The sequence below is a fragment of the Salmo salar genome, chromosome ssa01, assembly GCF_905237065.1.
Source record: "Salmo salar chromosome ssa01, Ssal_v3.1, whole genome shotgun sequence".
Classification (NCBI taxonomy): Eukaryota; Metazoa; Chordata; class Actinopteri; order Salmoniformes; family Salmonidae; genus Salmo; species Salmo salar.
This window is the reverse complement of record NC_059442.1, coordinates 134,541,169-134,613,257: the sequence shown is the minus strand read 5'-3', so window position 1 is coordinate 134,613,257 and position 72,089 is coordinate 134,541,169. Positions and strand designations below refer to the sequence as shown.

The following is a 72,089-nucleotide window of genomic DNA, read 5'->3' as shown; positions in this document are numbered from 1 at the left end:
TTCACGATTGGAATGGTGTTCTTCGGCATGCAAGCCTCCCCCTTTTTCCTCCAAACATAATGATGGTCATTATGGCCAAACAGTTCTATTTTTGTTTTATCAGACCAGAGGACATTTCTCCAAAAAGTACAATCTTCGTCACCATGTGCAGCTGCAAACCGTAGTCTGGCTTTTTTATCGTGGTTTTGGAGCAGTGGCTTCTTCCTTGCTGAGCGGCCTTTCAGGTTATGTCGATATAGGACTTGCTTTACTGTGGATATAGATACTTTTGTACCTGTTTCCTCCAGCATCTTCACAAGGTCCTTTGCTGTTGTTCTGGGATTGATTTACACTTTTCTCACCAAAGTACATTCATCTCTAGGAGACAGAATGTGTCTCCTTCCTGAGCGGTATGACGGCTGCGTGGTCCCATGGTGCTTATACTTGCGTACTATTGTTTGTACAGATGAACATGGTACCTTCAGGCATTTGGAAATTGCTCCCAAGGATGAACCAGACCTGTGGAGGTCTACAATTTTTTTTCTGAGGTCTTGGCTGATTTCTTTTGATTTTCCCATGATGTCAAGCAAAGAGGCACTGAGTTTAAAGGTAGGCCTTGAAATACATCCACAGGTACACCTCCAATTGACTCAAATGCTGACAATTAGCCTATCAGAAGCTTCTAAAGCCATGACATCATTTTCTGGAATTTTCCAAGCTGTTTAAAGGCACAGTCAACTTAGTGTATGTAAACTTCTGACCCACTGGAATTGTGATACAGTGAATTATAAGTGAAATAATCTGTCTGTAAACAGTTGTTGGAAAAATTACTTGTGTTATGCACAAAGTAGATGTCCTAACCGACTTGCCAAAACTATAGTTTGTTAACAAGAAATTTGTGGAGTGGTTGAAAAACTAGTTTTAATGACTCCAACCTAAGTGTATGTAAACTTCCGACCTCAACTGAATGTATACATACACACACACAAGCACATTTTCTGTCCATTAAAATAACATCAAATTGATCAGAAATAGAATATAAATAGTAAACTTCTGACTTCAACTGTATATACATAAGTAAAAATGCTGTTGTGAAAAATACAAGGTCAACAGAGGCAAGGTTATATTTACTGCAGCTATGGCCAACTGTAGCTGTGATAAAATCTAAATCTGTGCAACCACTTAAAGGAAGCCTGAACTCCAACGGATATTTCACTCTTCCTTTCTTATAATTCACATATCTCCGCTGGCAACTCGCCTATCTCTTCCCCCTCTCTCTAGCTATTAAACGAGACGCCTATAGCTATATATTGACAATGAACAGCGACATAGTTTGAAACAATTTGTAAATATGAATAGGCTTAGGCCTGTTCAAGGTGGGAAGCATCGATTGATCCTCTTTCTTGCTGAATTGCTATAAAATAGGCTACAGTGTTGGCAATGAACTGGCGGGGAAGGTATCACACTGATGCATTACAAGAAAACGTATGGCTATGCAAATCATCCATGACATGGGTTCAGGGGCAGCCTTTGAGCCCGACAGGCACTTGCCATCCGTCTCGACGCAATCCTTGTTTTAGGCTACATTCACAAGATAAGAAAGTGTATGTAAACTTCCAACTTCAACTGTACACACACGTCTCATACACTAATCTCCGTTAGAAAGAATAACCTGGTAGCACTTTAATAATTGGCTGAGAGTTGCAAGGGTGAGGAGATTTCGCAAACACATATGGAGCTGAATTTAATCACCTGGTTGCCCAAATTACGCAAGATTTTAGTTCTGTGTTAACCAATATTAGACTAAGGAGTGACTGCAATCCACATAGGTAGAACATTCATTGCCAGGAAATGCTTATGTTAGCACTTTCGGACTAAAAACTTGATTTTACTCAGCATAGTGTCTGAAGTTACGCATCACAGTATTACAACAGTGATTGTTTTGGAATAAATTGTTCAATATGTTTTCTTAAAGGTGCAATATGCAAAAATTGCTCTGACTTTGCCTGGTTGCTAAAATTCGAATAGTTCGCATAATTTCACTTTATGTGACAAAACAAGCAATGAAGACAATCATTAGGATTAGTACCATCTGTACTAATCCGCTGTGAAATATCTTTTCAATAATCAAATTTATTTTATTTTCAGCTGTTTGAAGCTGGTGTACAAAACCAAAAGTAAAAGCAAAAACTACATTTAAGAATGGGATGCATAGAAATAGCATACATAGAACATGTCTTCCACTTCTTAGACTTGCTTACAATGAGAATGACAGATCTATAAATCATCAATGAGAATGACAGATCTATAACTCACATTTCTATGTGAATTTGGTCAGTCACCCAAGAAGTTACACATTGCAATTTTCTTAAACAACCTCGGTATTGTGTGCTTGTTGTGTAGACCTTTGCATTCAGATTTGGGTCCTGATAAGTGTAACATGCTATAAATGACATCAGATCTCAGGCTCTGCGCTTCACAGAGCTGTCTCATTTACACTATACAAGTGGCACTTGCCTAGAAACGCTAGCCTCACCCTCATGTGAGTGCTAACAAGCTAGCAAGCAAGCTAGGTAGTGCTACATATCCCACAGTGTTCAGGTCCCTCGCCCAACACACTACAGCATTTCTGAACTTGAGCACTGCATGTGACAAGAAGTTGCCCCCATCACTCTCGCTAATTGGGCAATTTTTGCAAATGTTTTTGTTGTCTGAGTGAGAGAAATGCTGTAAATTAAAAGGACTCAATGTATTTTGAAAGATGAGACGTTAAGGATTATAATAAATAATGCTTTAATGTCATACAAGCCAAACACCCGTGAGACCAAATGTGCACTTCACATTTCCATATCATAAAACTCATGTCATATACAGTTTATGTTTAAGATCACTATGCTGGAATGTCTACCAATGGCATGTCCATATTTTTGTGAGAAATTACACTGATCATCCAAAACATTTATAAAATGTCTATAAAGTATAAATAGCCCACACTTTAGATGAGGCCACACAAAAATACTTAACTAATGATTAGGAAATGGTTTATAAGGACATATATTAAACATCTTATGAATGATCTTATTGTTTTGTTAAATATTTTAAAAGTTGTTTATAAATGTGCGAATAACTAGGTTACCAACATTTATAAATGTGGAAGTAAGGATTAATAAATGATTAATAAACTATTCGTTTTGCAATGGTCAAAAAATAAGCTGCATGGATGTCAGACAAAATGGCAGACTCTCAAGTTCATTAGGGACTGGGACATGCTTAACACCCCGGCCATCCTACAATCTAAGCTTGATGCCCTCAAACACAAATTATCAATGAACCTACCAGGTACAACCCCAAAGCCGTAAACACGGGCACCCTCATAGATATCATCCTAACCAACCTGCCCTCTAAATAAACCTCTGCTGTCTTCAACCAGGATCTCAGCGATCACTGCCTCGTTGCCTGCGTCCGTAATGGGTCCGCGGTCAAACGACCACCCCTCATTACTGTCAAATGCTCCCTAAAACACTTCAGCGAGCAGGCCTTTCTAATCCACCTGGCCCGGGTATCCTGGAAGGATATTGACTTCATGCCGTCAGTAGAGGATGGCTGGTTATTCTTTAAAAGTGCTTTCCTCACCATCTTAAATAAGCATGCCCATTCAAAAAATGTAGAACTAGGAACGGATATAGCCCTCCAGACCTGACTGCCCTTGACCAGCACAAAAACATCCTGTGGCGTACTGCATTAGCATCGAATAGCCCCCACGATATGCAACTTTTCAGGGAAGTTAGGAACCAATATATACAGGCAGTTAGGAAAGCAAAGGCTAGCTTTTTCAAACAGAAATTTGCGTCCTGTTGCACAAACTCCAAAAAGTTCTGGGACACTGTAAAGTCCATGGAGAATAAGAGCACCTCCTCCCAGCTGCCCACTGCACTGAGGCTAGGAAACACTGTCACCACCAATAAATCCACGATAATTGAGAATTTCAAAAAGCATTTTTCTACGACTGGCCATGCTTTCCACCTGGCTACCCTTACCCCGGTCAACGGCCCTGCACTCCCCACAGCAACTTGCCCAAGCCTTCCCCATTTCTCCTTCACCCAAATCCAGATAGCTGATGTTCTGAAAAAGCTGCAAAATCTGGACCACTACAAATCAGCCGGGCTAGACAATCTGGGCCCTCTCTTTCTAAAATTATCCGCCCGAAATTGTTGCAACCCCTATTACAAGCCTGTTCAACCTCTCTTTCGTATCGTCTGAGATCCCCATAGATTGGAAAGCTGCCGCGGTCATCCCCCTCTTCAAAGGGGGAGACACTCTAGACCCAAACTGCTACAGACCTATATCTATTCTACCCTGCCTTTCTAAGGTCTTCAAAAGCCAAGTTAACAAACAGATCACCGACCATTTCGAATCTCACCGTACCTTCTCCGCTATGCAATCTGGTTTCCGAGCTGTCCATGGGTGCACCTCAGCCACGCTCAATGTCCTAACCGATATCATAACCGCCATCGATAAGAAACAATACTGTGCAGCCATATTCAATGACCTGGCCAAGGCTTTCGACTCTGTCAATCATCTGCATTGTTATCGGCAGACTCAACAGCCTTGGTTTCTCAAATGACTGCCTCGTCTGGTTCACCAACTACTTCTCAGACAGAGTTCAGTGCGTCAAATCAGAGGGCCTGTTGTCCGGACCTCTGGCAGTCTCTATGGGGGTGCCACAGGGTTCAATTCTCGGGCTGACTCTTTTCTCTGTATACTGCAATGATGTCGCTCTTGCTGCTGGTGATTCTCTGATACACCTCTACGCAGACGACACCATTCTATATACTTCTGGCCCTTCTTTGGACACTGTGTTAACTACCATCCAGACGAGCTTCAATGCCATACAACTCTCCTTCCGTGGCCTCCAACTGCTCTTAAATGCAAGTAAAACTAAATGCATGCTCTTCAACCGATCGCTGCCCACAACTGCCTGCCCGTCCATTGTCATTACTCTGGACGGTTCTGAATTAGAATATGTGGACAACTACAAATACCTGGGTGTCTGGTTAGACTGTAAACTCTCCTTCCAGACTCACATTAAGCATCTCCAATCCAAAATTAAATCTAGAATCGGCTTCCTATTTCACAATGAAGCATCCTTCACTCATGCTGCCAAACACACCCTCGAGAAACGGACTATCTTACCGATCCTTGACTTCGGCAATGTCATTTACAAAATAGCCTCCAACACTCTACCCAGCAAATTGGATGCAGTCTATCACAGTCCCATCTGTTCTGTCACCAAAGCCCCATATACTACCTACCACTGCGACCTGTATGCTCTCGTTGGTTGGCCCTTGCTTCATATTCGTCGCCAAACCCACTGGCTCCAGGTCATCTATAAGTCTTTGCTAGGTAAAGCCCAGCCTTATCTCAGCTCACTGGTCATCATAGCAGCACCCACCCGTAGCACGCGCTCCAGCAGGTTTATTTCACTGGTCACCCCCAAAGCCAATTCTTCCTTTGACCGCCTTTCCTTCCAGTTCTCTGCTGGCAATGACTGGAACGAACTGCAAAAATCACTGAAGCTGGAGACTCATATCTCCCTCATTAACTTTAAGCACCAGCTGTCAGAGCAGCTCACAGATCCCTGCACCTGTACATAGCCCATCTGTAAATAGCCCATCCAACTACCTTATCCCCATATTGTTATTTATTTTATTTATTTTTGCTCCTTTGCACCCCAGTATCTCTACTGGCACACTCATCTTCTGCACATCAATCACTCCAGTGTTTAATTGCTATATTGTAATTATTTCACCACTATGGCCTATTTATTGCCTTACCTCCCTTATCCTACCTCATTTGCACACACTGTATATAGACTTATTCTATTCTATTATAGACTGTATGTTTGTTTATTCCATGTGTAACTCTGTGTTGTTGTTTGTGTCGCACTGCTTTGCTTTATCTTGGCCAGGTCGCAGTTGCAAATGAGAACTTGTTCTCAACTAGCTTACCTGGTTAAATAAAGGTGAAATAAAAATAAAACAATTAAGTAAATCCATGCAAATCCATGCACATGAAAGTGTCAGAGGAAGATTTTAACTGGGCGTCTTTGGGGCTTCGATGACACAAACAGAGGCTAGTATTGAATGAAAACACTGAATCAATGTGTGCTCACACTCACGAAAGTCTTATTGTAGAGATGATTCCGCTGCAGAGAGCAACAAATCAGATATTCGAATTCTCACTATCGCTTCTACATCACCAGGGCAAAACGTGGATAAGATTAAGTCTGGGGGGGGTTGTGATTTTAAAAAGAAAATAGAAAATGTTTTACGGTAGTCGTGTCCTATTATAACAGATAATTTATATGAGTAGAAATAGACTGAAACTGTATAACAACTTGAAACTTTAAATGAGAACTCTTAGAGCCAAGAGTGGTCACTTGACAAGCAACAGATAGACTATAATGGACACCATATCATCTGCACAGGCAAAGAAAATTGCTTGCCCATTTCCTTGACAGATTAGTGACATTGGGGCAGAAGAGACGAATGGAGTTATAAACGGAGTTGTGACGTAGGCAGGCAGTTTGAGGCGATCTAGAATAGACAGAGTAAGATGCTTTGTGAATCGTGACTGATGGAGATATAGAGAGAGGAAAATACCGAGATCGACACCCTTGACAACAGCAACAGCCATTGTTGGACAAGCTGTCAGCTCTCTGCCGTTCTTGGCTCCTCGCAGATAATCAAGCAGTCACACAGCTGTCTTTACCTGTCTGCATATTCAGTGTACAGTACCATAAAAAGACTCCAGATTACTTCGAGCCCAGTGTGTGATTATGGTAATAGAACAGTGTGATTAGTGCTGACAAGATAAGATTATATTTAACCCACCAATCAGAAGTGTGGGATTACTTTGCTTCTCTCATCATGGGATTCTTAGCAGTTTTGCATGCTAATGTTATTCCATAGTAATTGCATGCAATATAACTGGGCTCTTTCTCTCTTATATTTGATCATTCTCCACCTAAGAACTCAGAAGACAATTCATACCTCAACAATAGCCAGAGGCAGAAGAGGCAGACAGCAGATAATTAGTTCTGAGACAACAAAATAACGACACTGACTGCATTTAATATCAAAAATGAATGAACAGATATATCCAAAATTGAAAGATTAAAACACCTGAGGGGTTTGTCATCTCATTCTGTTGCTGCTGCTGTGGATAGTTTCCCTCAGTAACGACTTATAGCATTGTGTGACTGTCCTTGTCTATATGTGTACCAGTGTTTTGTTAGTTGTAATGTTTGGGTTTTTTTCTGGACCACAGGAAGCGTAGCTGCTGCTTCTGTAAAAGCTAATGGGGATCCAAGTAAACAAATACAATTTAGAAAATAAATCTAGATTTGATTGCCTGTCAAAACCAATGATGGATATAGACGGGTTACCTGACAACGTCATGAAAATGACGCGCGCCCATAGATATGGCGGAAGCCATGCTTTGTTATGATTCTGAAGGGCCAGATAGCTAGCAACAATAACAATAAGCTGCCGTGTGGGGAATTGTAGGTGGCTCGATTTAGATACCATGTCTTGTGGTGTTTGACTGATTTCATACCATTTTACATTTTAGTCATTTAGCAGACACTCTTATCCAGAACGGCTTACAGTAGTGAATGCATACATTTCATACATTTTTTCTTTCCGTACTGGTCCCCCATGGGAATCGAACCCACAACCCTGGCATTGCAAACACCATGCTCTACCAACTGAGCCACACAGGACCTATCATATCAATGCTAATATGACTAAAATTAGGCTAGATATTTAACCAACAACTATAACAATGTATTTCAGAGACAATAAGTGCTCATTGTGCAAATGTGTTTATGTTATCAATAAACATTTGGAGACTGAATATATGTTGTCAAAAAATGTAAGCCAACCCTGTCTGTTTGCTCAATAGTTGTGGACATGTTGGTTTTGTTGATAAACAACCAACCTGTCTATAAACCCTAGATTGCTGATGCTATTTAATGGCCAGGTTTTGTTGCCAATGATCTGCCATATTGGAACTCCCCAGAAGAAGCAGTCCTCCATCGGAATGAATGGAATTCTACAGTGTTTCAATTAAATGTTTCAAGGACACATTTACATGTATTTCAATATTTTGTTGTTGTAGTGGGGACAGTGACATTATAACTTTCCAAAAATTATACTTTAAGGAAAAATATTATTTTATATTTTTATATTTAAATTTGTTTATGTTTAGCTCACATAATATTATGCAGAAGTATGCATTAAGGTTTCTGTAATAGAATAAACGTGGCAAAAACAAATATAGACATGAATAAATGCATTTCTATAGCTTCTAAATAAATACAAATAACGTTGGGGGAGTGCCAAGATGGAGGCCCGGTGTGTTCAAAACAGCTCCCCTTGTCAGTATTGTAGTTTATATATAAATCATTTGTCAAAACAATGACAGCTCTTATAACTACAATTCTTCCACTGTTCAACACATTCATTTCATGTGTATTATCATTTGTCTTGGAGGATAAATAAACACTACCCAAAATGACTGTGGCCCTGTCATCTAATGCTGTCAGTGGAGGTAATAGTGCTGACATAGGCAGCAGCCTCTACCAATGCAGGTAGCAGAGCTGTCATCTACAGCAGCTTATGCTGGTGAAGGTGGCAGACAAGCCATTTTCAAGATACATTATGGTGTCAAGGCAGAAGTTGGAATGGAATTGTCTCTATTGGAATCATTTCATTGTCCTTGCACTTTTCTATTTTTTAGCTCATTCCTCCTCCTAAGATGTCTCAGTCTCAGTAAATGTCAAAGGTAGTTTGCTTGAACCTGTCATTGGCAAAAACCTTTAAAGAGCAACAGCCCCTAAAAAACAACTTCTCATTTAGAAAACAGCCTACAATATGTGGCATTGATAATTTTGGTCATAAAGTCAGTCTGGTGGTCGTGACAGCATCAGCACATCCATTTTAATGTTCTGCCCACAGCTGGCAAAACAGAAATAATAATCAATTCAGAGTGCAGCTTCATATGACCCCATCATAATGCCTGTGGTAAATGTGGGTTGACTTTGGATATCCCTATAGGGCTGGTTAGGGACCATGGGTAAATTACACAATGTACATGGGACAATATGTTAAAATTCCAATAGCTCCAAATTTCAAACCAACTGTAAATTGTAGAAACCATATACAAATATTGAAAGCTTTTAATGAGAAAACTTAAAGGTGTGCAACACGAAAATATTGTCTCATTTACATTTTGTAATTTATTGACAGTCCCTAGCTAGCTTCGGAGACAGACTATCCAAAGTCATACCAACTTTGCCACAGTTGTACGCCAGCCGGCTGAAGCGAATTGGCTAAAGAATTTGTCTAACTCTTCCCACCTTTGAACACACATACGAGACACCCACATCAAACCACACTCCGAAACCAACTCACGTTTGAATTGGTCGCTAGAATTTCTTAATGAACCAAATCTAGAATTGAATGAATCAAAATCACTGGAGTACTGGAGGTGTACTGCTGGATCTGGTGGTGTGTTGCAAAATGTGTAGAATTGTAGGAATTTAGCTGTGTTCCCCAAAAACAGACCTTGCTTGGGGGCCCTGCAAAACTGCTGTACTCCACTGATAAAAATACAACATTTTCATGAATATGAAAATATTCTTTGCAATTACAACATTCAATTGTAAGTCAACTCTCTGTAACAAAATAAATAACATTTTATTTGTCACATGCACCGAATACAACACTTGTAAACATTACCGTGAAATGTATACTTCGAGCCCTTTCCCAACAATGCAGAGTTAAAAAGTACGAACAATTTGCAAAACAAATGTCAGGAAATAGTAACACAATAAAGAGACTATATACAAGGAGTACCTGTACCGAGTCAATGTGCAGGGGTACAAGGTACTGTAGTTGAAGTAATTTAGGTCATTTATATATTGTTTTATTTAACCTTTATTTAACTGGGCAAGTCAGTTAAGAACAAATTCTTATTTACAATGACGGCCTACTCCACCAAAACCAGACAACACTGGGCCAATTGTGCACCACCCTATGGGACTCCCAATCACAGCCAGATGTGATACAGCCTGGATTCAAACCAGGTACTATAGTGACGCCTCTTGCACTAAGATGCAGTGCCTTAGACCGCTGCGCCACTCAAGAGCATGTAGGGAGGAGTAGAAGTGACTAGGCAATCAGGATAGATAATAAACAGAGTAGCAGCAGCGCATGTGTAAAAGAGTGTGAAAAAAAGAGTGTGAAAATGTGTGAGTGTGTGTGTGAGCATATGTAGTGTGTGTGTGTGTTAGAATGTCAGTGTAGTATTTGTGAGTGTGTGGGTAGAATTCAGTGAGTCCAACCGTTCTGTTACAGTCCCGTCGATGTGAATGGGGGCATGCTCGGCCTTCCGTTTCCTATAGTCCACGATCAGCTCCTTTGTCTTCCTGACATTGAGGGAGAGGTTGTTGTCCTGGAACCACACTGGCAGATATCTTGGCGGGTACCCAGGGGTAATGCCATGCATGAAGCAGTATGCAGCATTTGCCTAATGGAAATGCCAGCCTGGGTGAGAGGAGAAGAGGTGTGGGGAAATTGGGGCATAGTGTGCCAGCAAGCGGACAATGCCTCTCTCTCCCAATCGATAAACACTGGTCACACAGACAGCTAAATGAACAGGCACACTTGAAACCCCAATGTAAAAATAGAGTATGAATCTCAACAAGGAGATGGCTGCTGGAAAACTACCTCTCACACAACATAAAATGCATGCAGGGGCATCCAGCAGGCACAGTCAAGTGAGACCTCTCTTTTTTTTATGATTCAATTTACCTTGTTATATAGTATGAAAACCTATGCAGAGAGGATATTCTGCTACTGGACATGGTAAGAGATGTTTTGGGTGATAAGATGTTGATTGTTGAAGTAATTCATGCATTTACAAATTGAGCACCTGGTTACAGGGGGTGGACAGCATTCATCCCAATGTTCAGGCTGCTCTTGTTATCTCATCCTCTGGTTCATGGTACAAAGAGGAGTCAGGACCCATCACCGTTTTCTCAGAACAGAACAATTGGAGCAGCTTTCTTCCTTTCTTTTTCAGAGCTATGCACACAACTGTATTCTTGGAAACCTTAACAAATGTTTGTTTGTGAGCTGGGTTGCTTTGGTGATGTGACACTCAAGCTCCACTGTGACTTCTTTTTATTACTGACATTTCGCAGAATATTCCACAGCTAACACGTTTTCTACACATTGTTAAATGTCAAATACGTATAAAGAAAAGAGACAGTTATTTTAGTCTTGTTTCATTTTCCCCAAGCCCCCCTCAACTCCACCTGCACCTGCGCCGGTTAGTAAAAGCTTTCTTTAAGTGTCACGGTTGTCGTAAGAACGGGACCAAGACGCAGCGTGTGTAGAGTTCCACATCTTTATTCCAAAGTGAAACATAGCAAAACAAAATATATCAATAAACGAAACGTGACTACGCGGTGCACAAACACAAAACAATATCCCACAAACACAGGTGGAAAAAATAGTTACTTAAATATGATCCCCATTTAGAGGCAACGATTACCAGCTGCCTCTAATTGGGAACCAAACCAAAACACCAACATAGAAATGTTAAACTAGAACACCCCCTCGTCACGCCCTGACCTACTACACCATAGAGAAACAAGGGCTCTCTATGTTCAGGGCGTGACATTAAGCTCGTCATTATTTGACTCTTTCTTACTGATGCATCCACTAGAAATACTGGGAGTGGTATTATTATTACACCATAGAAATAGCATTTTTATTTGATGGATCACACGCCATCAATGAATAACTTTCCCCCATATGGTTCTGAGACATGGGTATTAATGGACAGAATGGGCTGTGAGAAAACCATCAGCACCTCACTGAGTTTATTAACCTCGGCACAATAATCCCTTCAAGGTAGAGAGATTCATGTGCAGGTAGAAACCCTGTGGCGAACTCACCCCTGAGTGATCAATTGATTCAAAGGAGATAGCCTCCTGTGGATTAACTTTTCCCTGTGTGACATTTAGTGACTGTTCATGGCTTGGTAACAACCCAAAAGTTCGGCAGCACACAAATAGGTACCCATGGAAACATGAAATACGGGTTATCAGTTGATAAGGGAGGACCAATGAAATGGAAACGGCATTACCTACACTTTGGGTAATACTGACCGGCTTCATCATTATGCTGAAAGGTATAATATAAGGTAAAACCCACCCAAGCCTAACCCAGCAAATGAAATAGGAATTGTAAGTGTTTTGTTTCCTGTTCTGTTCCATTGTCCTCTGCTGTGTTTGAGAGCGGTATTAATGCTCTCAACCTGCTCTTCAGACATGATGTGTGTTGGAGAGGTCTGAATAGACACAGACATGGATAACTAGACATCTTTGAAAGAAAGAGACAAACAAAACACTGAAATAACAACATCCTTGAGTGCACTGAGTAAACAGGTAGGCTGTTCTCAGTGAAGAGACGATTATTCATAAATATGTCTGCAGCTCACAGAGATCCTCTCCAGCCAAAGGGTCATCAGCTTTGGTCTTCATATCTACAGATGTAGGATCTTCATTTGATCACTCTTTTGTTGCTGGGAATTTTCCTGTAGTGTATTTGAGGTTTTAATTTAGAAATTTTGCCCTGATGAAAAACATATCAAAACATATCAACCCCTACAAAAATGTAGATGAATTACAATCCACATAAAAAAAATTACAATTTCCTGTTGCTGCAGGATTATTTTCCTGCTGTAATACACTGGCTCAAATGAAGATCCTAAATCTGCCCCAAAACAGTCATCCCGTGCAGGCAATTTGTCTTAATTTAACAGATTAGTAGAGCAGACCAGGGCAGACTTAAAGCTAGAATCCTTCGTTTCTACATCCAAATGTATGATATACTGTATACCCGCTGATTCTTGAAGAATATAACTTATAAATGCCTAATGTGCTTAGTTCAACTGTCGTACCCCCACCAGAACACAAAATATAGATTGTTTTACTCCAGTGTTTGTAAACAAAGTAAATGTAAACATCCACTAAAACATGGTTAAAACTAGCTTTTCACCAAAACAGAGGTGGGGTATCCGCTTTGTTGTTGTTTCAATTAAGGACTCTAGCTTTAAAACAGGTGAATGGAGTTCAACCTCTATCCTGTTGTAAAGTCTTACCAATCTATCTAGATTATATTGTACTTCATGGAAAACATGGGAGGCATGTTCCCAATAATTCATGAATATGCCAGTGCAGAACATTTCCTTGGAACCTCTATGAGCCCTAAACCTCATCCCATCCCTGGAGTGACAATACAGTAGGAGAGCCAGGATTATATTGCCATAGAATAGTTGATCAAATACACCTTTATTCATGTAACTTACTGTTGAGGCACATTGTGTGTGCCTATATCCAAATGTGTCCCTTTCACCTGAGCATTGCAGTAACAGCTTGTATTTGCTAGGAGCATTCTCCAACCAACTGAACAATTTGGACAATAACTGTCACCCTACACATGTATGACTGACACAGGAGGACCACGTGGTGTCTGTAAGTAATGGACTTGAAGAGATCAATCTTGACCAATCAATTGGTTTTCTTCAGAACACATCCTGCAAGCACTGTAACCGGGTGAATTACCAGGATGCCCATTTTGTTTCTGGCTATTATTTTATAGCCTATGGGCAGCCAATTACAGGTAGGGCTACTAAAATGATAATAAAATGTATAATAGAGTCTGACATTGGAGAAAATAAAATCTCCACCCGACTGGGAGATAACCGCCTCTCTCACTCTCTCTCTCTCTCTCTCTCTCTCTCTCTCACTCTCTCTCTCTCACTCTCTCTCTCTCTCTCTCTCTCTCTCTCTCACTCTCTCTCTCTCTCTCTCTGTCTCTCTCTCTCTCTCTCTCTCTCTTTCCATATCAGCAGCAGTGGCTCCGCAACGTGCTATGTACTCACCACTATTCAGGAAGGATATGAATGTGTCGAGAGCGCACTTGACGGAGGTTCTCAGTCTTTCAAGGAGTTCACTTCTCCTTTTGCTCATCAGCACTTGAGGTACGATGCCTTTGATCAAATATATTAGTTTCCTTAATTTTTTATAATTACGAATTTCATTTTTACCTCATAAGCAAGGTAGCCTAAGAGTTGTAGGATAAGTTAATTTGTGATTTACTATTATTAATTGCTATCATTCTTATCTTTACTATAAAAAGTGTTTGATCAAGTGTTTTTTTGCCAAAATAATTTGTTGTTGATATTAATGAGATTATTACACTGGTTATCATTATGTTGTGTAGTAAGTTGTTGTTGTAGTTATAATAGAAGTGGTAGTAAAAGAAGTATAGCAAGAGTACACTAGTATTTTATTAGAACAAGATTCCACATTGAATTAATGTCTAAACCTTTATTTCATTCACCCTGCAGTTCTCCTTTTAGCAAATATGAAAAAAGATGCCTGGAAACAATTACTCCTAATTGAATAAAAATTACTAGCAGGCAAGAAGATAATAAAATACAATAGTTCTCATTAACCCATACTTTATTGGAGCCCAAGAGGCCATTGGCATAAAGATATTGGGAACAGATATATTGAATGCAGGTTTTAAAATAATTGCATATTATTGAGTTGCAGCCAGGTAGCCACAATATATATATATATATATATATATATATATATATTTTTTTAAATAGAATGCGTACATCTCACATTGCATCCATCTTTATCTCTATATAGTTGTATCTGTTGGCTTAGACAGTGGGTGTAATGCTTTGATGAATAATTGTCTAGATTCTCTACGTTGTCTCCAATCAGACCCACGAGCCACTGCGGCCCCTCATGATACGTTCAAATTCTTTTGTGGCCACCACCCCATCACAGTTTCCCATCACTGCATCATATCATGTTAAATGTATATATTAATCATTATAACACTCCTTATTAACCAAATTTACATCAAAATAAGGGTCATGTAGGCATGTCAGCAATCTGAACTGTTACATTTCATCAAAGCCAATATATTTTTAAATAGCTTCTTAGCATAGAACAATTTCTCAAGCAAGAATTTTGCTAAGACTGTCTGGGAGTGGTCTGAGTGAGGAGGAGAAAACTGAAAACTAGCTGTTATTGGCAGAGATCTGGAACTCTCTTTCTTATTGGTCTATTAACCAATTTACCGCCTGCTGATGTCAGATGAGGTAGTCATCTGGAATGCATTTCAATTAACAGGTGTGCCTAGTTAAAAGTACATTTATGGAATGTTTTCCTTCTTAATGCATTTGAACCAATCACATGTGTTGTGACAAGGTAGGACTGGTACAGTATACAGAAGGTAGCCCATTTGGTAAAAGACCAAGTCCATATTATGGCAAGAAGAGCTCAAATAAGAAAAGAGAAACAACAATCCATCATTACTTTAAGACATGAAGGTCAGTCAATTCGGTAAATTTCAAGAACTTTGAAAGTTTGTTCAAGTGCAGTCGGAAAAACCATCAATCGCTATGATGAAACTTGCTCTCATGAAGACCGCCAAAGGAAAGGAAGACCCAAAGTTACCTCTGCTGCAGAGGATAAGTTCATTAGAGTTACCAGCCTCAGAAATTGCAGCCCAAATAAGTGCTTCAAGTAACTGATACATCTCAACATCAACGGTTCAGAGGAGACTGTGTGTATCAGGCCTTCGTGGTTGAATTTCTGCAAAGAAACCACTACTAAAGGACACCAATAATAAGAAGAGACTTGCTTGGGCCAAGAAAAACAACCGGTGGAAATCTGTCCTTTGCGCTGATGAGTCCAAATGAGAGATTATTGGTTCAAACCTCAGTGTCTTTGTGAGATGCAGAATAGGTGAACGGATGATCTCCGCATGTGTGGTTCCCACCGTGAAGCATGGAGGAGGAGGTGTGATGGTGCTTTGCTGGTGACACTGTCAGGATTTATTTAGAATTCAAGGCACACTTAACCAGCATGGCTACCACAGCATTCCTCAGCGGTACGCCATCCCAGCTTAGTAGGACTATCATTGTCGTGTTGTTTTTCAACAGGACAATGATCGAACTCACCTCCAGGCTGTGTAAGGGCTATTTGACCAAGAAGGAGAGTGATGGAGTGCTGCATCAGATGACCTGGTCTCTACAATCACCCCACCTCAACCCAATTGACATGGTTTGGGATGAGTTGGACCGCAGAGTGAAGGAAAAGCAGCCAATAAGTGCTCAGCATATGTGGGTACTCCTTCAAGACTGTTGGAAAAGCATCACATGTGAAGCTGGTTGAGAGAATGCCAAGAGTTTGCAAAGCTGTCATCAAGGCAAAGACTACATTCATAGTTTTGATGTCTTCACTATTATTCTACAATGTAGAAAACAGTAAAAATAAAGAAAAACCCTTGAATGAGTAGGTGTGTCCAAACTTTTGACTGGCACTGTGTATAAAACACAGAAAAATCAATTTTTTTACTGCAATGGACCTTTAATTGGCCATTATACTATAAGATATTTTTGTAGAAAATTCTTTACGTTTCACAAGAGTTTCCCCTCCCCAAAACTCGTTTCCCGAAAGCATTTGGAATACTGTGCAGCTGAGTCTATCTGAAGGGTTGGGAACATTTTCTCAATCACTCCAGAGTGAATTCACTTCATGTCATGTCCTGACCAGTAAAAGGGGTTGTTTGTTATTGTAGTTTGGTCAGGGCGTGGCAGGGGGTGTTTGTTTAGTGTGTTTCGGGGGTTTTGGTTGATGTTCTATGTTTTCTATTTCTATGTGTTTATCTAGTTTTTCTATTTCTTTGTTGGGGTTTTGGAACGACCTCCAATTAGAGGAAGCTGGTTGTCGTTGCCTCTAATTGGAGGCCATATTTAGTTGTGTGTGTTTTCACTTGTGTTTGTGGGTGGTTGTTTCCTTGTATAGTCTGAGCACCTTACAGGACTGGTTTTCGTCGTTTGTTTTGTATGAGTATTTTTCCCCTTCTAATAAAAGGAAGATGAGCATTCTAACCGCTGCATATTGGTCCGATGATTTCACCTCTTCAGACGACGAAGTTTGTGACACTTTAATAGACATACTGTAGCAAGCCCCACACTACAGGCATGTTCTGATTGATTAAAGTAATATAGATAGTCATGGATCTTTTGTGAATTATTTGATTGATTAGGATCCCCATAAAGCAAAGGTTTGCTGTTCACTTGCGCTGTATAAGATGAAGGGAGTTCCATGCACTCATGGCTCTGTATAGTACTGTACGTTTCCTTCAGTTTGTTCTGGACCTGGGGACGATCATACTTGTAACCAATCATTGAAAGGAAAAAGTCATATAAAAGTAAAAGTCAGTTTGGTTTTGTTGATGAATATATACTGTACATTAACGTATGATCTACTGTATATCATTCACATGTTTGAATGCCATTCATTTCCAGTTATGATGAATATACTGGTAGTTAAAATACATTTTTGCTTATTGTTTGTCACTAAACCTTTCCCAACCTCTGTGCTCTAACTCTTTCAGGGTAAGGTGCTAAGAGGCTGCTACCCAGGGCTCCCTATTGCTTTGCGGTTAATCAGATACAGTATGGACGGCAGTGGCAGTGGCTGGACTGGAGGTCTGCTGCCCTCTGTAAGCGAGAAGACCACAGAGGGGCACTCAGTCTTTGAGATGGCTGTTCAGAATGACTCGGCCAACCACAGCTCCCTCTTTGCAGACGTGGCTCTGCTGCAGAGCTTCAAGCTGCTCATCATCCCCTGCTACTCCCTGGTGGTGGTGGTGGGTGTGTTGGGGAACTACCTGTTGCTCTACGTCATCTGCCGCACTCGCAAGATGCACAATGTCACCAACTTCTTCATAGGGAACCTGGCCTTCTCAGACATGCTGATGTGTGTGACCTGTGTACCCTTCACCCTGGCCTATGCATTCAACCCTCGTGGCTGGGTGTTTGGGAGGTTCATGTGCTACTTGGTGTTCCTGATCCAGCCGGTTACCGTCTATGTGTCTGTCTTCACCCTCACCGCCATCGCTGTTGACAGGTGAGTGTACCCACTTTGACTCGAGAGAATGAAAAGCCCATGGGTTTTTCAAAGGGCAGTTTCAAATGAACTGTGAAAATAAAAAGAAATAAAATAATGACGTTGTAATTGTTGATCTATATCTATGATAATTTTTTTTCTCAATTCATTAAAATGAATACTGCTGTGCATTTTCGCTGCCAGGTACTACGCCACTGTGCATCCTCTGAAGAAGCGCACCTCTGTGTCCACCTGTGCTTACGTCCTGTCAGGGATCTGGCTGCTGTCCTGTGGCCTGGTGGCTCCGGCCGTGGCCCACACGTACCACGTGGAGTTCAGAGAGGAGGGCCTCACTATCTGTGAGGAGTTCTGGCTGGGACAGGAGAAGGAGAGGCTAGCCTACGCCTACAGCACCCTGCTGGTTACCTACGTCCTGCCACTCTCCGCTGTCTGCACCTCCTATCTCTGCATCTCTTTCAAGCTGAGGAACTGCGTGGCGCCGGGACATCGGTCCCGAGACCAGGCAGAGGCACAGCGAGCCCGAAAGCGGAAGATCTTCCGTCTGGTGGCGTTAGTGGTGGCGGCCTTCGGGGTGTGCTGGCTGCCCATCCATGTGTTCAACGTGCTGCGTGACATCGATATCCGCCTAATCAACAAGCGCCACTTCCTGCTCATTCAGCTGCTGTGCCACCTGTGTGCCATGAGCTCCTCCTGCTGTAACCCCTTCCTGTATGCCTGGCTGCACGACCGCTTTCGTGCTGAGCTGCGCAAGATGTTCACCTGCCACCACCGCATTGGCATCCCCACCAACCACTGTGCTATGGCCAGTGTGGTCCTCTGACTACGCAGGGACAAGGAGATAGAAGAGACACAAGGCCTCTGATACCTGTGTAAGCATGTTGTAGGTCCAATTTCCTGATAATGTTCATGTTTGTTGGTGACCTAATGTAGACATAACAAGAGATCATCATTAACAATACAGGAAATCTTGGACTAACAGGTGATTATAGAGATATGAGGTGGTTTCCTCATTGTTCATAGGTAAACAAATCAATTGAACATAAATTAGGTGATTGACTGGAAATAATCAATAAATTAGCAGATTGAACAACAATAAGAAGGTGACATTCAAGAGACAAAAAGAGCAAGAGACGAGAGAGAGCGAGAGAGAGAGAGAAAGAGAGAGAAATAGAGAGAGAAAGAGAGGGAGGGAAGAAAAGAGGTGGCAGGAACTTTCCGTTTCAAGTTTTGGAATATAAAAGGCAATTATGCATACAGACAATGTTCAACTAATCTCAGTTACCCAGAAGTAAAATTCTAGCGAAAGTTGTTACTTCCCGTCAATCTGTCCACGAGAGATTAATGTTTAACACAAGGAGAACAGTAGCAAACAGGAAAATCTGAATCCACAAAATGTTGTCAATGCTCATAATAGGTCTTGTAAATAATACCATTAGTTAAGTAATCATCACAGTAGTTGCTACAGGAAGACATCTTCCGTTCATCCAGATGGACAGCTGTCTGCTGAGGTTAGAGCGCAGCACTCAGTGGACAGACTATACAATGTCAACTCAACTCAGTGTCCAGTATGCTTCTGTCTGTTGTGTTAATAGTCAACTACAGGTTTGGTCCCCAGACTGGTCAGCCTGGTCTCATAGACTAGATGTAACATAGTAAATGTAAATCTGTAAAGACCCAAATTAGTATGATATGATACATTTGGTATGGTTACAAACAGAAAGTAGGGTGGTTGGTCGGGGTGGATGGGTTCTAAAGCGAACATCTACTAACCCAAGGTTTGATGTTTGAATCTTATCACGGACAACTTTAGCTAATTAGCAACTGTGCAACTACTTACTACTTTGTAACTACTTAGTATTTGACCTTCCCCTAATCATAACCCTAACCTTAACCCTTTAACCTAACTCCTAACCCTCACCCTAACCTTAACCCTTTAACCTAACCCTAACCCAAATCTAACCTTAACACCTAACCCCAGCAAATGTTAGCCACCTAGCTAATGTTAGCTACAACAAATTGGAATTCGTAACATATCATATGTTTTGCAAATTCATAACATACTGTACGAATTGCAATTCATAATATATTGTACAAATGCAATTCGTAATGCATCATACAAATTACAATTCGCAATATATCATACAAAATTGATAATGGACATCCACAAATGAATACATACCATACCCAGAAGTCAAATATCATACTAATTGAAGTAACTTGGATTTACATTTACTATGTTACGGCTACCCGAGTCCAGGTTGGACTGCACATCCCTGGAGCACTGCTGAATGATGTGATTACAGACATCTCTGTCTGCAACCTGTGAATAAACATGCTTAATAAAACAGTAGGTGAGCTTTTTTCCCCTATGGTTAAATTCTTAATTTTTATTGCAGTCTTCTCAGTCTCTTACATATCTTTGTTTGTGGGAAATGTACCACGCCTCTGAAAATAGTCATTCAGAATTAGGTGTTTGTTAGGCATTTGCGAAGGTCATGCTTGCCACTGCATGATTGCATTATTGACTGATTATCATAACTCCAGAAACTTTCACTGAGGTGTTGATTCTCATTGTTTTTTAGACAAACCACAAGACTGCCCACTTTCAATACATTTAAGCAAAATGTCATGGTGGTTTGCTGAAGTTGTCGTGTGTCCCTTTGTAATAAATGGCCTTCTGTGGTTTGTGTCATGCTATATAAAATGCCTGTCCTTATTAAGTGATTGCATGCAATTATGTGTAAAATTCTCAATAAACGAACACTGACAATTGGCCAATTTTTTTTATTGAATTCCCTTTGGAAGTGCTAATAAACTTAAAGGGGCAGTGCAGTCCAAAATTTGATTTTTGTGTAATTGCCTGGAATTTCTGCCTGTTCAGGTGGGATGGAGTTTTTGGGCCAGATCTGATCAGATTATTCTGACCAATGACCAGTCATCTTTTATTTGCATATGTAACCAAGAGGTAGGTGGGGTATTATCAAACAGCTAATTATTAGAATCAGGTGCACTAGATTGGGGTTGGAGCAAAAACCTACAGGACAGTAGCTCTCCAGGAACAGGGTCGGAGACACTTGATCTAGAGGATCCTATCCGCCAATCAGGGTTGTGTATGTAAATATGTCTACATTTGTATCAACACGCCCACACGATCAGACTGAGCATTTCAATGGCAGAGGCTCAGGGAAATAAATGATAAAAAACATATTTTGAGTTATTTTCATGAATAAAAACCCAGTGATTTATTAGACATTATTAGTGATGATTTCAAAAATAAAATTGAAAATACTGCATGGGGGCTTTAATGTATTACAGATGGCAAATGTCTTAATTAATAAAGACTTGAAATCACATAGACTAACATCACAGAACAATATTTACACAGGACTAATTCATATACACTTTAATTAGGCTATTCCATCAATAGAGTGCCTTTTGGGTAGTTTAATTTGGTAATTTATTTATTTCACCTAATTTTAGCATTCTGTCATAAAGAAAACCTGCTTTTAGACTATGATTTAACTATTAGATGTTCAATGTTCCTTGAAAAATAATTTTAAAAGGAATAGATTCACCATATTAAAACGAGAGTTAAATTCACATAAAAGGGTTGACCTTAAAATGAGGTACAAATGTAAATTAATCACTAATCACATGAAATACATTTACATTTTAGTCCTTTAGCAGACACTCTTATCCAGAGTGACTTACAGTTAGTGCATTCATCTTAAGATAGCTAGGTTGGAGAACCACATATCTCAGTCATAGGAAGTACATTTTTCCTGAATAAAGTAGTTATCAGCAAAGTCAGGGATAGTAGGGGGAAAAGTCAAGTACATGTGTTAGTTCAAGAAAGGCAAGTTTTTTGTGGGTGTGAGGGGATGGGGTGAGGAGGGGGTGCGAGGGGGGGGGGTGTTGTGGGATTATTTATGATACTCTTTGAAGAAGCAGGGTTTCAGAGAACAGTTTGACTGGGCTGAGCAGGAGCTGCCCTCCCATAGGGTTGGGATGGTCATGAGACCAAAGGTGGCAGAACAGAGTACTCGGGTTGGGGTGTAGGGTTTGAGCATGGCCTGAAGGTAAGGAGGGCCAGTTCCTCTTGCTGTTCCGTAGGTAAGTACCATGGTCTTGTAGTGGATGCGAGCTTCAACTGGAAGCCAGTGAAGTGTGCGAAGCAGCGGGGTGACATAGGAGAACTTTGGAAGGTTGAACACTAGGCAGGCTGAGTTTGCTGAGCTTGAGGTAGTAGGCCAACATCTAAGCTGAGATATCTGCCAGGCAAGCAGAGATGTGTGTCGCCACCTGAGTGTCAGAAAGGGAGAAGGAGAAAAGTAGCTGAGTGTTATCCGCATTGCAATGACAGGAGAGACAATGTAAGGATATGACGGAGTTGAGTGACTTGGTATATAGAGAGAAGAGGAGAGTGCCTAAAACCGAGCCCTGGGGGACACCAGTAGTGAGTGTACGTGGTGCAGACACATATCCTCTCCACGTAGGTAGGATGCAATCCAAGAGCGTGCAGAGCATGCCCTGAGAGGGTGGAGAGGAGGATCTGATGGTTCATGATGTCGAAGGCAGTGGATAGATCTAAGAGGATGAGAACAGAGGAGAAAGAGTCAGCTTTGGCAGTACGGCAAGCCTCCGTGACACAGACGAGTGCAGTCTTGGTTGAGTGACATGTCTTGAAGCCTGACTGGTTAGGGACAAGAAGAACATTTTGAGAGAGATAGCGAAACAGTTGGTCAGACACAGCACGCCTAAGTGTTTTGGAAAGAAAAGTAAGAAGGGATACCGGTGTGTAGTTTTTGACAGAGGGGTTGAGTGTTTGTTTCTTGAGGAGGGGAGCAACTGTTGCCAAGTCAGAGGGGACGCAACCAGGGATGAGTTGATGAGGGAAGTGAGAAGGTCAGAGATGGAGGAGAAAGAAGGGAATGGGGTCTGGAGGAGGGAGAAGGTAACGGGGTCAAGTGGGCAGGTTGTCGGGCGGGCCGGTCCTCACCAGTCTCTGGAGAGAGAGGGGAGGAAGAGGTCAAGACATAAGGTAGTTCTGTGTTTTTGTGGGACCAGTGGACTCGATAGGCTGTGTGGATGAGGAGCAAATGTCGTAAACCTTCATTTCAAAGTGGTTGACAAAGTTGTCTGCAGAGAGGGAGGAGGGAGGGGGAGGAGTGGAGGATTAAGGAAGGTGGAAAATAGTTTCTTAGGGTTAGAGGCAGAATCTTGAAATTGAAAGATATAGAAAGTGGCTTTAGCAGTGGATACAGAGGAAGATAAGGTAGACAGGAGGGAATGAAAGGATGATAGGTCCTGCGGAAGTTTAGTTTTCCTCCATTTTCTGTAAGCTCGTAATTAATTAGTCAGCCATAGAGAAGAAGGGGAGGGCCAAGTCAGAAATTAGTGCACATTTATTAAAAATAAAAAACTGAAATATCACATTTACGTAAGTATTCAGACCCTTTACTAAGTACTTTGTTGAAGCACCTTTGGCAGCGATTACAACCTTGAGTTTTCTTATGTATGACAAGCTTGGCACACCTGTATTTGGAGAGTTTCTCCCATTCTTCTCTGCAGATCATCTGTCAGGTTGGATGGGGAGCGTCGCTGCACAGCTATTTTCAGGTCTCTCCAGAGATGTTAGATCGGGTTCAAGTCCAGGCTCTGACTGGGCCACTCAAGAACATTCAGAGACTTGTCCTGAAGCCACTCCTGCGTTGTGTTGCCTCTGTGCTTAGGGTCGTTGTCCTGTTGGAAGGTGAACCTTCGCCCCAGTCTGAGGTCCCGAGCACTCTGGAGCATGTTTTCATCAAGGATCTCTCTGTACTTTGCTCCATTCATCTTTACCCTCGATCCTGACTAGTGTCCCAGTCCCTGACGCTAAAAACATCTCCACAGCATGATGCTGCCACCACCATGCTTCACCGTAAGTATGGAGCCAGGTTTCCTCCAGATGTGATACTTGGCCTTCAGGCCAAAGAGTTCAATCTTCGTTTCCTCAGACCAGAGAATCTTGAGTCTTTAAGTGTCTTTTGTCAAACTCCAAGCGGGCTGTCATGTGCTTTTTACTGAGGAGTGGCTTCCGTCTGCCCAATCTACCATAAAGGCCTGATTGGTGGAGTGCTGCAGAGATGGTTGTCCATCTGGAAAGTTTTCCCATCTCCACAGAAGAACTCTGGTGCTCTGTCAGAGTGACCATCGGGTTCTTGGTCACCTCCCTGACCAATGCCCTTCTCCCCCGATTGCTCAGTTTAGCTGGGAGGCCAGCTCGCGGAATAGTCTTGGTGGATCCCAGAAAAATCCATTTAAGAATGATGGAGGCCACTGTGTTCTTGGGGACCTTCAATGTTGCAGAAATGTTTGGTACCCTTCCCCAGATTTGTGCCTCGACACAATCCTGTCGAGGCGCTCAACGGGCAATTCCTTCGACATCATGCCTTGGTTTTTGCTCTGACATGCACTTTCAACTGTGGGACCTTATATAGACAGGTGTGTGCCTTTCCAAATCATGTCCAATCAATTGAATTTACCACAGGTGGACTCCAATCAAGTTGTAGAAACATCTTAAGGATGATCACTGTAAACAGGATGCACCTGAGCTCAATTTCGAGTCTCATAGCAAAGGGTCTGAATTTTTACATTGGGACAGACACAGTGGCGATTTTAGCATGTACAGTCGTGGCCAAAAGTTTTGAGAATGACACAAATATTAATTTCACAAAGTCTGCTGCCTCAGTTTGTATGATGGCAATTTGCATATACTCCAAAATGTTATGAAGAGTGATCAGATGAATTGCAATTAAATGCAAAGTCCCTCTTTGCCATGCAAATTAACTGAATCCCAAAAAAACATTTCCACTGTATTTCGGCCCTGCCACAAAAGGACCAGCTGACATCATGTCAGTGATTCTCTCGTTAACACAGGTGTGTGTTGACGAGGACAAGGCTGGAGATCACTCTGTCATGCTGATTGAGTTCGAATAACAGACTGGAAGCTTCAAAAGGAGGGTGGTGCTTGGAATCATTGTTCTTCCTCTGTCAACCATGGTTACCTGCAAGGAAACACATGCCATCATCATTGCTTTGCACAAAAAGGGCTTCACAGGCAAGGATATTGCTGCCAGTAAGATTGCACCTAAATCAACCATTTATCGGATCATCAAGAACTTCAAGAGTGGTTCAATTGTTGTGAAGAAGGCTTCAGGGCGCACAAGAAAGTCCAGCAAGCACCAGGACCGTCTCCTAAAGTTGATTCAGCTGTGGGATCGGGGCACCACCAGTACGAAGCTTTCTCAGGAATGGCAGCAGGCAGGTGTGAGTGCATCTGCATGCACAGTGAGGCGAAGATTTTGGTGGACTGCCTGGTGTCAAGGAGGGCAGCAAAGAAGCCACTTCTCTCCAGGAAAAACATCAGGGACAGACTGATATTCTGCAAAAGGTACAGGGATTGGACTGCTGAGGACTGGGGTAAAGTCATTTTCTCTGATGAATCCCCTTTCCGATTGTTTGGGGCATCCGGATAAAGGCTTGTTCGGAGAAGACAAGGTGAGTGCTACCATCAGTCCTGTGTAATGCCAACAGTAAAGCATCCTGAGACCATTCATGTGTGGGGTTGCTTCTCAGCCAAGGGAGTGGGCTCACTCACAATTTTGCCTAAGAACACAGCCATGAATAAAGAGTGGTACCAACACATCCTCCGAGAGCAACTTCACCCAACCATCCAGGAACAGTTTGGTGACGAACAATGCCTTTTCCAGCATGATGCCATAAGGCAAAAGTGATAACTAAGTGGCTCGGGGAACAAAACATCGATATTTTGGGTCCATGGCCAGGAAACTCCCCAGACCTTAATCCCATTGGGAACTTGTGGTCAATCCTCAGGGAGGAAGGTGAACAAACAAAAATCCACAATTCTGACAAACTCCAAGCATTGATTATGCAAGAATGGGATGCCATCAGTCAGGATGTGGCCCAGAAGTTAATTGACAGCATGCCAGGGTGGATTGCAGAGGTCTTGAAATAGAAGGGTCAACACTGCAAATATTGACTCTTTGCATCAACTTCATGTAATTGTCAATAAAAGCCTTTGACGCTTATGAAATGCTTGTAATTATACTTCAGCATTCCATAGTAATATCTGACAAAAATATCTAAACACACTGAAGCAGCAAACTTTGTGGAAATTAATATTTGTGTCATTCTCCTAACTTTTGGCCACGACTGTAAATCTTGGTGGGGCAAAACCCCCCAAAAAACAATTGATGCACGCCAGCACAGCCACTACACAACACTAAGCAATACATTAATTGCACTTTAAAGGTGTCAAATGATCCCCACAAGTTGGTAGGGCCTACATTAAGCTGTCCCAACAGCAGAGCTTTCTATTCAGCACCATGGAGTGAATCCTTACCACCACTACACCTGGCTATCATTGAAGCCTTGTCTGGCAGCAAAACAGTTCCTTCAGCCTCATTTACTGCCTTTTTAAAAAAGATAGCTGATAGGCCTGACTTTCTTAAACAAATGTGGTTTCTAATGACAATTGACATGTACAAACTATGGCATAAGGGAACGACGAGCGGATAAGAGTCAATCCGTAATTTCGATTAAGACATTAATGATCGAGCTGGGATGGACGTGGTCAATATAACTATTTGTTCAGTACTTTTGAAATGTACAGCGATAGAATTCACAACATGGGCCATTCTTACAGTATTCTCCCTGTACACCAAGTCAGAACCGTAGGATAAATAGAGGCATAGGGGCATTTACTGTAAGCAGACAATGAAAGGTCTTACAATATTCGATGATTACATCGATAATTTCTCTGAAACAGGCTACAGGCATCATGTGCACCACCAAGTCAGAACAGTAGGCTAAGGGACCAAATGATTGGGGGAAGGCACATGGGCTACTAACAGCTTACTACACAACATACACTTTGTATTACTTTCTTAGCTACAGTATACACATCTCCCTGGCATATTACATCAATTATGCAGCAGTATACAATACATTTTTGGACTCAACTTGGACTCAACTGGTGCTCACTTGAATAGGAAGGTGGCGCTCAGTCGTTCTTGTGGGCACATTTTGTCGTCTAACTTTCTCATGAAAGTCTGGCAGTCTCTGGATTTGTGGTGCTTTCAAGACAACTGGGAACTCTGAAAAAAACAAGGTGTCAGTGATCATGATGTCAGTGATCTTCAGGTTGCCGCTCTAGAAAGAGGCCCAAGTTCCCGACATGGAATTCTGAGTTGGATGACCGTTCAAAACATATTTTCCCAGTAAGAGCTAGTTTTTTTGAGTTCCCAGTTGTCTTGAACTCACTGAAGTCTGAGATTTCCCAGTTCCGAGTTTCCAGTTGTTTTGAATGGGGCATAAGCAGGGGCGAAGCCAGAGGGGTGTCCGGTGGGCACTGAACACCCCTGACATCTGATTGGCCACCCTGGGTGCCACCTCAAAATTAAATTCGCTACTGGCAGTTTGATGCTGATTGACATCTCATTTCATCTGTTGTTGAAAGATGCATTTATTTTGACGTTCGGTGGCACATTTTTCAAATCCAGGACGAGGAAGAGAGAATATTAACGTTGGTTGCGAGATAGAGAAGAATAAGAATAAGAAGAACATACAGAAGAAGAAGAGAGAATATTTCCACAGCTCGACAAGCTCTTTTCACGATTGGCGAAAGCATCATATTTGAAGTAAGTTTTAAGGTTTAGCATCGGGTTTAGGTTTCCTGAACAACTTTTACGAAAGTTGAGTCGCTGTGTAAGTTAACGTTAGACCTTTGGCTCCATTAAAACAGACAGTTAATCATATAAGAGAGAGACTAACATTATGTTTACATCTGTGCTAGTAATACACACATATACAGTGCAGTGTCATAAGTTACAGTATATGAATGTTTAGCTAATGTGGGGTAATTAGTAGGCTACATCTGTCAGTGTTCAGCAAGTTAACATTCAGCAATTTGAAATCCATTAACTCCGTTAGATTTTCGTACTTGAACTCAAAACGAGCAATTGTTATTATCAATCTGTTAACGTTACTCAAAAGATTACCACAATTTGCAGATAGCCTGTTTGCTATCGTAAAGGTGTAAGTATTTATAGTTAGCTAAGTTACTTACTGCAGAGCAGAGCTAGCCATGATCTAACAGTAACTTAGGCTGGTAGTTGATTTTAAGGTACAGTTATGATAACGGGGATTTGTAATTAAGATTGAGATTGGCCTAAAATGTGGGTAATTGGATGCTTAGACTGTCATATTTTTGCATAGGGTCAATTAAACATGAAAAGAAAGGAAGAGATATCAGACTTCTTTTTAAAGAAGCACAAACAGGCAGATCAGGTGCAAACAGACCCCAGCCCTTGCATCACCACCGGACCCCAGAGCAGCTCCCTACCTGAGGCTAGTCAGAGTCAGGCTAGTCAGAGTCAGTGTGGTCAGACTTCACAAGGACCCAGTCTACCACCACCACATCAGAGCAGCTACCTACCTGAGGCTAGTCAGAGTCAGTGTGGTCAGACTTCACAAGGACCCAGTCTACCACCACCACGTCAGAGCATCTACCAGGCAGTCAGTCACATGCCCAGTTCAATTTAAGTTTAGCTTCATCTTGTAATAGATGATTTTGTCAGATTAAGCCTCACTTTAAAATGTTGGTTGTTGATTCATGTGTGTTCTTGTTTTGATGGCTGTGGCATTTTTATTGTGATTATGTACTAATTATTCTTGTGTTATTTTAATGTAATAGATGTATCAAGGGATGACACAGAGACCTCTGGCTCTGAGCAAGACAGTGAGCCAGAGCTGCCAGGAGATGTCATCGAGCCCCTCCTATCACCAGATATGCTGTTCCAAAAGGACCCAATGGTAGGCCAGGCCTATACTTTAAACTACACATTATAGTTAGCAGCTGTTAGTATCTAATCTTGTTGATCCCTTAATTATACATTTCCATAGAGATATGTCACATTATTTAATAACATGTATTTCAGACATTTCAAGATCCAGATAAGAGGGTCCTGTACAGCCGTGTTTGAAAACATTTTCCAGAACTCAGCAGGGTACTAGGAATAGAGCTCCTGGTATAAGGACAATTCATGGCTTGAATATTCTGTAAGTCAAGATTCGACTTAATGTTTCGTCTGTAGGCATTTTTCTCTGTTCAATACACCTGAATCTGCCTTCACATCACAGTCATGTTTTTGTAACTGGAAAAAGGCGCTGTTTAAAGATTCTGGGTTTAAGCTCCATTCAAAGGCAGAGCATCATATCAATGCTATGTATGCTTGGAATCAGCATAAAAGGGCTATTGACAGCAACTCATCAATGTTAGACGTCATAAATGAGGACCGTAAAAAGAAAGGAAAACTGTACTTACATTAAAACAATTTCAGATGTGCTTCTATTAACTGCCACTCAAAATATAGCGGAGAGAGGTCATCGAGAGTCTGATGACTCTCACAACAAGGGTAATTTTTTGACAATCTTAGAGGAAATAGCAAAGCATGACCCTCTCATAGAGAAAAGGATGAATGCATGTGATAATGCTATGTATACAAGCCACCAAATCCAGAAGGAAGTTCTTGAGGGCTGAGCTGAGATGGTACAAAGTCAAATAATAAAATAAGTAAAAGAAAGTGAAGTGTTTAGTGTAATTGCAGATGAAAACAAAGATTTAAAGAAAAATAAGACGTCTTTATTTGTGAGGTACTATTACAACGGGGCCATCCATGAAAGCTTTTAACACTTTCAGTCAGCTGAACGCTTAGAATGCAGCAGGTCTCACAACAATTATAATTAATTGCCTTGAAAAACATGGTCTGGACTACAGAAATAATCTTGTGGGGCAATGCTATGATGGTGCATCCGTCTTGAGCGGAAAGCATTCTGGTGTGTCTGCACGGATTAAAAACAGTGCAAGATTTGCATTTTATGTGCACTGTAATGCACATTGTTTGAATTTGGTTCTTGTTGATGCTGTAAAATCTGGGCCTGAGGCAGTTCACTTTTTTGCTCTCCTGCAGAAGCTTTATAACTTTGTATCTAGCTCGTACGTTCATCTCAAGTGGTTTGCAGTTCAGAAAGAGCTATATCCACAGCAGCAGCCCAGGGAACTACAGAGACTTATGGATGTAAGGTGGGCATGCAGATACATGGCATGCCGTAATCTGAGGGACAGGCTTCCAGCAGTTCTGAGAGTGCTACAGGATATCACACTTGAAAATATTCATGGGGCTTTTGGTTACTGTCACGTCCTGGCCAGTATAAGGGTTAATTGTTATTGTAGTTTGGTCAGGACGTGGCAGAGGGTATTTGGTTTATGTGGTTCGGGGTGGTGGTTTTTCTAAAAAGGGCATTTGATTTATGTATTCCGGGGTTTTTGGGCACTGTTTCTTGTTTTGCCGAGTGAGCCTTTCAAGACTGTTTCGTTGTTCGTAAGTTCGTTTCGTTTTGTTGTTTTGGTGTGTTCATTCTGAGTTAATAAATGTCAAGATGAGCGTACACATACCTGCTGCGTTTTGGTCCTCCATTACCAACGACAACCGTGACAGTTACCTTTTGTTAAGTGCTTGGTGATGCCAAATGTCTTTCTGACATGCTCCAATCAAGCTCTCTTGACCTAGCAAGGGCTGTGGATCAACCTTTTCTGGCCCATGGTGTGTTGCGAGTGAAGGGCTTGCAAACTATTACAGACTACAAAGGGAAGCACAGCCGTGAGCTGCCCAGTGACACGAGCCTACCAGACGAGCTAAATCACTTCTATGCTCGCTTCGAGGCAAGCAACACTGAGGCATGCATGAGAGCATCAGCTGTTCCGGACGATGGTGTGACCACGCTCTCCGTAGCCGACGTGAGTAAGACCTTTAAACAGGCCACCTTACACAAGGCTGCGGGGCCAGATGGATTACCAGGACGTGTGCTCTGGGCATGTGCTGACCAACTGGCAGGTGTCTTCACTGACATTTTCAACATGTCCCTGATTGAGTCTGTAATACCAACATGTTTCAAGCAGACCACCATAGTCCCTGTGCCCAAGAACACAAAGGCAACCTGCCTAAACGACTACAGACCCGTAGCACTCACGTCTGTAGCCATGAAGTTCTTTGAAAAGTTTGTAAGGGCTCACATCAACACCGTCATCCCAGAAACCTTAGACCACACCAATTTGCATACCTCCCAAACAGACCCACAGATGTTGCAATCTCTATTGCTCTCCACACTTCCCTTTCCCACCTGGACAAAAGGAACACTTATGTGAGAATGCTATTGATTGACTACAGCTCAGCGTTCAACACCACAGTACCCTCAAAGCTCATCACTAAGCTAAGAATCCTGGGACTAAACATCTCCCTCTGCAACTGGATCCTGGACTTCCTGACGGGCCGCCCCCAGGTGGTGAGGTTAAGTAGCAACACATCTGCCACGCTGATCCTCAACACTGGAGCTCTGCAGGGGTGCGTGCTCAGTTCGCTCCTGTACTCCCTGTTCACCCATGACTGCATGGCCAAGCACGACTCCAACACCATCATTAAGTTTGCAGACGACACAACAGTGGTAGGCCTGATCACCGACAATGATGAGACAGCCTATAGGGAGGAGGTCAGAGACCTGGCCGGGTGGTGCCAGAATAACAACCTATCCCTCAACATAACCAAGACTAAGGAGATGATTGTGGACTACAGGAAAAGGAGGACCGAGCACGCCCCCATTCTCATCGATGGGGAGCAGGTTGGAGCAGGTTGAGAGCTTCAAGTTCCTTGGTGTCCACATCACCAACAAACTAGAATGGTCCAAACACACCAAGACAGTCGTAAAGAGGGCACGACAAAGCCTATTCCCCCTCAGAAAACTAAAAAGATTTGGCATGAGTCCTCAGATCCTCAAAAGGTTCTACAGCTGCAACATCGAGAGCATCCTGACTGGTTGCATCACTGCCTGGTAAGGCAATTGCTCGGCCTCCAACCGCAAGGCACTACAGAGGGTAGTGTGTACGGCCCAGTACATCACTGGGGCTAAGCTGCCTGCCATCTAGGACCTCTACACCAGGCGGTGTCAGAGGAAGGCCCTAAAAATTGTCAAAGACTCCAGCCACCCCAGTCATAGACTGTTCTCTCTACTACCACACGGCAAGCGGTACCAGAGTGCCAAGTCTAGGACAAAAAGGCTTCTCAACAGTTTTTACCTCCAAGCCATAAGACTCCTGAAGAGGTAATCAAATGGCTACCCGGACTATTTGCATTGTGTGCTCCCCCCAACCCCTCTTTTTACGCTGCTGCTACTCTCTGTTTATCATATATGCATAGTCACTTCAACGGTGTTGATTCATGTACATACTACCTCAATTGGCCAGCCAACCAGTGCTCCCGCACATTGGCTAACCGGGATATCTGCATTGTGTCCCGCCACCCACCAACCCCTCTTTTATGCTACTGTTACTCTCTGTTCATCATATATGCATAGTCACTTTAACCATATCTACATGTACATACTACCTCAATCAGCCTGACTAACCGGTGTCTGTATGTAGCCTTGCAACTTTTATAGCCTCACTACTGTATATAGCCTGTCTTTTTACTGTTGTTTTTTCTTTACTTACCTATTGTTCACCTAATACCTTTTTTGCACTATTGGTTAGAGCATCAGGCATCTAGTGCGTCAGCCCAGCCTCGCCAGTCAGGAGTCGCCAGAGCTGCCCGCCAGTCAGGAGTTGCCAGAGCTGCCCGCCAGTCAGGAGTCGCCAGAGCTGCCCGCCAGTCAGGAGCCGCCAGAGCTGCCCGCCAGTCAGGAGTCGCCAGAGCTGCCCGCCAGTCAGGAGCCGCCAGAGCTGCCCGCCAGTCAGGAGCCGCCAGAGCTGCCCGCCAGTCAGGAGCCGCCAGAGCTGCCCGCCAGTCAGTAGCCGCCAGAGCTGCCCGCCAGTCAGGAGCCGCCAGAGCTGCCCGCCAGTCAGGATCAGCCAGAGCGGCCCGCCTGCCCGGATCAGCCAGAGCGGCCCGCCTGCCCGGATCAGCCAGAGCGGCCCGCCTGCCCGGATCAGCCAGAGCGGCCCGCCTGCCCGGATCAGCCAGAGCGGCCCGCCTGCCCGGATCAGCTAGAGCGGCCCGCCGCGCCGGATCTGCCAGAGCGGCCCCCCGGCCCGGATCAGCCAGAGCGGCCCGCCTGCCCGGATCAGCCAGAGCGGCCCGCCTGCCCGGATCAGCCAGAGCGGCCCGCCTGCCCGGATCAGCCATAGCGGCCCGCCTGCCCGGATCAGCCAGAGCGGCCCGCCTGCCCGGATCAGCTAGAGCGGCCCGCCGCGCCGGATCTGCCAGAGCGGCCCGCCGCGCCGGATCTGCCAGAGCGGCCCGCCAGCCGGGCGCAGCAAGGGTCGTCTGCCAGCCGGGCGCAGTCATCGCCGCCAGCCGGGCGCAGCAAGGGTCGCCCGCCAGCCGGGCGCAGCATGGATCGCTCAGAGACACCCGCCAGCCGGTCGCGGCAAGAGTCGCCTGCCAGTCGGGCGAAGTCAGGGGCGCCCACTAGTCTTCCGGAGCGGCCAGGGGCACCACCTAAGTGGGCGACGCCGAGGGTGGAGCGGGTTCCACGTCCTGCACCTGAGCCGCCTCCAATATAGGTGGGTTGGGGAGGGGGGGGTGTAGCACAGTGCCGTCGTTGACGGCAGCCACCCTCCCTTCCCTCCCTGTAGTTTAGGGGGATTTTTCGGTTTGTTTTGGGGTTTTCTGTGTTTTTCTTTTGAGGTGCATTCAGGGTATGCACCTTTAGGGGGGGTAATGTCACGTCCTGACCAATATTTAGGTATTATTTGTATTATATTTTGGTCAGGACGTGGCAGAGGTATATTTGTTTTGTATTTTGGTTTTTTTTGTGTGGTGCAGTGGGGTGTTAGTTGTTGGTATAGGTTCTAGGTTTGTTTTTCTATGTATAGTTAATTGGGGTTGGACTCCCAATTGAAGGCAGGTGTGTTGAGTTGCCTTTGATTGGGAGTCCTATATAATAGGGTGTGTTTGTCTTTGTGTTTTGTGGGTAGTTGTATTTCGCACTGCTAGTATTCATTTAGCCTGCGAAACTGTCCTTCGTCGTTCTTGTTGTTTTCTTGTTTTTTGTGTATGCGTTATCCTAATTAATTAAAAGATGAGCATCCACATTCCACCTGCGTATTGGTCCTCCCTTCAGCACGACGGCTGTATTTGTGACAGTAGAATAATAGTGAAGACATCAAAACTATGAAATAACACATATGGAATCATGTAGTAACCAAAAAAAGGGTTAAACAAATCAAAATATATTTTTGATTCTTCAAAGTAGACACCCTTTGCCTTGATGACAGCTTTGCAAACTCTTGGCATTCTCTCAACCAGCTTCATGAGGTAGTCACCTGGAATGCATTTCATTTCACAGGTGTGCCTTGTTAAAAGTTAACTTTTGGATTTTCTTTCCTTCTTAATGCATTTGTGCCAATCAGTTGTGTTGTGACAAGGTAGGGGTGATATACAGAAGATAGCCTTATTTGGTAAAAGACAAAGTCCATATTATGGCAAGAACAGCTCAAATAAGCAAAGAGAAACAACAGTTCATAATTACTTTAAGACATGAAGGTCAGTCAATCCGGAAAATTTCAAGAACTTTTAAAGTTTCTTCAATGCAGTGCTATGATGACACTGGCACTCATGAGGACCGCCACAGGAAAGGAAGACCCAGAGTTACCTCTGCTGCAGAGGATTAGTTCATTAGAGTTACCAGCCTCAGAAATTTCAGCTCAAATAAATGCTTCACAAAGTTCAAGTAACAGACACATCTTAACATCAACTGTTCCGAGGAGACTGCGTGAATTAGGACTTCGTGGTCGAATTTCTGCATAGAAACCACTACTAAAGGACACCAATAATAAGAAGAGACTTGCTTGGCCAAGAAACACAAGCAATGGACATTAGACCAGTGGAAATCTGTCCAAATGTGAGATCTTTGGTTCCAACCGCCGTGACTTTGTGAAACGCAGAGTAGATGAATGGAGGATCTCCGCATGTGAAGTTCCCACCATGAAGCATGGAGGAGGAGGTGTTATGGTGTGGGTGTGCTTCGCTGTTGACACTGTCGTCATTTATTTAGAATTCAACGCACACTTAACCAGCATGGCTACCACAGCATTCTGCAGCGATAAGCCATCTCATCTGGTTTGCTCGTAGTGGGACTATCATTAGTTTTTCAACAGGACAATGACGCAACACACCTCAAGGCTGTGTAAGGGCTATTTGACCAAGAAGGAGAGTGATGGAGTGCTGCATCAGATGACCTGGCCTCCACAATCACCCGACCCTAACCCAATTGAGACGGTTTGGGATGAGTTGGACTGCAGAGTGAAAGAAAAGTAGCCAACAAGTGCTCAGCATATGTGGGAACTCCTTCAAGACTGCTGAAAAAGCATTCCAGGTGAAGCTAGCTGAGAGAATGCCAAGAGTGTGCAAAGCTGTCAAAGGCAAAGGGTGACTACTTTGAAGAATCTAAAATACAGGATATATTTTGATTTGTGTAAAACTTTCTGGGTTACTACATTATTCCATATGTGTTATTTCATAGTTTTGATGTCTTCACAATAGTAGGTGTGTCCAAAATTGACATAATTTGAGTCAATTGGAGGTGTACCTGTGGATGTATTTCAAAGCCTACCTTCAAACTCAGTGCCTCTTTGCTTGACATCATTGGAAAATCAAAAGAAATCAGCCAAGACCTCAGAATTGTTTTTTGACCTCAACAAGTCTGATTCATCCTTGGGAGCAATTTCCAAATGCCTGAAGGTACCACGTTCATCTGTACAAACAATAGTACGCAAGTATAAACACCATGGGATCACGCAGCCGTCATACCGCTCAGGAAGGAGACGCGTTCTGTCTCCTAGAGATGAACATACTTTGGTGCGAAAGTGCAAATCAATCCCAGAACAGCAGCAAAGGACCCTGTGAAGATGCTGGAGGAAACAGGTACAAAAGTATCTATATCCACAATTAAACAAGTCCTATATCGACATAACCTGAAAGGCCGCTCAGCAAGGAAGAGGCCACTGCTCCAAAACCGCCATAAAAAAGCCAGACTACGGTTTGCAGCTGCACATGGGGACAAAGATCGTACTTTTTGGAGAAATGTCTTCTGGTCTGATGAAACAAAAATAGAACTGTTTGGCCATAATGACCATCATTATGTTTGGAGGAAAAATGAGAGGCTTGCAAGCCGAAAAACACCATCCCAACCGTGAAGCACGGGAGTGGCAGCATCATGTTGTGGGGGTGCTTTGCTGCAGGAGGGGCTGGTGCACTTCACAAAATAGATGGCATCATAAAATCAAAACTGGAATCTTTCCTCAAAACAAAGGTTGTAAATGTATGCTAGACATTTATAGAATAAATCATACCTAGTTTGATGTTTCTGTGACAAACGGTGAATTAGTTATTGATTTTGACATTTTTAAATGGCTTTTGGCGAATGTCTGTTGAATGTCTGTTGAATTTCTGATGAATGTCTGTTGAACGTCCGAATGTGTGAATATAAAACCAACTTTACCTCGGTCGTCTACGTGGTCATGCTTTTTACTTAACATTACACCTTCGTTACCGTTCAGGGGATGCCATGCTGTAACAGGCAAGCTGTCTTTCCAGAGTGCGCACTGATGCCGTAACTAGTAAGTTGGTTGTCTCTTCTTTCTTCAGTCGCGTGCTGCATTCTGTTGTTATGTGAACGATTGGCTGAGCCTTGGATACAGCCAGTATTGCTCCAAACGCACATCACTCGCTCACAGCCAGTAGTGATCCAAACCACCCTCCCTTCCCAAACTTTTCTCATCAGATCTACACAAATCACGTAGGTCACCTACTTTGGATTCAAAACGGCGAATTTCGCCGAAAAGGTGACTAGTTTGCATCCCTGTGATGTGTGTGAATTGGACCATTTTCCTGTCCTGCTAAGCATTCAAAATGTTATGAGTACTTTTGGGTGTCATGGAAAATGGAGTAAAAAGTACATTATTTTCTTTAGGAATGTAGTGAAGTAAAAGTTCTCAAAAATATAAATAGTAAAGTACAGATACCCCAAAAAATGACTTAAGTAGTGCTTTAAAGTATTTTGACTTATAAGTACTTTACGCCACTGATCATTCATTTCCTGTTTCCATCAGCCCGGTCGTGACTTTTTTTCCCATGCGTCAAGTAATCCATTCGCATGAAATGTTTGGATAAGGTATGGGCAACTTTGATGGGGGTGGGGGCAACAAAACATCTGAACTCATCATGAGGGTCTGCAGTGGCTCGCTGGTCTCCATACCCACATAGTCAAAACTGGCCCTAGCCTTTCGGGGCCCCGAAGTTACATTTTATCAATTCAATATCTATTCCACATTGGTTCAACAATATTTCATTGAAATGACGTGGAAACAACATTGATTCAACCAGTGTGTGCCCAGTGGGATATGAATGGACTGACGAGGAGTAAATGGAGAGGCAAGACTGCAGGTAGACAATAACTAGAATGCACTAATCAAGTAAAAAGAATATGAATACTTTATTGTGACAAGTAAACAGTGATCTGTATGACTGTCCACAAATCCTGCCTGCGGTTGCTATGGTAACAATCCTCTCACCACAACATCAGTAAAAAAAATAAAAAATACTAGAGAACAACGTGGCTTCAGGAAGTTCAAATCTAGATGACTAATACCAAACTTCTGTAAATACTAAAATACCAACAACAAAAAAATACAGAAATATTTTAGGCTGACAGCTGTAGACAACCTAATAACCAACAGTGCTGACAGTTTGAAAAAAACATTTTAGGCTACAGGCTGTGCTGTGACAACATTGACACTAATTAGGTGAATGTGCTCTAAAATCACTGACAGCCGGCCTGAGATGAACTGGGTTTAGGCCACTGTAATTAGTCAAATAGATCATTTGCAGAGAACCACAAAGCCAAGGAGTCTATTGGGCCACTTCAAGTACAGTATATGGGCTTGTTTTCCTGTTTGAAGTACAGACCATTTAGTAACATATTTGGATGCACACACACCTTCAATGCAATAAAATTGATCAGCCAAAGAAGAATCTTTCAATTAAACTAACACATTAAGGATACAGTCACCATTAAAATGAATATAGTCCTAAACACTGTTGGTGAGTGTTTTGAAATAAGTAGATTTAATGTGTTGCCTTATGACCTGAAGGGTACAAGAGATTATTCAATATTCATACCAAATAAATAGTTAGCCAAATAGTTGCATTATAATGCATTACAGATCAGACAGCGCAGTATAGCTAAGTCACCTGGTTACAATGTGATCCCTTCCTGTCAGAACTCATCATCAGAGGAAGCTAATGCCTCTTTAGCCTCAACATAGTCTCTGATCTCCTGAGGAGTACGGATGTAACTGTCAATCTCACTGTCTGAGATCTCCTCATCACCAGTCACCTCCACCACCGGGACCTGCACCCTCCTTATCTTAGCGTACCTCACAGAAGGGGGTTCAAACAAACTCCTCTTGCCAGAGTTTGGTGCTGAGGGCTGGCTGTACTGAGAGTCTGTGCCAGGCCCTGTATGTGGTAACCCCTCCATTACAACAGTGTATGTCAGGTCAACATCTCCTTGTTGCTGGACATTCCCTGTGTCTGGTTCCCCCACAAAGGGTTCTTTAGGGGTCTGCCCTGGGGTCTGGGATGAAGCTGCACCCTCCAGGCAGGGCGTGTTGGTGTGGGATCCAGGTAGGGAGTCCTCTAAGCTTGGTGGGAGTACCAATTCAGAGGCCAGGGCTTCCTCGTGGCTGCTCAGGGCCCTCCTCAGTAGCGTGAGTCTATGGTTCAGGATGTCATCCACCATCTGGATCACAGTCTGGGGTGTCACCTCATCCCCCCTCAACCAGGGCAGCTCCTGGCCCAGCTTACACAGCACCTCCTTCAGCTCGGTCACCCGCTTCGGAGCTATGGAGGACTTGGTCACCTTGGCCATCTGGCAGAACCTGGCCAGTGTGTATTTGAGCCGGGCCTGGGTGGGTTTCAGGGACTGCCAAGCCAGGAAGATGGAGGCCGTGAGGATGGGGACGGGCTGGCGGCCAGTCACTAGCCAGGCATCTGCAGCCAGCTCCAACAGGACAGCAGCTCGCTTTGTCAAATCCTTGGAGGACTCTGACAACTCTTCATGGACATGTTGAGGGCTTAGTTTGTATCTGACAGAGAAAGGAGAGAAAAGACAGTTTCTCAATAAGCATCAAATGTCTACCTAATAACAACATGCGCTTAGTCAGGCAATTTATTTATCATCATGCAATCAAGGCTAATGTTTATAGTTGAGGTGATTGACTTACGCCTGACAGTGTGTCTCCAGTAGGTCAATGATACTGGTGGGGGGAGCCTCTATCTTCAGAGTCTTCACCATCTCCTGGTAGACCACGCCTATCAGCCTGGGGTTCGCCTCCAGGAGACAACAAATAGTTCCCATGGCAATGGGCCAGCTGTGCTGCCTGCAGGTCGCCAGCACGCAGCATCCTGCCAGAACCTCTTTCTTCTGCAGGCTGACCCTGATGAAGTTAGGGTGCTCATAGGCCTGCTTAAAATGGGTCTCTGCAGTCTCCTCCATGAGGAAAGTGAGTCTGAGAATACGACAGAGAGCACGCACCCGGTGTATGCCTGTTTGGAGGAAGTGATACAGTATTGCCAGCCACACATGATTAAAATACACAGCATTTTGTGATATCCAACCCTCACATTGTGTCAGAAACAGGTAGTCAGTAGTTCTACAGGGAAACGGTGCAGTTCCTACCATTGATTAGATTCCGGCATGGCTTCTTGTCCACTTCTGTGCTATTAGTGTATCTTACATCTACAGCACCAAAACAAGCAGACAAGGAAATACAAACAAAGTGCTCAATTAAATCACAGTCATAATATAGACAGCAGGCATGTGGAATAGCCTTACAGAAGACTGCATGACCAACAGTCAGTAGGAAAGCACATTCTTACAGGCAGCTGCATAAATAATTGTGCTAAGAAGGTGACAGATAAACCAGTTAGTTAGATAACTAGCTACCTGTGCCCTGTGTCTCTTCACTTCGGGTAGTGGTGAGTAGACCTTCGGATACCACCGCGCCACAATCTGAACATACAAGTTGTGGCTGTGAATAATGTTCATCGTCCACTATGTCGAGCGAGCCACACTCCGGACACTTCAGACCGACAGTAGCCATCTTCAGTTTGATGTATGTTGGTAAACGTTAGCTAGCAAATCATAAATTTGTGAGTCAGCCAGAACCTACTACAATACCATTCATGTGCTGTGAACGACCAATGAACGTTTCGAGTTCTTAATGTGAGCTCAGCCTTTATAATCCGTGTAGAAACAAGGCATCCTTACTTTCGTTCCGCTATTGAAAGCTACTTCAACGTTCTACTTCAATTGGAACAGCGCATTATATCCATACGTTACGTTCATCGCGTGAAATAGATGCGTCAAGCTTTATTTAAAGGTTTATCACAAGGTATTAATACACACTTTACAGATGAGAGAGCGATAAAAAGTGTGCGCGAGTGAGAGACAGAGAGAAAGTGGTGTGTGTGTGTGATTGTCAACCGGAGGCTAAATAAATTACATGATTTTTTGAAAATTAGTCTTTATTTTATCATTGTAAAATAGGCTTTACATGGAGCGAATATAAACGTTCTGACTTTCACCTAATCTCTCGTGGACAGATGTAATTGAGCGTTTGACGCAATTACGTGGGATACATGAGATTTTAGTTCTGGGTGTCCGAGATTAACTGTCACCCAACTATACAGTAATAATTTGTATGACCAAAGGCAGACCAACATACTGACACATCTTGCTACTGTATCTACCTATGGCCAGTGGTAGCTGGTTTAAGAAAAGTAGTCTGAATTTCAATAGCTTTCTTCACAAGGAAATGCCACTTTGAACGGTGTCTATAGGTTACACCCATGCAATTTGTTTCCAGAGGTGCACCTGTCAGTGAGATTGCCTTTTGATGAATGCACTCTCGATTCATTGCATAGTCCACACTTCCCAGTAAACCTTGCTTATCTGTAGTCTAAATTGTAAAAATTATCAATCCATGTTTATCTCTTAGACTAGCAATTTATCAATTCTTTCCTCCTCAAAGTGATTCACCATGAAGTTGACAATAGGAAAAGGACATCTCTATGTACAACATTTATACAAGTTATACAGTATCAGGGAATAATATCTGTACCTCAGACAAGCAATACAAACACTTTACAGACAGGTATTACTCATTATGTGATTATAATTCATTGTAATACTTGTCATAAGCATGTATGACACCGGTCTGTCTACTTTACAGAAAGTGTTACCAAATATGCAAACTCCACTGTTCTGTTGGAGCTTTTATTATTCAATTCATTCTTCAGTGTCATTGCGCTGGATTTAACCTTCATATCATACTCATCGCAAAAAAATCAAAACATTAATACTAAGAAAAATCGAACTGTCAAAAACATAAGGCAACTTCCCACAGGCCTATATGGACTTGTGCTTTGTTTGTGTTCTTATACCGTCTTTACACACCATAAAGTAAATAAATCCTTTAGTCAAAATGTAATGTACATGGGTGTTGGGTGAATTCAAAGTTATTTGGGAGGAAAGCCAGAAATATTCAACCAGCCCAATACATGTGCATTGAGGAAGATACACATTTTAGGAAGGCCCTGCTCTGAATGATTAGGAACACTCATTTGAGTGAGTTCATGGTCATCAGGATACTGGGTTTCTCCTCGATGATGCGCACCAGCAGGTTGTCAATGTACTGCTCCAGCTCCTTGATCTTATCGTCCCTTTTGGAGAGCTGCTCCTGCTGCTTCACCACCAGGGAGATCAGCTCTTCCTGGGTCAGCTGGGAGTAGGGACCTTTAACCCCTGTGTCTTTGACCTAGAAGGAAAGGGAGGGAATGGAGCTGGTACAATCAGTCAGTGCCATTTATATTTTTCCATATACTTCTCCAAGGATACTATATGCCATGCATTATCTATAATGTCTGGCGGCAGGTAGCCTAGTGGTTAAGAGCGTTGGGCCAGTAACTGAAAAGTCACTGGTTTGAATCCCCAAGCCAGCAAGGTGGAAAATATTCCATTCTACCCCTGAGCAAGGCAGTTAACCCCCAACAACTGCTCTCTGAGCACTGATGACGTTGATTAAGGCAACCCTCCGCACCTCTCTGATTCAGGGGGGGTTGGGTTAAATTTGGAAGTCAAATTTTGGTTTAATTCAGTTGTGCAACTGACTAGGTATCCCCCTTTCCCTATAAAGCAATGTTTGAACTATGCACGAACCCTTACATAGAGAAACATTCAATGCACAAGAAAGGTCTAGCTTTCAGACACTTATAATGGAGGGCATTGGATGGTGCAATGTTACCTAAATCTCCATTCTAAAAAGTATTTGATCCTATGATATGAGCACAGAGACTTAGAGAGGTTTGTGAGCTCTGACAGCTTTGTGAGAACTCTGTTAGAGCTCGTATGTCTCAGATCCCAACACGATTGGGCTTTGCCTGTGTTATTCACAGTGAGCTTATGGTGCGCCATCGACAAGAGAAAGAATGTTGTAGAATAGATCAATTAATCTGTGGCAATTCTTTACAGGGAGCATTTGGGAGGGCTTGTTGCGACTGTGTTTGTATGTATGTATGCGAGTGTGCGTGCGTGCGTGTTACATGTAGCTAGAATGGGATTTTATTGTACTAATGTTTCATTAAAACCAACTGTGCATCAAATAACTTGTTAGATAAATTGAAACAGCAGCACAGGACATTTGCATGAGGTGCCTGGGGGATTGATTTCAAATATATCCCGGTACGTTAATTGCATAAGATTATTCTGATAATATTATCAAAAAGAGCCCCTGCTGTGCATATTAACACTTTTCCCAACATACACTCTTAGAAAAAAGGGTTCTTTGGCTGTTCCCATAGGATAACCCTTTTGGGTTCCATGTAGAACCATCTGTGGAAAGGAACCGAAAAGTGTTCATCAAAGGGTTCTCCTATGGGGACAGGCGAAGAAGCCTTTTAGGTTCTAGATAGCACCTTTTTTCTTAGACACAATGGGGTCTGATTATTCAGTACACATACAGAGGGGTGTAGTGCCATTCTTTTAGATGCAGAAATGCATTTGTTTTTTTTAAATGACGTTATCATTTCTCAAAGTTTGTAACCGTCCTCCAATTGCAAAGTCTGCCTATGCCCACAAATATTGTCTCAAATTATTCCCACATTTTTTTTGGTCCTTTTTCTCCCCAATTGGTAGTTACAGTCTTGTCCCATCGCTGCAACTCCCGTACGGACTCGGGAGAAGTGAAGGTCGAGAGCCGTGTGTCCTCCGAAACAACCCAGCCAAGCCACACTGCTTCTTGACACAATGCCCGCTTAACCCGGAAGCCAGCCGCACTAATGTGTCAGGGGAAACACTGTACACCTGGTGACCGTGTCAGCGTGCATTGTGCCCAGCCCACCACAGGAGTCGCTAGTGCTACGATGGGACAAGAACATCCCTGCCGGCCAAACCCTCCCCTAACCCGGACGACGCTGTGCCAATTGTACGCCGCCCCATGGGTCTCCCGGTCACAGCCGGCTGCGACAGAGCCTGGGCTTGAAACAGGATTTCTAATGGCACAGCTAGCACTGTGATGCAGTGCCTTAGACCACAGCGCCACTCGGAAGGCCAAACGCTTTCTATTTTTATTACCCTCACACCAAAATAGGCAATCATGAATGCTAATTATTCAGGTGTAATGTCCAAACTCCATGCCATTCATTTGATCTCAATCAGTTTCATGGGAATATGCATTTAGATCTTCTTGAACTACTGTTCTGTAAGCGAATTACAGCAGATGGCCTAAACAATTGTATTGTTCTTGTATTTTGTTTCAATCGAAGCATAGACTATACAGCCTGCCGAGTTGTGTGCTCAGTTGAGTTTTGGCCGCATGAGGAAAAAAAAAAAAGTGACTTCAGCGAGAACCCTAAAAGTCATAAATAATTACTGAGGTGGTGTTTTTGGTGTAACAGTAATATAGGCCTACTTCTACGCTATTATATTCGGGTCTGTTATGTAAATACGAATTAAATTATTAGGCCTATGTGATCTTGCAAGAGCTAGGCTACACTCGGACAGGGCAAGTTCATTAAATGCGTTATACATGAGCCCAAGTCCATAAACTGTTTTGAGGACAGACGTCTTAGCAGCCTGGTCTCGGACTAGACGTACCATAGTAAATGTAAATCTGGGACACTGAAATTAGTATATGTTACAACTTGTATGGTTACATAAGACAGGTTGCTTAAGGCAAAAATGAAAGTAAGGTGGCTGGTCGAGTGTATGACGCGAACATCTCGCAAACCAAAGGTTGCTTGTTCGAATCTCATCATGGACAACTTTAGCATTTAAGCTAATTAGTAACTTTGCAACTACTTTTTAGCTATTTTGCAACTAATTAGCATGTTAGCTTCTCCTTCCCCTAACCTTGCAAAGTAGTTGTAAAGTTATGTGAGAATGCTGTTCATTGACTCAGCGTACAACACCATTGTTCCCTCCAAGCTTAGGACCCTGGGACTGAACTCCTCCCTCTGCAACTGGATCCTGGACTTCCTGACGAGCCAACCCTAGGTGGTGAGGGTCGGCAACATCCCCTCCGCCACACTAACCCTCAAAACGGGGGCCCCACAGTGTGCTTAGTCCCCTCCTGTACTCCCTGTTCACCCATGACTGCGTGGACCCACACGACTTCAACACCATCAAGTTTGCTGACAACACGACAATGTGGTGCCGGGACAACAGCCTATCCCTCAACGTCAGTAAGACCAAGGAGCTGATCGTTGACTACAGGAAACGGGGGCCGCGAGCACGCCCCCATACACATCGACGGGGCTGTAGGGGAGCGGGCCAAGAGCTACAAGTTCCTCGCTGTCTAAATCACTAAGGACTTAAAAATGGTCCACTCACACACGTAAAGTTGTGAAAGCGTGACAGCGCCTCTTCTGCATCAGGAGGTTGAAAAGGTTTGGCATGGGCCTCAAATCCTCAAAAAGGTTCGACAGCTGCATCATTTAGAGCATCTTGACTTAAAAAAAAAAAAAAAAAAAAAGTTATTTAACCTTTATTGTACGCCGCATTTAACAGGCTGCATCATTGCTTGGTATGGCAACAGCACCACCCTTGGTCGCATGGTGCTACAGAGGTTGATGCCGACAACCCAGTACATCACTGGGGCCGAGCTCCCTGCCATCCAGGACCTCTATATCAGGAGGTGTGAAAGACCAGCCACCCAAGCCATAGACTGTTCTCTCTGCTTTCGCACAGCAAGCGGTACCGGTGCATCAAGTCTGACACCAAAAGGCTCCTGAAAAGTTTCTATCCCCAAGCTGTAAGACTGTTAAATAGCTAACATAATGGCTACACACACTGAGTTGACCCTTGCATTTTTTTGTTGTCTCTATGCACACTGAAACTCCAAAATACACATAACATGCAGTCACATTTATACTGACTCTAAACACATACATACAATCATAATTTAAACTACTGCTACTCTGTTTATCATATATCCTGATGCCTAATCACCTTACCCCATACATATCTACAGTTGAAGTCGGAAGTTTACATACATTTAGGTTGGAGGCATAAAAACTCGTTTTTCAACCACTCCACAAATTTCTTGTTAACAAACTATAGTTTTGGCAAGTTGGTTAGGACATCTACTTCGTGCATGACACAAGTAATTTTTCCAACAATTGTTTACAGACAGATTATTTCACTTATAATTCACTGTATCACAATTCCAGTGGGTCAGAAGTTTACCTACACTAAGTTGGCTGCCTTTAAACAGCTTGGAAAATTCCAGATAATGATGTCATGGCTTTAGAAGTTTCTGATAGGCTAATTGACATCATTTGAGTCAATTGGAGGTGTACCTGTGGATGTATTTCAAGGCCTACCTTCAAACAAAGTGCCTCTTTACTTAACATCATGGGAAAATCAAAAGAAATCAGCCAAGACCTCAGAAAAGAAATTGTAGACCTCCGCAAGTCTGGCTCATCCTTGAGAGCAAATTCCAAACGCTTGAAGGTACCACTTCATCTGTACAAACAATAGTACGCAAGTCTAAACACCATGGGACCACGCAGCGGTCATACCGCTCAGGAAGGAGATGTGTTCTGTCTCCTAGAGATGAACGTACTTTGGTGCGAAAAGTACAAATCAATCCCAGAACAACAGCAAAGGACCTTGTGAATATGCTGGAGGAAACAGGTACAAAAGTATCTATATCCACAGTAAAACAAGTCCTGCAACTGCACATGGGGACAAAGAGCGTACTTTTTGGAGAAATGGTCTGATGAAACAAAAATAGAACTGTTTGGCCATAATGACCATTGTTATGTTTGGAGGAAAAAGGGGAAGGCTTGCAAGCCGAAGAACACCATCTCAACCGTGAAGCACGGGGGTGGCAGCATCATGTTGTGGGCGTGCTTTGCTGCATGAAGGACTGGTGCACTTCACAAAATAGATGGTATCCTGAGGAAGGAAAAGTATGTAGATATATTTAAGCAACATCACAAGACATCAGTCAGGAAGTTAAAGCTTGGTCGTAAATGGGTCTTCCAAACGGACAATGACCCCAAGCATACTTCCAAAGTTGTGGCAAAATGGCTTAAGGACAACAAAGTCAAGGTATTGGAGTGGCCATCAAAGCCCTGATCTCAATCCCATAGAAGATTTGTAGGTAGAACTGAAAAAGCTTGTGCGAGCAAGGAGGCCTACAAACCTGACTCAGTTACACCAGCTCTGTCAGGAGGAAGGGGCCAAAATTCACCCAACTTATTGAGGGAAGCTTGTGGCAGGCTACCCAACACGTTTGACCCAAGTTACACAATTTAAAGGCAATACTACCAAATACTAATTGAGTGTATGTAAACTTCTGACCATGTGATGAAAGAAATAAAAGCTGAAAGAAGTAATTATCTACTATTATTCTGACATTTCACATTCTTAAAATAAAGTGGTGATCCTAACTGACCTAAGACAGGGAATTTTTACTAGGATTAAATGTCAGGAATTGTGAAAAACTGAGTTTAAATGTATTTGGCTAAGGTGTATGTAAACTTCCGACTTCAACTGTACACCTTTTGTCTTGCCCATTCACCCTCTGAATGGCACACATACACACGCCATGTCTGAGTTCTCAAGGCTTAAAAATTATTCTTTAACCGGTCTCCTCCCCTTTCATGTGCCGTCGACTTGTAAGACGCTTCAGGAGGGCGGTCACGTGGTTTTGGGATTGAGCCTGACATGAAATCATCAAAAATTTGTACCATCATCTTTGAAATGCAAGAGAAAGGCCATAATGTATTATTCCAGCACAGGTGCAAAAAACTATGAAAACTACAAAGGCTGGCATTTCTGTAGATGTGATTCATACTGGCTGAGGGCATTGTGTGAATGACATCACAATTAAACAACTAGCAGAGAAAAATTACATCTGCATTAATTACTTAGTAGCTAAGTGCTCTTTGATGACATAATATACTGTTACTATACTGTTCCTTTTGCTTTATGTTAAACTCCATAATAATAATTATATAATAATTAATAAAATAGTACCAGCTATGATTTCCTTTGCACAATTTTTGAAAGTATTGCAAATACAACCTAGTCACAAGTTAGTGGTTAGATGACATGAAAATAGAGCTCTTTGACCACCCATACCAGTGGTGGGTTTGAAAAACCGAAGCATACACTGTATGCAGAAAAGTACTTCATACCTACAGTAAAATATGGTGGTGGATCTATGATGTTATGGGGCTATTTTGCTTCTACTGGTCCTAGGGCCCTTGTTAAGGTCAACGGCATCATGAACTTTACCCAGTACCCGGACATTTTATCCAAAAAACCTGGCCACAAGTGGATCTTCGAGCAAGACAATAACCTCAAGCACTGATCAAAATCGACAAAGAAATGGTTAAATGACTATACAAACGACATTTTACAATGGCCATCTCAGTCTCTGAACTTGTAACCCATTGAAAACCTGTGGTTTGAATTGAAGAGGGCAGTCCATAAGAGCAGACAAAGGATATCAAGGATCTGGAAAGATTCTGTATTGAGGAATGGTCTAAGATCCCACCCAACGTGTTCTACAATCTCATAAAACATTTTAGAAAAAGCCTAATTATCCTCACAAGGGGAGGGTGCTAAAGTATTGAAAATAGAGGTGTCAATTATTTTGTTAAACAAAATCTTTCTCTGAGTAAGCGTATTAGTATAAAATAATACAGCTCAGTATTTGTATTATTTATTTTATCTTTATCAAGGGTGCCAATAATTATGGACCTGACTGTATATTCCTTTAAAGTACCTTTATCTTCTCTTGAAGGCCACCGAGGATCCCTGTACATTTGGCAGCCTGTTCCTCGTGGATGTTGGAGGCTGGCTGGTTTTCCAGGGAACTCAAGGGCTTTACTGGGTGTGGCCTGAATCGAGAGACAGACAGTGAGAGTAAGAGACTCAAACTTTTCTGAAAAGTATTGTGTTATTAGAGGGGATGCAGCAGGTGGATGTGGGGGATATCGGGATAAATGCCTTTTCTCAAAAAGCAGGTCTGATTATTATCTGTCTCCTAGCACAGAAAAAAAAAAAAAAAAAAAAGAGTTGAAGCTTGTTGCCAACAGTGGGAAACGATTTGTTTGATCAGTTAGACATGACAAGAAATCTGAGCAGGGTTTGTCTTCACAATTGACTGTATCTGTACTCTTCTTTCCCTCTTAGATAAGGTTAGACTGCAGAGGATCCACAGTGTACACACAGTCTGAGTAATGGCATTTTACAGGCTCCACTGAGCTTTATCAGATTCTACAGGAAGAATAACATGACAAAAAACAATGAAAGCTACAAAGGCTGGCATTTCTATAGACGTGATTCATACTGGCTGAGGGCATTGTGTGAATGACATCATAATTAAACAACTAGCAGAAAATAAATGACATCTGCAGTAATTAGTAGCTAAGTGCTCTTTGATGACATAATATACTGCTAATTGCTCTGGGGAGCTATGTTCCTTTTGCTTTATGTTAAACTCCATAATAATAAAATAATTAATAAAATAGTACCAGCTATGATTTCCTTTGCAAAATGTTTGAAAGTACTGCAAATACAACCTAGTCATAAGTTAGTGATTTAATTCAGGAAAGTGCAGATAAACATTTGATAAGAGAGTAGAAGAGTTTTATAAAGGGTCACATTCATGAAGTGTTCTGGAACAATGCATTTTACAAGCGATTGGGGAGGTTTAGTAATTCTAACTACAGTACATTCTACAGGAGAGGTTTGGTGGACAGCACATAGCTGCTACACGCTTCAGGAAAAGGCTGAGATCTCTCTCACCTGCATGTGCTTGAGGTAGACCTGTCCCCTCTCCCTCCTGCCTCCTCTCCACTGCACTGCTCTGTAATGGAGGGCAGAGCTCCAGCATGAAGCAGGGTCTTCTGGCCAGGGACAGAGCTTGTTGTCTGGGGAGGGCAGTCTCTCCTGCCCCCTGATCCCTTCAGGGGCTCGGGGTGGGGTATGGCAGAGGGGGCAGGTGAGGGGAAACATGAGGGCTGGGCAAGGGTAACACATGGTAGTGCCACACCCACCCCGCCATTCTGCTTTTTTACCCAGTTACCTGAGGAAAGCTTACTCGAAGTGGGAGCCCCTGGGCTTTGTAGTTTTCCAGAACTCCGTTTACCAGCTCCCTCCTCTCTAAAGGTGGATGTTATCTTCACTGGAGGCAAGGGAGCACGGGCACGCTTTGCTGATGTGCTTTTGGTGGGACAGGAGACATCCTCAGCTAGCAGAACATCTGGCGTTGGAAGCTCAGTTGTGTCCCCAACCACATGCTTCTGAAACGGACCTAGATCTGCATCTGTGGAGGTACAACTCTGTTGATTGTGAGAGTTCAGGCTCTCCTGACGCTCACCAGTTAGACTCTGTTCTTCACCACATCCAGAGGACTTCTCCATTCTGCAGTCTTCTGCAAAGGGATTATTTGGACCAAACTCAACCGAAGAGTCATGTTCCTCAGTATTTGATTGCTCATCTAACACATCAGCTGTTGGCATTGTCTTCCCTGGAAGGTGCTGGGGCCTGGAGGGTGCTGGACCTTTACTGTGTTTCACAACCATCAACCCCCCAGTGGCTGATGGCATGGGTTCCTCTGCTTGATTCCCATGGTGGGCAGAGCTCTGGCCTCCACTGATGTGTTCTGTTGTAGCTGTGGAGGAAGATCTCAGTGGCGTGATCATCTGTACCACACGTTGAGAAACCTTGGACATGGAGGCACCCACTCTGTCCTTATGTCCCTGATTCACACTGGTCATACTCTGGTCCCTCTGTGTCTGGCTTGGAGCCTGGATTGGTCTGTCAGGAGGCAGTGGAGCAGGACGCTTGTCCCTCCTGACACTGGAATCATCCTGACTAACACTCTCATTTAAGTGCTGGTCATGTTCGCTTCCCACCAATGACGTGGCAGAGTGGCGTCTTGGAGGAGGCTGCGGTTTTGTTGGCGTTTTTTGGGTGAGGGTAGGAGTGGCAGAATCAGGGTTGGACTTACAGGGCCAGTTGTCCTTATGAGCCCATCGCTGGTTGTCTGGAGGCAGTGGAGCTGGGCCCTTATCCTGTCTGACACTGGAATGGTCCTTACCACTAACACTCCCCTGGTCATCCCCACTTCCCACCAATGACGTGGAAGATTGACGTCTGAGGGGAGGGGGCGGTTTTGTTGGCTTTGTTTTAGCGAGGGTAGGTGTGGCACAATGAGATTTACTGGGCCAGTTGTCCTTACGAGCCCAGGGCTGATTGTTGGGAGCCACAGAGTCAGGGTCTTTCTTCTCCATCAGATCAGTAGACGGGTCAATAGCGTCTCCGGATTCCCTATCACCTCTGGGGGAGTCCATAGAACTCTCCAGTTCAGGAGACGAGGACGATAAGAAGGGGTTGGAAGATATAGCAGGCTTTGAAGGGTTCCCCCATGAAGAGGGTCTGGAAGAGCAGGGTTAGGAAGGGGAGGGTGCAGTGAGATTTTTTGTTGTTGTTGCTGATGACAAGGTCTAACTACCAAACATTGAAAATGGAACAACTTTCAAAACTTTTTAAAGAACATAGAATTTGTTTCTAAAACTAAATGATGAAATGCTATGAAAGTCTTGTTGGAATCCACACACAAGCACATTCCAGTTAGCGGAGAGGTAGGCAATGCAAACTACAAGAGGTGTTACATAAAGTTGTTACTAGTTGCTCGTAACTCACCAGACAAGAACATGGGAGAAAGGGTGGGATTTAATTTTATTAGGTCTTTATGAGAGGGACATGAAGGTTAGTTATAATGTTTATGTTAGTAACACATACACACTAAGGAACGGAAAGGTTTTACATGTAGATTTAAAATAACAAAACATGAAACATGGATCACAACGAGAAATAAAAAAGATAAATCATCTTTCCAGCCTCTGAACCTTGCCTGTTCACATGACCAAACAGCCTTGCTTGAATACACTGAGTCGCATCATCCTCATCAGCATACATACTCATGAGTCATTCAACATCAACGCCCTAGTTAAAAACCTGAGCAATCACCTAATGCTTTGTGTCTCACTGTAACACCTTTAATATGACATCTGTAGAAACTGTATAGCAAGGTATGATTCATGGGAGTAGCAGCCAATCCTAGCTGAGCCAAAGGTTTCCAACACGCACATCCACATTTTCCACTGCACTGCAACTTTCATGACGGTGTCATATTACTTCAGGGGATTGTGCTTTAATGAGATGCGCATGTGAGAGTAGTGTAATACACCTCAGGCCAACAGATACCAGGACATCTCGCTTAACGCCAAACAGCCATGACTCCAACACTCGGAGATGAACTTAATATTCTCTACTGAGCATCACCCTGTACCAAAGTCATTGATAAGGCAACAGGTTTTCTGCTCAAATCTCAATTTTGTACCAAAGCAGTAAAGATCCAATAAAACCAACCCAATTACATCCAGCCGAGTCTTGTCCATACCGTGCCACGTCCATACATTGGGCTTGTTGCATCCCTTGATTAACTGGTGGTATAAAAGTCTCTCTCAGACAAGTTGGTAGGTTTTCCACATAAATCTGACTTGTGCCACCCTGCTCTGACAGCGCAGAGGAAAAAGAATGTTAGCATTATTGATATTGTTTTGTTAGAAGATGAAATGGGATGTCTGAATCAGAGAATCTGAGATTTGAGAGAGGGAAAGTTAGTGTGTGCGGATGAAAGCAGAGATCTCAGGGGATTCCAGAAGACACTTGGGTATTTTCCCCCTGCTGCTTTTGGAGACTAAATAAATAGCGCATCCATAATTTATGGCACCCAAGGGCTAATGGAATTCTGGCAAAGGGAACTGAGACAGTGTGTATATGTGACTGACCTTGGCTTGACTGCTGATACTTTATTTATCCGGCAGCTGATGGGTCCAGTAGTGGTCATAGGGTTCTCCTCAAACAGATTATTTGAAGAGGTGTCATCAAATGAACTGGTGGGAGAGGCTTCCTCAAAAGGATTATTGCATACGGTGACCTTCGTCTCGCTATTCTGCTCCATCTGCTTCTCAACTTCCTCACGCCTTTGCTCTTCCTCCATCTGTGCACTTCTCCTTTTCTCTTCCTGTCGCAACTCCTCTTTTTTCACATTTTCTTCCTCCACCCTAAATCTTTCTTTCTGCACCTTATCCCTCCTCTCCTGTTCATTCCCCCTTTCTTCTTCAAGCCTCATTGTTTCTGCTTCCTCCTTCCTCAGCCTCTCCTCCTCTAATCTCCTTATCCTCTCTTCCTCCATCCTGATCTTCCTCGCCTCTTCCTCCTTTCTCAACATCTCCTCCTCTAATATCCTGATCCTCTCTTCCTCCTTCCTCAGCCTATCCTCCTCTAATCTCCTTATCCTCTCTTCCTCCATCCTGATCTTCCTCGCCTCTTCCTCCTTTCTCAACATCTCCTCCTCTAATCTCCTTATCCTCTCTTCCTCCATCCTGATCTTCCTCTCCTCTTCCTCCTTTCTCAACATCTCCTCCTCTAATCTCCTTATCCTCTCTTCCTCCATCCTGATCTTCCTCTCCTCTTCCTCCTTTCTCAACATCTCCTCCTCTAATATCCTGATCCTCTCTTCCTCCTTCCTCTCCTCTTCCTCCTTTCTCAGCCTATCCTCCTCTTCTCTCTTAATTCTTTCCTCCTCCTCTGTCCTCTTTATCCCCATTTCCTCTCTCAGCCCATCTTCCTCCTCGGCCTTCCTCACTCTTTCTTCCTCCCTCACTCTTCTCTCCTCCTCTCTCAGTCTATCCTGCTCCCTCTTCACTCTTTCTTCTTCCTCCCTCATCTCCTCTTCCGCCCTTAGTCTTTCTTCCTCCTCCCTCATCTTCCTCTCCCGTTCCTCCCTTCTTTGCATATCTTCCTCTTGTTCTCTCCTAATCCTTTCTTCCTCCTCCTTAATCCTCTCCTCTTTCTCCCTCTTCAATCTTTCCTCCACCTCCCTCATTTTCCTCTCGTCCTCCTTCCTCAGTCTATCCTCCCTCTTCATTCTTTCATGCTCTTCTCTCCTCATCCTTTCCTCTTCTTCCCACCTATCTTGTTCCTCCATTTCCTCCTGTAACCTAATCATTTCCTGTTCTTTCTTCTTTTCCCTCTCCTCTCCCTCCTCCTTCAGTCTCCTCTTCCTCTCTTCCATCATTCTACTTTCCTCCTCAACCCTAATCTTTTCCTCCTCCATCCTCTTTCTGTTTTCCTGCTCCCGTTTCCTTGTTTTCTCTTCCTCCTCAAACCTCAACTTCTCCTCTTCAATCCGTTTCCTCTCCTCCTCAAACCTAAGTCTTTCTACCTCCTTCCCAATCCTCCTTTTCTCTTGTTCCTCCTTCCTCATCCTCTCTTCCTCCTCTATCTTCTTTCTCTCCTGCTCTTCCTTTCTCTTCATCTCGTCCAGCTTAACTCTTTCTTCCTCCTCCTCCTCCTCTTCCTCCTCTGCCCTGCTGCTCTCCACCTCTGCCCAGGGTGAGGGCTGCTTCAGGGCCGTGAGAGAGTCCATGGAGGTGCTGGAGCTCTTACGGCCCTGGGCCCTGCGTAGGTCTTCCATGGAACCGTGGCCTGAGCTGGCAAGGCTGAAGGTGGAGCCGGTGCGTGCGCTCCGGGGCTGGGGATGTTCTGTGTACACGTGACTGCCGTTGATGCACAGGTTACTCTGCTCTGCAAGCGGGGCAGGGATCTTAGATCGCCCTAGAGACAAGGAGCCCTGAGAAGCCTTACTGTCGGAACTGCCTGTGCGCTTATGGGTCAGAAACTTGAATTTATTTTTACCTGTGGATGAGAAAGAAGGGGGGGAAGTTTGATTTGTAAACACAGTGTAACAACTTTTCTAATAGATTATGCTATATTTAAAATGGAAGGCCAGTCTGTAATGATGCTCACCTTCAGAGGAGTCCTCGTTGAGGCCTGAGGGGCTGCCACTCAGTGAGGAGTTCTTCTCAGGCAGAGGGCCCAGGACAGACATGGATTGCGACAGTCCGTGACGCTGCAGATTAGACTTGGGAGAAAACAGAGACTTCAGCTTGTTTTTCTTCTTTTTCTCTTCTTTGTCTGCACCTCCCTCCCCTTCCCCCTCTCCCTCGCTGTCCGTCAGAACCTGGGTGCAGGACGGCACCACGGCAGACGCTGAGTCCGACAGACCCTCCTTCTTCTTGCCTCGAACCTTGTCCTTGAACTTGCCCAGGCGGGAGCGAGGCTTGTCTGTAGCAGAGAGGTCGAACATGCTGGCTGTCAGGTTGTTCCTCATAAACTGGATGTCCACCAGCACCTCTCCCCTGTCTTTGTCTGGCTTGCCTGCCTTATCCAACAGCTTATGCCAACTGTTGAGAGAAAGTCTATTGTTTATGAAATAGTTTCATTGAATTGGTTTGAAACACATGCTGTTCTTATCTGAGAGATGGCTCAAGAACAAGGTCTATGAATGTGAGGCAGTGAAAGAAAGAACCAAGGTAATGTTATATTTCTTTAGATGTCTACTGAGCTCCTCCAATAACATGTAAGGGCACTCAGAATTAACTAGAAATGTGTAGGCATTCACCACTCTTTTCAGATAACACACACTTAGCAGACTGATCTGTCTGAACAACCACAGTCTGCATAAGCAGAGGAAGGCTGATGATCAAATAACGTGTCATGTATTCATCAGCCCCTGGGCTTCACCTCCAGTTCTAAAATATATAGTGTCTATTTGTGATAGCTAACAACATGTAAAGAAAGCTGTCACCCATTGCATAGCTTTAGTCAAGGCTGTATTTTTTCCCCCTTATTTGTTGCACTATAATCCTATTGGTTCCAAGGGGTTTATCATAACCAAGAGAATAATTCCAGTAAGTTGGGGCTGCTGCTATTTTTCCTTTCAAATGTTAAGAGTCCTTCCATGGAAACAGTGATTTCTTTGGAGAGGCCCAAGGGTGGAGGAGCCAGGGGAAATGACCGAAGATGCGGTAAGTGATCTTGAGAGTCAGTGGGCATTATGATTCATACTAAATGGTCACATAGAAAGAAAGACAATTTCATCCTTGCCATCCTACTAAGTTGTAGCACACTTCTGTTGTATGTTAAGACTGAACACCATGCCTTAAAATGTACTGTATAGGCTACTACAGGCCAGGAGTGGAAATGGGTTTACCGGGATCCAGGAGTGAAATCATTTTGCAATGTGAATTTCTAAACTGAATTAATGGACTTTACATTGGAGGGTTCTAGGAGTGATCATAGCTACAGGCTATGCAGGGAAAATATAGTTACGAGTCTGTTACGATTACACTGAATTTAGGTTCATATTTAATTAATGACTTACAAAATCCCCAGGCACTTCTTTTAATGAATGCAGTAAATTAAATATAATCAGAATATCACAAAACGAGTTCCTCTACACCTAGTCTGTTTCATTTACTGGTTCACTTGTATAGAAGATGCCTTCTGGGAAAAAGAAGGTCAGAGTACAAAGAGAAAGACTCACATTGTAAGAACTGCATCAAGTAATTTCTTGTCGTTCATGCTGATTTGTTCAATGACCCTCAAGAAATCCCTATTGTATGTATTCTGTTATAAAGAAGGTTCTGTTCATACATCTGTATGTTTCCGCTGTACATATAATGGAATAAGAGTCAAAACAATCATTCAGTTATAGTTTAGAACTGAGCAATGCAGAGCCGAGTCAGCATTAAAAGTCTGTCAAGCAAAACCCATAAGGCCTGAGGTCGCCTGTTCCTCAACAACCCAGCTGAAGTCTGGAAGGAAATGAGTGAGGAGGGGGCCAGGAAGAGTCAACCAGGGGTCTCAAACCCTCTTGGAGGTTACAAAAACAAAATGAACAATGAACACAATGCTGTGACTGCAGCTTCTTATCTTCGGTGAAGCACTCAATGTGAATCCAAACAGGAAGGCAAAAAAAACAGACTGACTGCTCACAGAATGAGAAATAACTGTATGGGGGAGAGCATCACCTCACTATTACTGCAGCTGTGTTGAGAGGACAGTGTGGAGAAACGTAGGGCAAGGTAGGTAGGGGTGGTGGCTTTCATTGTTGTCCAATGTTATTATTCATTCACAGAAAAATAGAGCAATACAATTGTACAACATAAAACAAATCAAAACTTTGTCACATGCACCGAATACAACAAGTGTAGACCTTACCGTGAAATGCTTTCTTACAAGCGCTTAACCAACAATGCAGTTCAAGAAAGAGTTTAGTTTATTTAGTAAATATTTTCTTAAGTAAAAAATAAACAATAAAATAACAAAAACGAGGTTATATGCAGGGAGTACCGGTACCGAGTCAATGTGCAGGGGTACAGGGTAGTCAAAGTAATTTGTACATGTAGGTAGGGGTAAAGTGACTATGCATAGATAATAAACAGCGAATAGCAGCAGTGTAAAAACAGTGTAAAAACAAATACTCTGGGAGGCCATTTGATTAACTGTTCAGCAGTCTTATTGCTTGGGGGTAGAAGCTGTTAAGGAGCCTTTTGGTCCTAGACTTGGCGCTAGGATTACCACTTCACGCGCGGTAGCCGCGAGAACAGTTTATGACTTGGGTGACTGGAGTCTAACAATTTTCTGGGCTTTCCTCTGACACCGCCTAGTATATAGGTCCTGGATGGTAGGAGGCTTGGCCCCAGTGATGTACCATAAGCACTACCCTTTGTAGCACCATACCAGGCGGTGATGCAACCGGTCAGGATGCTCTCGATGGTGCAGCTGTAGAACTTTGAGGATCTGGGGACCCATGCCAAATATTTTCAGTCTTCTGAGGGGGAAAAAGGTGTTGTCGTGCCCTCTTCACGACTGTCTTGGTGTGTTTGGACCATGATAGTTCATTGGTGATGTGGCCATGTGGACACCAAGGAACTTAAAACTCTCAACCCGCTCCACTACAGCCCCGTTGACGTTAAATGGGTGTCTGTTCAGCACGCCTTTTCCTGTAGTCCACGATCAGATCCTTCATCTTTCTCACATTGAGGGAGTTGTTGTCCTGGCACCACACTGCCAGGTCACTGACCTCCTCCCTATAGGCTGTCTCATCGTTGTCGGTAATCAGGCCTACCACTGTTGTGTCGTCAGCAAACTTGATGGTGTTGGAGTTGTGTATGGCCACGCAGTCGTGGGTGAACAGGGAGTACAGGAGGGGACTAAGCACGCAGCCCTGAGGGGCCCCAGTGTTGAGGATCAGCGTGGAAGACGTGTTGTTGCCTAACCTTACCACCTGGGGGCGCCCTGTCAGGAAGTCCAGGATCCAGTTGCAGAGGGAGGTGTTTAGTCCCAGGGTGCTTAGCTTAGTGATGAGCTTCGTGGGCACTATGTTGTTGAACGCTGAGCTGTAGTCAATTAACAGCTTTCTCACATAGGTGTTCCTTTTCTCCAGGTGGGAAAGGGCAGTGTGGGGTGCGATTGAGATTGTGTCATCTGTGGATCTGTTGGGGCAGTATGTGAATTGGAGTGGGTCTAGGGTATCAGGGATGATGCTGTTGATGTGAGCCATGACCAGCCTTTCAAAGCACTTCATGGCTACCAACGTGGGTGCTATGGGGCGGTAATCATTTAGGCAGGTTACCTTCGCCTCCTTGGGCACAGGGACTATGGGGGTCTGTTTGAAACATGTAGGTATTACAGACTCGGTCATGGAGGTTGAAAATGTCATTGTAAACACTTGCCAGTTGGTCCGCGCATGCTTTGAATACACGTCCTGGTAATCCGTCTGGCCCCGCGGCTTTGGAAATGTTGATCTGTTTAAAAAGGTCTTGCTCACATCGGCAACCGAGAGCGTTATCACACAGTCGTCTGGAACAGCTGGTGTTCTCATGCATGCTTGATTGTTGCTTGCCTCGAAGCGAGCATAAAGGCATTTAGCTCATCGAGGCTCATGTCACTGGGCAGCTCGCGGCTGGGTTTCCCTTTGTAGTCCGTCATAGTTTTCAAGCCCTGCCACATCCGACGAGCGTCAGCGCCGGTGTAGTAGGACTCAATCTTAACCCTGTATTGATGCTTTGCCTGCTTGATGGGTCGCCTGAGTCCGTAGCGGGATTTCTTATAAGCGTCCAGATTAGTGTCCCGCTCCTTGAAAGTGGTAGCGCTAGCATTTAGCTCAATGCGGATGTTGCCTGTAATCCATGGCTTCTGGTTGGGATATGTACGTACGGACACTGTGGGGACGACGTCTTCGAAGCACTTATTGATGAAACCGATGACTGTGGTGGTATACTCCTCAATGCCAATGGATGAATCCCGGAACATATTCCAGTCCGTGCTAGCAAAATGGTCCTGTAGCATAGCATCAGCGTCATTTGACCACTTCCGTATTGAGCGAGGCATTGGTATTTCCTGCTTTAGTTTTTACTTGTAAATAGGAATCAGGATAGAATTATGGTCAGATTTGCCAAATGGAGGGCGTGGGAGAGCCTTGTATGCGTTTCCGTGTGTGGAGTAAATGTGGTCTAGAGTTTTTTTCCCCCTCTGACATATTCACGTGACATGCTGGTAGAAGTAAAACAGATTTAAGTTTGCCTGCATTAAAGTCCCTGGCCACTAGGAGCACCACTTCGGGATGAGCATTTTCTTGTTTGCTTATGGCCTTATACAGCTTGTTGAGTGCGGTCCTAGTGCCAGCATCGGTTTGTGGTGGTAGATAGACGGCTACGAATAATATAGATGAGAAATCTCTTGGTAGATGGAGTACTCTATGATAAACTGTAGATCACACTACCTCAGGCGAGCAATACCTTGAGACTTCTTTAAAATTAGACATTGCTCACCAGCTGTTGACAAATAGACACACACACACCCCTGCCCCTTGTCGTACCAGACGTAGTTTCTCTGTTCTGCCGATGCATGAAAAATCCCACCAGTTCTATATTATCCGTGTCGTCGTTCAGCCACGACTTGGTGAAACATAAGATATTACAGTTCAATGTCCCGTTGGTAGGATAGTCTTGATCGAATATCATCCATTTTGTTTTCCAATGATTGCATGTTGGCCAATAGAACGGATGGTAGTGGAGGTTTACTCACTCGACTACGAAATTCTCAGAAGGCAGCCTGACATCCGCAACCTTTTTCTCCGTCTTTTCTTCACACAAATGACGGGGATCTGAGCCCACTCCCGACAAAGCAGTATATCCTTTGCGTCGGACTCGATAAGTAAACAAATCTTTGTCCAGTTCGAGGTAAGTAATCACTGTTCTGATGTCCAGAAGTTATTTTCGGTCATAAGAGACGGTAGCAGCAACATTATGTACAAAATAACGTTTAAAAAAAAAGGGCAATGTGGTCAGGCTTGTTCAACCTGTCCCTCCATTCCATTGAGTCAATTACTGTGACATGTACATAGAGAAATGACATAATTGATGTAGATGACTGTGTGTGTAAACAAGTTCTGTTTAGTTAACACATCTCCCTTCAAGAGGGAGGCCATTCAGTCTAAAAATACTGATCCAGTCTGGAATATTAGTCAGGTTCACACACCATCCTTCCATGTTACTGAGTGACTGACAACACCCCAAAAGACTCATCCTTTCCTTCTACACCTCCCTGCTAGTGTTTGGAATACTGAGCAAGCATGTCAGGGAAATACATGCCCGCTTGTGGAATCTACTTAGGGGCCACATAGCAGCCACAGCTGTTATACTGTATGCAGTAGCTGAGTAGTTATGTAAACAAACATTTTAAACCAACTCTCTGGCCTTACAGCTGCACTATCATTGCCAAAGCAGTAAGGATAGGGCACTTACAGTAAGCCCAATTATTATTTCATCCCAATATAGCTCTGTAATTCAATTGACGTTAGACAACAAAGGACAGTTCATTCTTCTCTCTGTGAAAATGTCAAGTTGTTTTGAAAGTTTCTCAGTGAACAGGACACACCCAGACAATCCTTGTAGTTGTTCACTGATTTGATGCCTGTGTGGACGTCACATCACGCCTCTCAACAGACCCTTGTGAACAACGCCCTGCTAGGGAAGGGCATTGGAGAAAGGGAAAGGGGGATACCTAGTCAGTTGTACAATTGAATGCATTCAATGAGAAGAACAAGAGGAGAAGTAACTTAACATCAGTAAAAAGGAAGTTACAACAGTTACAGTAAACTGTAGTGGAGTTAGCTGGGTGGAGGGAGCTGACTAAGAACAGGATAGAACAGTCAATGAAAGGATCAATTAGTATGAAAAGGCCCGTCGTCAGAGTATCATCTCAACACAGCAGTCTCGCATCCCAGTGTGAAGTACACAACGTGCAGTACTACTGCTGCTCACAGGCAGGATAAACTAATGGAAAGAGATGGAACACTGTGTGAGTCAGCATTTAGGCTATTATTATTCTAATGGCTCTTCAGCACATACTCTTCCTGTGTAACCCTGAATGGCTGATAAAACAACGCCTTCCTTGACACAAACCGTTCTTATCACAATATGCAGCCGAGAATCTCCCCCTCACACACACAGAGAGAGAGAGAGAGAGAAAGAGACTTAACTGAAAGCCAGCCTTTTGTAAAAAAAATATGGCCTATCATAATAATAAGGTTTGCAGATGAAATCGTGTTTGGTGCAGTCAATCTTAAAGTATCTGTCTATGAACAGCCTTGTCCGTAACATAGTTATGCCACAGAGGTATTCCATGTACCTTCATTGTGATAAAAAGAGCTGAAGAAAAATATGCACTGAAAAATGTGCTGCCATGTCGCTTTTCCATATCCTCATGGAAATCAAGCATTAGTAATGAGTACGGTTACATGCACACAATATGATCATTAGTATTAAATAAGGATAATATAATAGTTCAATTTAAACGTTTACATGCTTTGAAAGAATAATTATTTCCCTAATAATCCTGTTTACATGGACACATCTGAAATCAGGTTACCTGATGGGACTTTGGTAAACGCAGAAAATCGCCAATCAAAATAAACATTCTATCGCCGCAACCGTGTTATTTTTGTGATGCCTATTTGATTCTGAGTTGGGACATATGAAGTTTGTATGTGAAAACTATTTCTAAGATGCATACTTTCAGTTTTACCAAACTCACAAAAGAGGGATGCTTGCATATGCGCAGATCAAATACACCTCTAACACACTAAGGCGTTTACATGTCCTAATAATTCTAAAGATTGCTCCGAAATCCAGGTGTTCAATTGGCGTATACTTACTGTGATTATGACTTCAGGCCAATTAAGATAAGCAGAGTAAGGTGTTTACATGACAAATGCCATGCTCAGCCTACTGCCATAATCAGTTTAATATTGAATTATTAGTGTGCATAAACATACTAAGTGTTATATTAATACACTATGCAAAACTATCCAAAAGTTTATGGTCCCCATTGTACATCTACCCTACTTCTATACATGTGTCAGATCAGTAACACACAGAGAAGGGATTTGAGGCTGATTTCTAAGGTCCATGTTCCCCCTTCAGAAAATTGATGGGGAAGCGCTTGCAGGTATATACAGTACCAGTCAAAAGTTTGGACACACGAACTCGTTCAAAGGTTTTTCCTTTATTTTTACTGTTTTCTACATTGTAGAATAATAGTGAAGACATCAAAACTATGAAATAACACATGTAATCATGTAGTAAGCAAAACAAGTGTTAAATCAAAATATATTTTATATTCTTGAAAGTGGCCACCCTTTGCCTTGATGACAGCTCTGCACACTCTTGGCATTCTCTCAACCAGCTTCACATGGAATGCTTTTCCAACAGTCTTGAAGGAGTTCCAACATATGCTGAGCACTTGTTGGCTGCTTATCCTTCACTCCACGGTCCAACTCATCCCAAACCATCTCAATTAGGTTGAGGTCAGGTGATTGTGGAGGCCAGGTCATCTGATGCAGCACTCCATCACTCTCCTTCTTGGTCAAATAACCCTTACACAGCCCGGAGGTGTGTTGGGGCATTGTCCTGTTGAAAAACAAATGATAGTGGGAGTAAGTGCAAACCAGATGGGATGGCGTATCCCTGCAGAATGCTGGTTAAGTGTGCCTTGAATTCTAAATAAATCACTGACAGTGTCACCAGAAAAGCACCCTCACACCTCCTCCTCCATGCTTCACGGTGGGAACCACACATGCAAAGATCATCCGTTCACCTACACCGCGTCTCACAAAGTCACGGCGGTTGGAACCAGAAATCTCTAATTTGGACTCATCAGCCCAAAGGACAGATGTCCACCGGTCTAATGTCCATTGCTCGTGTTTCTTGGCCCAAGCAAGTCTCTTCTTCTTATTGGTGTCCTTCAGTAGTGTTTGTTTTGCAGCAATTCGACCATAAAGGCCTGATTCACGCATTCTCCTCTGAACAGTTGATGTTGAGATGTGTCTGTTACTTGAAGCATTTATTTGGGCTGCAATTTCTGAGGCTGGTAAATCTAACGAACTTATCCTCTGCAGCAGAAGTAATGCTGGATCTTCCTTTCCTGTGGCGGTCGTCATGAGAGCCAGTCTTATCATATCGTTTGATGGTTTTTGCGACTGAACTTGGAGAAACTACCTCATGAAGCTGGTTGAGAGAATGCCAAGCGTGCAAAGCTGTCATCGAGGCAAACGGTGGCTACTTTGAAGAATCTCAAATATATTTTGATTTGTTTAACACTTTTTTGGTTACTACATGATTCCATGTGTTATTTCATAGTTTTGATGTCTTCACTATTATTCTACAACGTAGAAAATAGTAAAAATAAAGATTAACCCTGGAATCAGTAGGTGTGTTCAAACTTCTGACTGGTACTGTACAAACACAGTTCAGCGTTAAGAGTAAGAAATCATTACCAGAGGGATATTTGTGCTGTGTCAATGTCTAGATACAGTGCCAATGTATGAAACTGCCCTTTGAATAAAACATGTTAATCTTTCAAAGGCAATCAGCTAGTCCTTTAGAAAATGACAAAAAAAATGTCTGAATGAATCTGAATGAACTGCATCTGTTTCAGAAAGAGGTAGAAGCTGTCTGCAGCAGGCAGGGGCTAGTGAGAATTGGAAGGAAGGCGGTGTAAACAGTAACACTGAGTTGTCTGCTTTAAGTCAAACACAACGCGGTCTGTTTGGGAGCTGGTAAAGCCACGGTCAAGTCCCAACCACCGGAGAGGGGGAGCACGGGGACAATAATAGGTTTGTTTTTCAAGTTAAACACTCTGGAATGTGAGGTTAAGTCTGGATTTGGCCGCCGCAGAAATCAGGTACACCATAGTCAACCTTGAGAAAGCAGAGTAGAACACAATAAGAAAAAACCAGTGAGCCGTGTTCAGGGAGTTAAGACATTTTCTGAAGAACTCAAAACTAAGGTCGATATGCATTGTATACAGTACTAAGGTGTATGAATCAGGTTTTATGAGTTACCATGGATGTCCTTTGACCAGACATAGAAAAACAGTTGAGAGGCTATGAAGATGGCATATAAAAGTAGCTCTGGGAAGAATTCAGGTCTGAGAAGAAAAGAAAAATAATTCTGCTGAAGTTGGGCATTTTAGCTAAAGGTCAGTGATAACGTCACATGAACCTATCACACAGAGAGAGAAAAAAAAACTATCCGCCGTGGAGATCCTCAGCCCTGTCTCCAGACTGTCTACTACTCAGATAAAGCATGTAGCATGAAACCAATTATCATCATGGAGAATGGACTTTACATAGGGCATGAGAAGTCTGATCCTATATAAAAGGAGATGGCAAATCATGATGGATCTTTGCATAGGTCATCAGAAAGATGCAATAACCAAACTAGATTTACTCTAACAGTCTGACCAAGAAGCACTCTCCTTACACATCACAAGACACAGCAATATCCACTTTCAAGAGTGTCCACTTACCAGACTTAAGTGTGTGCGTGCACTGCACATCACCTGGTGCTGTGTATAGCAGCGAAATAAGACATGGTCACATCTTGTGTGTGGACTGAAATACCCAGAGACAGCTTAGTGAGATGTAATATTTCTCAAGAAGTTGTGAAATAAATAAGCCTGCAGCCTAATTAATAAACCCCCCCGCTGCTGTACTCTCTAAATCTGTCCGCATACATAGGTTCGGCTTGCTCCTAGCAGAACTCGACTTGGTGAAGCGAATGTCTGTGCTCACATACTCGCTGAAGAGCTTCGGTTGAAAAACGATTAAAAAAAGCGCCAATATTATTGTTGTCCCTCTTCAGCCATCGTAGTAATAACATAACCAATAACACTTCCTCAAAATAGTCTGGATTAGTCTGACAAAAGTAATTACAGATTTCTTGATTTGACGTTTTTGCAGGGGAGGTCTTAGTCTCGCAATTTTACATCTAACTAAGATGTTCGGTGCAGTATTTCTCAAGTGACAAGATGAGCACGAAAACTAGTCGCCCCTTGTTAAATGACAACAAACACTTAAATTAAGAATCCAGTCCACAGTTCCCACTCCTGCTAGTCTATACTGTTGACCAATCACTGACGAAGGGGCGTAGACTTTAGCTATATAACTTTGACTTGCCTCCAAAAAAATCTGGACAAAAATGTGGAAAACCAAAATGTCACCAAATCATAATACATGCACAAACTGTTTCAACTGGGAATCATGCGACAGGCTTAACAAGAACATTACTTAATTTAGGACGAAAAACAGTAAAGACTATTGCATGCTTCCCAGTTGAAACAGTTCCCGCATATATTATGATGAAATTGTGATGTTTTTGTTCGGTTTGGTTTTTAGGCAGGTTTTTTTTTTTTTTCAGCTGTTCGCTCGTACAAAAAGATTATTAAATTAAGTGTTTGTCATTCAACGAGAACTTGTTTACACACACACACACACACACACACACAGTAATGTACATCAATTATGTAATTTCTATATGTACATTTCACAGTAATTGACTCAATGGAATAGAGCAGGGCTCTCCAACCCTGTTCTTGGCAGAACATTTATTTGTGCATATTTTTCCTCAGCTCTTTTTATCACAATGAAGGTATATGGAGTACCGCCTCTGTGGCATAACTATGTCACGGACAAGGCTGTTCATACACAGATAGTTTAATAGAGTGACTGCACCAAACACAATTTCATCTGCAAACCTTATTATAGTGGCCATATTTTGAATAAAAGGCTGGCTTTCAGTTAAGTCTCTCTCTCTCTCAGTGAATGTGTGTGTGCATGTGTATGAGGGGGAGAGACTCGGCTGCATATTGTGATAAGAACGGTTTGTGTCAAGGAAGGCATTGTTTTATCAGCCATTCATGGTTACACAGGAAGAGTATGTGCTGAAGAGCCATTAGAATAATAATAGCCTAAATGCTGACTCACACAGTGTTCCATCTCTTTCCATTAGTTTATCCTGCCTGTGAGCAGCAGTAGTACTGCACGTTGTGTACTTCACACTGGGATGCGAGACTGCTGCGTTGAGATGATACTCTGACGCCGGGCCTTTTCATACTAAATGACCCTTTCATTGAATGTTCTATCCTGTTCTTAGTCAGCTCCCTCCACCCAGCTAACGCCACTACAGTTTACTTCCTTTTCACTGATGTTCAGTAAAGTTACTTCTCTTGTTCTTCTCCAATGCCCGGCCCTTCCCTAGCAGGGCGTTGTTCACAAGGGTCTGTTGAGAGGTGTGACATGATGTCCACACAGGCATCAAATCAGTGAACAACTACATGGATTGTCTGGGTGTGTCCTGTTCACTGAGAAACTTTCAAAACAACTTGACAACTTTGTTGTCTAACGTCAATTGAATTACAGAGCTATATTGGGATGAAATAATAATTGGGCTTACTGTAAGTGCCCTATCCTTACTGCTTTGGCAATGATAGTGCAGCTGTAAGGCCAGAGAGTTGATTTAAAATATTTATGTTTACATAACTACTCAGCTACTGCATACAGTATAACAGCTGTGGCTGCTATGTGGCCCCTAAGTAGATTCCACAAGCGGGCATGTATTTCCCTGACATGCTTGCTCAGTATTCCAAACACTAGCAGGGAGGTGTAGAAGGAAAGGATGAGTCTTTTGGGGTGTTGTCAGTCACTCAGTAACATGGAAGGATGGTGTGTGAACCTGACTAATATTCCAGACTGGATCAGTATTTTTAGACTGAATGGCCTCCCTCATAAAGGGAGATGCGTTAACTAAACATAACTTGTTTACACACACAGTCATCTACATCAATTATGTCATTTCTCTATGTACATTTCACAGTAATTGACTCAACCCTAATCAAGCGCACCGGATTCTAATAATTACCTGGTTGATAAGCTGAATCAGGTTAATTACAACTGGGGTTGGAGCAAAAACCTACAGGAGGGTAGCTCTCCAGGAGCAGGGTTGGAGAGCCCTGGACTAGAGGGACATGTTGAACAAGCCTGACCACATTGTTTTACATTTTTTTTACGATTCCCAAATGTATTGCTCTATTTTTCTGCGAATGAATAATAACATTGGACAACAATGAAAGCCGCCACCCCTACCTACCTTGCCCTACGTTTCTCCACACTGTCCTCTCAACACAGCTGCAGTAGTAGTGAGGTGATGCTCTCCCCCATACAGTTAATCATCATATTTGTCATTCTGTGAGCAGTCAGTCTGTTTTTTTTATTGCCTTTCTGTTTGGATTCACATTGAGTGCTTCACCGAAGATAAGAAGCTGCAGTCACAGCATTGTGTTCATTGTTCATTTTGTTTTTGTAACCTCCAAGAGGGTACTCATGGTCACACACCTCACAGGTCTGAGACCCCTGGTTGACTCTTCCTGCCCCCCTCCTCCTCATTTCCTTCCAGACTTCAGCTGGGTGTTTTATTCCAGGACACAGTGTCGCGGAACAGACGACCGCAAGGCTCAGCTTTTGTTTGACAGAGGCTTTTACTGTTGACTCAGATCCTCATTTTTCAGTTCAAAACTATACATTAGGGATTGTTTTGACTGTTATAATATATGAACACCTGTGACATACAGATAGATGTACATAACTTTACCTTCTTTATAACATAAATGAATACAGTCAAAATACAGTATACAGTCAAACAAACCCCTCTTTTAGGGCTTCAGTACTGAAAACCAATGGTTCGGAGATATTAAACCTTTACAGATATTCATAAAGGGAGAGAACACTGCTATGAACTAATGACTCAGAGGCAATTTGTGAGGTATTGGTAATGGGGTGTTGTGCTGCTGCACTATTATGAGCTAAATCAGTAGGCTGTCAAAACAAACAGTGTCACTCAATGGGAGGTGAAGGCAAGCAAGAGGAGTGAACTAAAAAGCAACAATCAATATTATTCCATAGGCTTAACGACTGGCTGTAGCACTCTGAGGGAATTGTCAGAGTAAAACCATGTGGGATAACACTTTAGGCCTATAGCCTGCTCTTATACTGTATTGTTGTAATTATTACATAACATTGTTGTTGCATGTTGAGTTGAGTGATTATTACACAAGTGGAATATGAAGCAGTCTGTTCTTCGTGTATAATTACAACCCCTTTTGAAGGCCAATGTAGTAGTGACATTGTGGTGCTCCATTGTCTTAAATAGGCTATTACAACTACGGAGATCACCCATTTAAAAAGGAATTGTGTAACTAACGGCAAACACTTTCTTGAGCAATGTAGAAATTGAAAGCTGTGATTATTACTGGATAGAGACGTGAACACTCACTCAGTCTTATTGCGGGATTTAACCTCGCTGAGCTCCAACAGGTTGATGACTGCGTGCCCGAGCAACTTGTCCGATCCCACGAGAGCCCGGTGCATTACGTGGACATGCAACGTACACTTCTCTGTGTTACCGTTGTGGAAGAGCGGCAGCTCGAACGTGGCCTCCTCTTTCCACACCGGTGCCACGCTCTTTTCTGCCACCGATGTAGAGAATTTATCCTTGGCCACTTGCATGATGGCGTATGAGTCGTTGGTGCCATTTTTTCCCTTTATCCTCAGGCTTCTTGCCTGAAGCACAGTTACCTTTACGCTGGTGGGATACCACTGTTGGCTCTGGTCCGATAGAGACATGGCTGAGACCTGCGGAGGTTTGGACGCGTGGGCCTCTGAATAACGTCTAGAAACGTGTTGGTGTGCTAAATAGAAGTAGAGAAGTTAGTGTAGCGCGACAGAGAAAAACTTTTACCTATGGACGGTTGAGGAAACAGCTGAGTGGGAGTGGTATGTTGAAATACTCTTGCGAGACAGGTTATTTGCTAAGCCAAGACACTCCCACAAATTAATGACAAGGCTCGACTTTCGACCGGATGCCTGAAAAAATACCCACATCATTAGGAAACATTATCCAATAGAAGTATATATACTGAACAAAAATATAAACGCAACATGTAAAGTGTTGGTCCCATGTTTCATGAGCTGACATAAAATATCCCAGAAATGTTCCCTACACACAAAAAGCTTATTTTTATCAAATTGTGTGCACAAATTTGTTTACATCCCTGTTAGTGAGCATTTCTCCTCAGCTAAGATAATCCATACACCTGACAGGGATGGCATATTAAGAAGCTGATTAAACAATATGGTCATTACACAGGTGCACCTTGTGCTGGGGTCAATAAAAGGCAACTCAAATGTGCCATTTTGTCACTCAACACAATGCCACAGAGTGTAATTGGCATGCTGACTGCAGGAATGTCCCCCAGAGAATTTGTCAGTATGTCCAACCGGCCTCACAACCGCAGACCACGTGTAACCACGCCAGGCCAGGACCTCCACATCCGGCTTCTTCACCTGCAGGATCGTTCGAAAGGGGGGAGGGGTGCTGAGGAGTATTTCTGTATGTAATAAAGCCATTTTGTGGGGAAAAACTAATTCTGATTGACTGGGCCTGGCTCCCCAGTGGGCCTATGCCCTCCCAGGCCCACCCATGGCTGCACCCCTGCCCAGTCGTGTGAAATCCATAGATCAAGGCCAAATTAATTTATTTCAATTGACTGATTTCCTTATATGAACTGTAACTCAGTAAAAATCTTTGAAATTGTTACATGTTGCATTTACATTTTTGTTCAGTACAGTATATGCTTCATATTAAAGTAGTAGGGTATTAATAGGCACTACAATATTTACATTCATCTCTATTTCCCATTAAATGCAGAAATTGGTTTTATCATAGTAGGCTAGGCCTACAGCAAACGATAGAGGTAGGCCTACATTTGGATTTATTTTGTTTAAAAATATACAGTACCAGTCAAAAGTTTGGACACACCTACTCATTCAAGGGTTTTCTTTATTTTTACTATTTTCTACATTGTAAAATAATAGTGAAGACATCAAGACTATGAAATAACACATATGGAATCATGTAGTAAGCAAAACAAGTGTTATACAAATCAAAATATATTTTATATTTTATATTCTTCAAAGTGGCCACCCTTTGCCTTGATGACAGCTTTGCACACTCTTGGCATTCTCTCAACCAGCTTCACATGGAATGCTTTTCCAACAGTCTTGAAGGAGTTCCAACATATGCTGAGCACTTGTTGGCTGCTTTTCCTTCACTCTGCAGTCCAACTCATCCCAAACCATCTCAACTGGATTGAGGTCGGGTGATTGTGGAGGCCAGGTCATCTGATGCAGCACTCCATCACTCTCCTTAGTCAAATAGCCCTTACACAGCATGGAGGTGTGTTTTGGGTCATGGTCCTGTTGAAAAACAAATGATGGTCTCACTAAGTGCAAACCAGATGGGATGGCGTATCGCTACAGAATGCTGTGGTAGCCATGCTGGTTAAGTGTGCCTTGGAATTCTAAATAAATCACCAACAGTGTCACCAGCAAAACACTCCCATACCATCACACCTCCTCCTCCATGCTTCACAGTGGGAACCACACATGGGGAACCTACTTTGCGTCTCACAAAGACAGCGGTTGGAACCAGAAATCTCAAATTTGGACTCATCATACCAAAGGACAGATTTCCCCCGGTCTAATGTCCATTGCTCGTGTTTCTTGGCCCATTTAAGTCTCTTCTTCTTATTGGTGTCCTTTAGTAGTGGTTTCTTTGCAGCAATTTGACCATGAAGGCCTGATTCACGCAGTCTCTTCTGAACAGTTGATGTTGAGATGTGTCGGTTATTTGAACTCTGTGAAGCATTTATTTGGTCTGCAATCTGAGGTACAGTTAACTCTAATGAATTTATCCTCTGCAGCAGAGGGAACTTTGGGTCTTCCTTTCCTGTGGTGGTGCTCATGAGAGCCAGTTTCATCATAGCACTTGATGTTTTTTGCGACTGCATTTGAAATTTTCCGCATTGACTGACCTTCATGTCTTAAAGTAATGATGGACTGTCGTTTCTATTTGCTTATTTGAGCTGTTCTTGCCATAATATGGACATAATATGGTCTTTTACCAAATAAGGCTATCTTCTGTATACCATCCCTGCCTTATCACAACACAACTGATTGGTTCAAACACATTAAAAAGGAAATAAATTCCCCAAATTAACTTTTAACAAGGCACACATGTTAATTGAAATGCATTCCAGGTGACTACCTCATAAAGCTGCTTGAGAGAATGCCAATTGTGCAAAGCTGTCATCAAGGCAAAGTTGGCTCCTTTGAAGAATCTCAAATCAAAAAAATATTTTGATTTGTTTAACACTTTTTTGGTTACCACATGATTCCATGTGTTTTTTCATAGTTTTGATGTCTTCACTATTATTCTAAAATGTAGAAAATAGTAAAAATAAAGAAAAACCTTGAATGATTTTGTGTGTCCAAACCTTTGGCTGGTACTGTATATTATTTGTGAAAGAATTCCTGTCAAGACTTTTCTCAGTGTGCAGACATTTCCCTGCATCCTCTTTAAAAGTTTTGTTGTGACATTTATGCTGTAATATGGAGAAATATAATATTATGCATGCACATATTTTACCAGGTACAGTAATGAAAACACTATATTTTGTCCATGTCTTCGCTTAATGCAAAACTAGACAGTATAGGCCTACACATGTGAGACTTCGTATCTACTACCAACCTGTCCATGATAGCTGACCAACCTGTGTCAGTCAAGTCATCATGGCTTTAATGAGAGATCCAAGCTCATCAGGACAGGTCTATTGAAGCAGGAGCCAGCAGGAAATGGGCGCGTTCCCCTCCCCAGGTGTTGCTGACGTCTGCTAGATCTTGCAACGCCTAGATAGGTATTTTACGTATAAGCAAACTACATCATATGTTAAAGAAATCTGTCAGTTGATGACACGGTCGATGACGTGGTACGCAATCATTGGTTGATGCATGCAATATCTGAGCCGGGGAACGTGACCAATATCTACCTGACACTCAGACCAAGTAGTAGTGAGGAGGAAAAATGAATCTCTGCTCACACAGCATCAACTAATTGTCATTCCACTAGAATTTAGTGAGCAAAATTTCTCTCTCTCTCTCTCTCTCTCTCTCTCTCTCTCTCTCTCTCTCTCTCTCTCTCTCTCTCTCTCTCTCTCTCTCTCTCTCTCTCTCTCTCTC

The 72,089-nt window shown here is 43.0% G+C and overlaps 3 protein-coding genes across 4 annotated transcripts; 1 reads left to right on the top strand and 2 right to left on the bottom strand.

The window, feature by feature from the left end:
- Positions 1-13,990: 13,990 nt before the first annotated feature.
- On the top strand, positions 13,991-20,820 carry LOC106565816 (prolactin-releasing peptide receptor-like). Its single transcript, XM_014133382.2, has 3 exons — positions 13,991-14,097; positions 17,544-18,058; positions 18,242-20,820. Exons 2-3 carry the CDS (start codon positions 17,607-17,609, stop codon positions 18,876-18,878), a joined length of 1,089 nt encoding a protein of 362 aa, XP_013988857.1. The 5' UTR covers positions 13,991-14,097; positions 17,544-17,606; the 3' UTR covers positions 18,879-20,820.
- A 16,767-nt stretch (positions 20,821-37,587) lies between these two features.
- brf2 (BRF2 general transcription factor IIIB subunit) lies at positions 37,588-40,690 on the bottom strand. The gene is made up of 4 exons (XM_014130951.2): positions 40,121-40,690; positions 39,854-39,913; positions 39,399-39,720; positions 37,588-39,260 (listed from the first exon to the last, which is right to left on the bottom strand). The coding sequence occupies exons 1-4, from the start codon at positions 40,275-40,277 to the stop codon at positions 38,390-38,392; spliced, it is 1,410 nt and encodes a 469-aa protein (XP_013986426.2). The 5' UTR covers positions 40,278-40,690; the 3' UTR covers positions 37,588-38,389.
- Positions 40,691-41,438: 748 nt separating this feature from the next.
- On the bottom strand, positions 41,439-68,794 carry rab11fip1b (RAB11 family interacting protein 1 (class I) b). 2 transcript variants are annotated; one of them, XM_045690063.1, is made up of 6 exons: positions 68,287-68,794; positions 54,575-55,011; positions 52,552-54,463; positions 49,499-51,133; positions 48,474-48,588; positions 41,439-41,993 (listed from the first exon to the last, which is right to left on the bottom strand). In XM_045690063.1, exons 1-6 carry the CDS (start codon positions 68,634-68,636, stop codon positions 41,796-41,798), a joined length of 4,647 nt encoding a protein of 1,548 aa, XP_045546019.1. In that variant the 5' UTR covers positions 68,637-68,794; the 3' UTR covers positions 41,439-41,795. The 2 variants fall into 2 exon arrangements, with proteins under 2 accessions (XP_045546019.1, XP_045546022.1); XM_045690066.1 differs by lacking the exon at positions 49,499-51,133 and having other exon boundaries at positions 68,287-68,793.
- Between the last annotated feature and the right edge of the window lie 3,295 nt (positions 68,795-72,089).

Excerpts from the sequence above, each read along its gene's own strand:
- LOC106565816 (XM_014133382.2), top strand. The coding sequence starts at position 17,607 with ATGGACGGCAGTGGCAGTGGCTGGACTGGAGGTCTGCTGCCCTCTGTA. Across the intron at positions 18,059-18,241 it reads ACCGCCATCGCTGTTGACAG|GTACTACGCCACTGTGCATC; the intron begins GTGAGTGTACCC and ends TTTCGCTGCCAG.
- brf2 (XM_014130951.2), bottom strand. The coding sequence starts at position 40,277 with ATGGCTACTGTCGGTCTGAAGTGTCCGGAGTGTGGCTCGCTCGACATA. Across the intron at positions 39,914-40,120 it reads TGAAGAGACACAGGGCACAG|ATGTAAGATACACTAATAGC; the intron begins GTAGCTAGTTAT and ends TTGGTGCTGTAG. Across the intron at positions 39,261-39,398 it reads CTGGAGACACACTGTCAGGC|ATACAAACTAAGCCCTCAAC; the intron begins GTAAGTCAATCA and ends TTTCTCTGTCAG.
- rab11fip1b (XM_045690063.1), bottom strand. The coding sequence starts at position 68,636 with ATGTCTCTATCGGACCAGAGCCAACAGTGGTATCCCACCAGCGTAAAG. Across the intron at positions 54,464-54,574 it reads CAACGAGGACTCCTCTGAAG|GTAAAAATAAATTCAAGTTT; the intron begins GTGAGCATCATT and ends TCTCATCCACAG. Across the intron at positions 41,994-48,473 it reads GCCTTCAAGAGAAGATAAAG|GTCAAAGACACAGGGGTTAA; the intron begins GTACTTTAAAGG and ends CTTTCCTTCTAG.